Raw genomic sequence first — 72,089 nt, forward strand, 5'->3', positions numbered from 1 at the left:
TTTATTGATGCAAACATATGATTTTTTTGTTGTAAACATCTGTAATTATTGTTAAAATTATCTATGAGTTTTGTTGTAAATCAATCTGTAGCAAAAAAATATTGTGGCATTACAAATTCTTTTATTGATGTAAATATATAATTTTTTGTTGTAAACGTTAGTATTTTTTGTTAAAATTATTTATGAATTTTGTTGTAAATCAATTTACAACAAAAAAATGTGGCCCAACAACTTTTTTTAGAATTAGTTTTGTACAAGTTAAATTTTATTTGTAGCGAAATAAAAAAACAATTTTTTTGTTGTTGCAGTACGTCGGTACTACTACACTAGATTTAGATGTGCGCCTTGGCGCACGACCCCGTAAAATTTACACTGATTTACATTTTATAAAACAATGATAGAAATAAGGTCAAAAAATGATAATAGCATGAAGAGAATAAAGTTTAAATGTTCTATAGATAGACCATAAGAGGTAATTATAATTCTAATAGGGTCTCCATAAATATATGCTAACTCATCCAAGCTTACTACCGAACAAATGCGCAGATCAAAAAAATTCATGTAAATTTTACGGTAGAACCAAAGGCAGGCAAACAAAACTCAGTTGACATACATAGGCAAAGGAAACATGAAAATATGAGCAGCTACCGGCAAGCCAATCTAAAACATAACATATATCCATAAATAATATTTTAGGTACATAAGTTTTCATGGGAAATAAACCAGCTGCATTATGCACATACGGCTAAAAACAGTAGAGGTAGAACTTATATGCAAAGAAATACAACACGAAAGTAACCAACTGCACTCCTTGCAGAGAATTGATCATCTTCAGTGTACAGCTCATCACAAGTGCACTCCTTTCAGGAGAACTGATCATGTTCAGTGGAGTCGAAGTTCAAGATGTAGGAAATATACTTTTGCACATAAGGCTATAAACAGTAGAGGTAGAGCTCTATTTAATGTTTCCTGCAGCAAGTGACTGACAAAATAAGACATTTTAGCAGATTCCGGGATATTTTCAGAGGCGATGTATGCAAGCCCGGAGAATTTTGGCTGAGATTCTGATGAAGCATGTGCACTGATGGATAGAATGTCAGTCACGGTTCATGCTGCCATCTCACAATAGTTTTGTATGTCAATCTGGGAAGTTGCAGCTCATCTAACATGGTGCCGGGCATGACACTTTTGGTGGGATCTTGATACGAGCCATTTCCCTTGTACAAAGGAAATGAAATGAAATCATGAGTGATCAAAGTTCCACATAACATAACTGAAGGCTCAAATGCCCGATTTAAGTTTCTGAGACTAAAAGAAAACGTACCAGAATCAATTTGCCAACCCGCAGATTATTTAACAAAAGCAATATGTGACTGCAAATCCAGAAAATGAGTAGTTTATAATAGGAGGGGAAACAATAGAGAGTTCAGACATCATGAACATTAGGAACAACCAGGAAAATGGAGTAACAAACGTTTTTATACAACCAGGAAAAAGGAGAGAATAAATTATAGCAATTGACATTCATTTATTGTGTTCATTCTCATCTCTATATACATCTCCAAGGAGGCACCTACATGTTTAAACCTAAACCCCTAGACGTGAACGTTACAAAGAAGACCACTCCAAAATACAATATAGTAGTATTCAATACTTGTTGAGAAAAATGAAGACATGTTTGACAGCAAAATCTTTCTCTCCCATGACCCCATCTTTCATAATTCGTAAAATGCTATATTAAGCATTGATGTAAATCAGTGATTAGTCAGCTGAGTTAGATGAGCAGCAGAGTTTTCTCACGAGTCCATTTTTGCTGTCAACCTCATTGTAGCTATAATCTTGCAGTATTTTTATAATTAAGTGTATCCTATTTGCGTCCACCTAACTGTCCATAGTACTTCTACACACTGAAAGACTCCCATAAGTAGGCTAACGACGGTGAATTGACGGGTAGAACGTGATGATGGCCACTATTTTGTCTCAGCCACGTGAGTCATGTACTTGTGGTTGGGCTTCAGCATCACCTCAAGCATGAAAATTGTTAGAACCTCAACAACCTGCATGATACGACTGTGAATCATATGAGAAGGTAATCACATATATCATAATGAAAATTCAATGTTGAAAGAACAGTCTACAACATCCCAAAAGCAGAGAGATTCTCCTACTATGAAATTAGAGAGTATATATGTAGCAGCAGGTAAAATTATATAATCCAGGCATCAGATCATTTCACGCCCTAGCAATTTTTTATTGGAATAATTGAGTACTTGTATTTTTACCAGAAGCATACAATGGATAAAATAGATTACACATTTGACAAACAAACATTGATAACATAGGGAAATATATTACCCATACCAAAGATTGTTCAGATCTAGATCAAAAGCACATAGCTCCTACATACACATGGTTTTCATACACGAGGTGTTTCAAAGTTAATAGGTCCAGCACTACGACATGTCTAGATGAGGAAGAGAGGGGGTGGTATGCGGTACCTGAAATTGGCAGGGGCATTGAGGTGGGCATATGTTTTTATTCTCTACTTCACTGCGATCTTTCAGGGATTATTTCAACTGAAGTTATGTTTCCTAATGTACCGACAAAGTTTGAAATCTCATATTTGTTAATATATATAATTCAAACTTGGTTCAGATTTGTCAGCAATGAATGCTACTTCTGGACAAAATTGACTACTGGCCTTTTCATTTTTACCGCATAAGCATCGTCCCGAAGCTAATAACATTGTTACTGGCCTTTTCATTTTTACCGCAGAAGCATCGTCCTAAAGCTAGGCCTAACTCTCTCATGATCTCATCTACTTACTACGGATGTAAGTGCCCCTCTTTTCTTATTTTATTATGTACATATATATCTTTATATTGGTACAATTTTTTACAGGGGTGATAACAATCGATAAGGTTACCAAATACTCTTGGATGTGCATAAGAGAACAGAGACACCAGCACAGGATAGTTTTGTAAATTATTTTATTTATGATTATTTGATTAAGATAATACATTAAAGATAAATTCGAAGTGACAACCATACCAAACTTTTTCTTGGACCTCTAGGATGGCAGAATTTACCAATTACCTTGTGAATGAATTGATCATAATGCTCAATTTATGAAGGAAAGGTCCAGAAAATAGAATGTATTTGGTTGTGCTCAAGCCGTAGTTGCAAAGGTTGAATCCAGCAACCTCTTCACCGTTCAGTCCTAGCACAAGTAAACTCGTCCCACCGCTGCTGTTATGCCACACGTGAGCAGCACTACAATATGTCAATATCCTTGGTGTGTTTACCTATTTAAAGAATACGAAAAGGGAAATGAATTATCCAATATGCAGTTATGGATTTTCATATCAACCCACTGCGAAATGAAGTCCAGTCCAGGATAAGAAAAGGCAGAAGAAAATAAATAGTAGTAGGTAAGTAAACAAAATTACTTTTATATAATTAGGAACATATTCAACTACATTATCTCCCCTTTCCTCAGTACAATAATGATCGGTGATTATAATTCTGGATAAGTTTACACATCCTGAAAAAGAATAGAGGAGCATCCAAGTTTGAAGTTTCAAAAATGCAGAACTATGGACCACCCTCACCAGCAGAGACCATAATTCTTTCCTTCCGATTGGTTTCAGGACATGCCACTTGATATTGACTTTTCTTATTTTCATACGGAGTTAGTTGGGTATGCGACATTTCAGACAAGCATGCATTCAGCAGTTTGGTTTGATAATAAAATTGTCTCAAGCACAAAATAATGAGCTAAATCAAAATCTTGGTTAGACCATGAAATGGCAGAGGAAATTCAACCTTTGTCTCCAGGGAATTATTGCACAGAGGAGGGCTGCAATCTACAAAGAAAGAAATAAAAAACTGAAGAATGTAAGAATGCTAATTAACTCAAAACTGAGAAAATACTTTAAGAATAGTGCAAACGGATAGCCTAGCCATATACTGAAGAAAATCTCAATTCCTTAGCCCAAGTATGCTCCTGCAGTTTGGCCATCTTAGTGCACAATTGACCATGGTTTAAGGCGCTAGGGAGAACAACATAAGCAATTGGTACACCTAGTGGTGCTGCATAGACAGATTCTCTACACCGAGGACAACAAATGAAGCAGACGCGGCGGTGATACTCCTCGCTGCTGGCACACTATGTCCATGCATGTACCGTTGATCGATGTTGGCAAATGATGTGACATGATTGCACATCCAAGAGGTTGTAAACAAAAGAAGAGGTAAATCTATATCTGGAGACAACTGAAAGAAGAGCACAACCTCACTCTGTAACCAAATGTACATTCATAGGAATTGGATGCTTGTGATGGAAATAAAGATCATAATGATCCAAAAGCAAGGAGTTGCCACACATAATAGAATAATCGATATTAAGACGTATGTTTCAATCGCTTTTAGTACTGGAAATGAATCATAACAATCAATTAATTATACAAAGAAACAAAATAGAGTAGTCATATTACCTGACATGCAAGTGTTTGTCCAGGAAATGGAAGTGAACTCAAGATACATCTGAGATAGTAGAGAGGGAAACCCATGACTGGGGCAACGGGCAACCCAAGGAGCAAGTCCCAATATGCAAGATCAAGATACAGAGAAATTCAAAGTACCAACCTACCCAAGACATTCTTTTCAGCGGGACTTGTATTAGTAAGGCCATACCTGAATTATTAATAAAATAGCATTAATAAGTGACATCTATTGGAGACAAATCACTTGGTGATACTTATACGGATACCTTCTAAATTCGAATATAGGAGAAAAATATTCCATCAAAGCTAATAAAGGAACCAATACTTGAAGCAACACTAAGGTACACACATAAAGTGGCAAGTACATTCCATACATGCTATCCTTCATGCACCTTCCATTGACTATTTGGAACATTGTGTACTCTATGAATGGTACACAATATAGCAACAGAAATTGCAATATGTATGGAAATAAATATAGAGTTCATTACCTCGACACAAGACATGCCATTCCCCAGGAACGTGCTAGCTTTTTCGACATGGGCACTGACATGAGGGTGAGATCGCGGTGCAGTCTGTATGATGCTTCCAGTTCTCACTCCTAAACCAGCAGCAGTTCGTAGGCGTTGGAGCTAATAATACCAGAAGCAAAAGTTGTGTCTGGTGAACATACTGCAAAACAAAATCACTTGCAAAATAAGGAAATAGAAAATCAAGAAGCGAGATAAAAAAGCGACCCCTCACCTAGAGCTTATTTTAATAGGACACACTGAATTGAGGGGGTAAATGTCTATACAGAAGTTTTGGCTTGATAACAGTTTCAAGCCTGACTATGCATCGCCAAATTCTTGATATTTCCGGCAGTCTCCATCTTAAACTAATAAATTTTGCAGTAAAAAATGGTGGCATCAAAGATCAACCCATAAAAAAGAGATGCAATTGAATTTTCTATGTTCTCGACCCATAGAAAGTGAATTCTTAGAAATGAGGTGCATTACACTTATATGTATGCTCATAATTAATCATCACCGGCTTAACCAGTCCGTAAATGGCAAGCTATTGGTGCACTAATACAAATCTAAGCATGGTTGAACTGAAGAAACATGTGAACAAAAATATCAACAAACCTTCAAGCAGTTTGCAGATACGCCAATGGATAGTTACATTCAGGCATATATTCACCACAGATTTCTCAACTGATCAAAATCTGTTATTGTACAAAACGATCAAAATTAAATCCATGGATGCAGATCAATACTAATTGTACAAAAGGCAAATTGAGAACCAGTTAGTTTTACATGGATGCATAGAAAATGCAGCAATTATTCAGAGAAGGATGCATACGGTCTAGCACAGTCAACCATGCATCAATCGCAGTTTAGACATCCCACCAAACACAACATGCAACATCCAGAAATTCTTCTACTCACTCTTGAGCATATTGGCAACCTAGCTAACAGCTTGGCCATGTTTTCAACCATTTGCCAGGGAATGCTAAAAAATGTACAAGTGTTTCATGCGTAGTATTTATATCCCTAAGTCTATTTTCTGGCCTATAATTAAATGTTGTGAACAATATTACTCACTTCAGCTTATATTTAAGATTTTTGGATCAACAGATCACTTGATTGAACTCTTAGGTGATTGGCTGTGTCTTATGACGATCCATGGCGGTGCAGGTTCGAAAGGCTTTAGCTTGGATTAGATTGCTGGTTTACATTGACATCGAACTCGCATGCATAAGGAAGCATTATTGATGCAGCTAATAGAGAAGAACTTCATGGAAATGGAATTACCCCTCAGGGTCCAGTGCAACACGCTCTTCACAACAGGCCGTGATTTCTATGTAAATAAACAATCTAGTGCTAAGACCATATAAGTAAGAACAAAGCTAACTGGTAACCACTGGGAAAGGGAATTTTTGTGGGTAAATGAGTATAAAGAATAAGTACTTAAATGAAAATGCATTATATGTCAATTGTAACTCTGCTTTGAAAACAAAATTTCTTAAATTCTAACACAGGACTTCTTCGGTGGTACTGGAAGGCATACAAAAAACAGACCAAGATTTTCCATTTCTTACATGGATAAAGCGTGCACCCAATCGTCTTGCAGTTCTTTAAGAATATTCTTCATAGTGCATTATTAGATGCCTACTCTAGTAGTAAAAAAGTCTAACGAATGAATAATATACTTATACAGCAGCAAGTGAAGGAACAAAGTAGAAGCTGGTAACACAAGCGGTAACTATGGAATTTGGTACCTTACCTAGATAACATCGTTGGGTTCAGGCTCAGCGACCATATTGCACGGAGCTTGCATCAATTAACATGAATCCACGATCCATCAAACACTTCAGTATTGTACCATCAAAGCGGAGTTTAAGTTCTGAAGGTGTAAAAAATAAATATTCAACTGAGATTATCCAGGAGGAGCAACTAAGAAATAAATATTCAACCGAGTCTCATGATGATGAATTACATAATGTATGCTGCCCCAAAGGGCAAATTTCGTGAGCGGAAGATCTGAACCCGGCAGTAAACCTATCAACCTGTAGACAATAAGATTAGATGAAAATTGATTTTCAGATCACGTGCTGCAAAATATACATGCTTAGAAGTTGCTTCTGGTCCTCTTAATTTTCACAAAAAAAAATCAACATGCTAAAAAAAGAAAAGCTGGGAGAAGACCAATGCTCAAGTAACAACCCATAGCAGTCTGCTTCCTAGCATTTCTTTGCCACATGTGCAAGACCACCATCTATTGGCTGAAGCATCGCAAACCATGCAGGAATCAGTATGCACTAAGTTGTTCCTAATTCCTAGCCAAGCGACTTAGCTTGGATTATCTCCTAATAACTAACAACACACAAGATTCAACTATTTATATGGACTGGATGTTCAGATTTTCTCTCGTGCAATATGACTGGTTGCTGGAGAATATAAACGGAGGGAGAATGGATAGTTGATTCCTAGCCTAGTGAAGGAAATCTAATAGTTATCACATGACAGCTGGTGCGCGACAAGCAAAACAAAATAACCAGTAGCAACATTGTTGGAAGCCCTTCCAACCTTAGTAGCATCAGATTATGAGATTTACCATCAATGTTTTTGTGCATTGCTAGTCCTCACAAAAATATAATTTCTGGATAAAACAATTAACATCCACTACCAAGAACTCCATAGATTCAGAACTGAATTATAAACAATTGTGAGATAAAACAAAAGGCACTACCTCATTTGTAGCATGCCCATTTTCCTTGCCTCTGGAGAAACATGCTTCCTGAGCAGTAACAATCCAATCCATGAGTTGATCAAGTGGCGCTTCCTGACCAGAATCAAACAGACCTAAATTTTCCTATTTGCACTGAACAAATGGTGTTCTGACAATATTATAAGGGCGTGGTCCTGGTTCAACTATAACTGATTAAAACTTTGCTCTAACCAGATCAACACTGCACGAAAAAATGTATCAAAAATATAATTTTTCTACATTTACAAGTCAATGCAGAATCACATACCCAGCTAGTTGGATGCAAAATCAACTTCTTCCTGGGAGAAGTCCGTTGGCATTGTTGGGGAAATGGGTACCTATGGGCATGGAGTGTGGAGATTCATGATGTGGTTCCCCCGTTGCTAGGCCTCTCCTCTTCCTCACTCCATCGCCGTCTCTTCTTGCCTACTTCATATCTCTCTGCCACATTTACATCTGCAGAAGACAAAAAAGAAGAATCATTAATGACATTCCAAAGAGAAGATGTTCAGCAGGTTGGGGACTTTCGATCTAGCCCAACATCCTAGTGGCTGACTTCTCCGCTGCCAAGAAAAGCAGCTCCAATAGGGTCAGGTATGGTCGCTTACCCGTTTAACCAGTGCAGGAAGGATTTGTTCGTGAGTGAACTTTTAGAGAGAGAGAGAGGTAACCTGTAGAAACAGTAGGCTTCATCATTGTCGAACCGACGGGTTGCATCGGGTGGAATCGACTCGGCCAAAGGAGAGAGGGCGGCACTGCGCCACATCCAACTTTCCTCCTCCAAAATCTCACGAAAGTGTGGGCTGCTCAGCCATGGGGAGAGGTCGCAGAAGGAAGATGAGGGCGGAGGGCAGGGCTTCGTCTCTTCGCGCGACGTGGTGGACGAAGATGCAGAAGAAAGGGAGGGTCGTTGGGTGAGGCAGCGGCCCATGGTGGGGCACGGTAACGGCGGCCTCCTCCTCTTGTGCTCGTGGGGACCCAACTCCGAGCGAGCAGCGGCGACCTCCTCCTCTCACACTCGCCGCAGATCGATTGGGGGAGGAGAATCGTGCTGGCATTGGGAGGACGATGAAGTGCGGCGGCGCATCGTGCTCCTCCTGCTAAGCAGCAGGGAGGAGGAAGGACGGAGGAGAGGGGCAGCAGCGGCGGCGAAGCGGTGGGGATTGAGGGGACGATTTGGAGGAGGAGAACGTGAGGAGGAGGTGGCGGCGGGGATGGGAGGGGGCGTGAGGTGAGAGGAGGACGCGGAGCGAACGGGTAGGGTTTGGCTTGGGTCTCTGGTTTTGTCTCACGCCATTGTTCTGCCCAAACACGTCTGACCAAAACCATTCTCACCCGCAGTCACCGACAGGGGGCCCGGACGATGCTGGGTCCCAATAGCAGCCAGAGGTGGGTAGCACATGGCTATTGCATGGCTTTATCTAGTGGGAGGAGAGGCAACAATGAACGGACCAGATTATCCTGCCAGGAAGATCGGACGGTTGAGAAGTTCAAATCGTTGTGAAGCCCCCTATGGGGGGCATCGTTTATACCTTTAGATGAGCATCTCTTCAGGGTTCAATACGGGAGAGAATAGCCCCAGCATATGGTGGGTCCACTCATGTGACTATGAAACAACATATGCATTCTCCATTCTGACGTAGAGTGATCTGACCGCGCATGCAAGTGGACCATGAAAGCAACCTGGTAGCTTTAGCCCGTCGGTGCAACAGCCAGGAGGGACCACTCCATGTGAGGACAAAGCAAATCATTACCTACCGCAGGATGGATAATCAACGGACGCGAGGACAACCGATTTTTGGTGCACTGATCCGGCGACCGACGCCTAGCGTGTCCCTTTTGAAATGGAAAAAGTCCAAAATAAACCTTAAACTTGTAGGCAAAAGCTAACTCGAACCCCAAACTCCTAATCCCTGAAATTGGCACTCTAAACTTAGCAATCCTGGTCTATTTCGAACCTTAGGTATGTTTGGCACACCGGGAATTTACAATCCCGGCCGGGATTACAGTCCACTCTCACTGACTTGTGGAGCCCACTTGTAAGAACCATCTTCCTCAACCTCCACTCCCACGAGCTCCCTGTGAAGATCCACTCCCCCTCTGCCCGACCGTCCCTAGAGATGAGCAGCTCGGATCGGCGTTGAGGACCTCCGCCTGGAGCTACCCCGGTCAAGGCCGCCGTCGGGAGCTACCAGAGGCCACCGTCGAGAGTAACCAGAGGCTGTTGTCTGGAGCGGCTGCACCTACACCGGCAGGATGAAGCCAAGAACAGGCCGCGCACTGGAGATGTTCCCGTGCACACTAGTCCTTGTCAGCGCCGCCTACTTTCGGAACCTGCGTCACCTTCCTCTGTGGCATGGAGCTCCTCCTGTCACTGTCTGCCACCGTCCCTAGCGAGCGTGCTGAATAAAGCCTGGATCTTCTGATGTGTTCGTGTGCACTATTCCTGTCGAGCGCGCTGTGAGTAGCACCTACATCTTCTCCACTGCCCCCTGTTTAATCTCTATTTGGTTCACCGAATGCGGTGGCGCTGTTCATCGGAGTATGAGAAGAGGATGAAGATGATATGACAAGTGGACCATATATGTCAGTAGGACTAGCGATTATTTTGTTCAATTTTTTTTTCTTTATTGGGTTGACTTGCCACGTCAGCGAAATCCCACCTCAAATAAATCCAGGGTTTAAAATAGACCGGGATTGCTAAGTTCAGAGTGCGAATTTCAGGGATTAGGAGTTCAGGGTTCGATTTAGCTTTTGCCTACAAGTTCAGGGTTTATTTTAGACTTTTTCCCTTTTGAAAAAGGGTTAAACGAAATCGACCCGTGAGGATAGCCTCGAGCCCGTAGCCATGTCAAAATAACGCACTCAGATCACGTATTAGTACGTGGCCCATTTATATTAAGACAAAATAGTACGTGGATCCATGGCGTTTGTGAGCCAGGCCTGCAGAGGACCTCCGAGTCCGAGACGGGTTCGTCCACATTCCGAACCCACACACGGAAGAAAACAGTCGATCACTCGATCCTGTTTCCGATCCGAGTCCCGCTCCGGGTCGACATCCACACCTGCGCGCCAAAGAAAAAGGTTCTTGCTTTATAATCTCGACACCCCACCAGGCCACCATCATCATCAGCTGCTTCCCCAATTTGGGATCTCGCGGCGTCCTGAGTAAGGCGGAAGAGGCGCAGAAGATCAGCTTAACCGATGGCCCGCGTGGAGGGTTCGTACCATCGGCGCATCAAGTCGGCGGACGAGATTGCAGCCAAGGAAGCGGCGGCCGGCAAGGAGTGTCCGCTGAAGCCGTGCACCACCACGAAAAGGAAGTCAGAGGAGGCGGTGTCGGCCGGCGACGAGTGCCCGCCGGAGCCACGCATCACCAAGAAAAGCAAGGTGCAGGCGGCGACGGTGGCCAAAGGCGAGGAGGCTCGGGCGAAAAAGATGACCCGGCTGCCGCAGAAGGAGGTTGCTTGGATCCTCGCCCAGGAGGCCTTTGAACCTGACCATCGCGTCCCGCCTGAAGTCAGGGCCCTGAGACGCCTGAGCCGTGACCTTTGGCCTCCGCCGGAGGAGATGTCCGACAGTTACATCGATGCACGGGTCTTCATTCAAATTGAGGAGGACTTCTCCGAACACCAGGCCTGGGTCCGCAGCCAGTACCGCAAGCATGGATACGTCGAGGTGGACGACGACTTCTTGGCTGACAGGGCCAACGCCCGAGCAAGTTGCGACAAAGCACGGGACAATGTATTCAAAGACGTGGACTTCTCCGGCGTCGAGGATCTCAAGGAAATGTTCATGGACTTGTGGTCATGAACCCTTGTCATTTGTCTACGATCGTCCATCTAAGAACACAGTTATTAGTTCAGCTGTGATGTATCCTTCCGTTATCATCCAAAGATATCATTGTATCGTTACTGTCATCCACCATGTGATCTGGGCACTGTAGAACCCTTTTGTGTAATAATAATTCAGCGAGTTATATTCCTCTTTTTGAGATCATGATGTGGTTCTGCTCTTACCTTGCGCAAATGTGTGTTTTGGTTTGCAGTTTATCAAATCCCTGAGTTACCTTCGAGGGTTAAGTCTGCTCATAATTACGTGGTTGGGTATGTCCATGGCCTCTGTAACAATTAGTTAAGTCAGAAGCTGTAATGCTTGTAAAGTAGTTCAAAAGTTGCAACAGCAATAGTGTATGGCTGTAAACAGAATTACATCAAAGGCTGGTATACATGAGATAGCAAAGCATGGCGCACGAGACGATGACAACGACTTCTCAGACGGCGAAGATCTCAAGGACCTTATTATGTACTTGTGGCCCTGAACCCATGTTATTTGTAATGCAAACGTGTATCTGATGATCGATGTACAGCTGCAGCTTTAAGCTCGATATAAGTGTAGCCGTGATGATACATGTAGCCCTCTGGTTAGCAAGGCACTATGGCAATGATGAAAACCATAGATTTTTCTAATATTTTTTCTCAAATTTTGGAAATGATATATGTAGTTTTTCAAGAAAATTACACCACCGCTTGAGGCCGAAGCGGCAAGCTCATACTGCTCCAGGCTGGAGCGGTAAGGTGGTGGTCAAAATCATCGCCGCACCTGCCAGAGGTAAGGGCATCTCCAACGCGGCGATCAAATCGGACGCGTTGGCCAGTCTGGATGGGACCGTTTTGGTGGCCGCGTGAACACGTGGACCGGCGGACCTGGCAGTCGGTCCGTTTGGGTCGCGCACTGCCCCCATCGCGCGGACGCATCCCAAATGTGAATTATAACAAAAATAAATATAAAAAAAGGCAAAACAAAAACAATTACAAATTAAATTTAAACTAAAGTTCATTTAACTTAGCCCCCTATTTTGGGCAATTTTTACACAAAAGAAAGCCCTATATGGGCTTTAAACTAAAAAAATGATGAAACCCTACTCCAGGGTTTGGGATGCGATGGCCGCCGGTGCACCACCCTACTCCCAGTAGTACTCGTCGTCATCGCCGTCGATGAGGACGACGCCGCCCGGCGGCGACGCGCTGTTCCGGCTGGACACGCCAGAGGGAGCCGGGGACTCCGGCCAGGGCGACCACTGCGCCCTTTCCCAGGCGGAGTGCGGGTCCGTAGGGCTCACCGGCCTGCAGGCGTGCCAGCCGCGCTGCCTCCTTCTGCCGCTGCTCTGCCGCAGCGGCCTGCAGCTCCGCCTAGTGCCGGAGCGCGACTAGGCGCTCCTCCTTGATACGCGTAAAGCACACGTCCGTTGGGAACCCCAAGTGGAAGGTATGATGCGTATAGAAGCAAGTTTCTCTCAGTAAGAAACCAAGGTTTATCGAACCAGTAGGAGCCAAGAAGCACGTTGAAGGTTGATGGCGGCGAAGTGTAGTGCGGCGCAACACCAGGGATTCCGGCGCCAACGTGGAACCTGCACAACACAATCAAAGTACTTTGCTCCAACGTAACAGTGAGGTTGTCAATCTCACCGGCTTGCTGTAACAAAGGATTAGATGTATAGTGTGGAAGATGATGTTTGTTTGCGAAGAACGGTAAAGAACAATTGCAGTAGATTGTATTTCAGATGTAAAGAATGGACCGGGGTCCACAGTTCAATAGAGGTGTCTCTCCCATAAGATAAATAGCATGTTGGGTGAACGAATTACGGTTGGGCAATTGACAAATAAAGAAGGCATAACAATGCACATACATATATCATGATGAGTACTATGAGATTTAATCAGGGCATTACGACAAAGTACATAGACCGCTATCCAGCATGCATCTATGCCTAAATAGTCCACTTTCAGGTTATCATCCGAACCCCTTCCGGTATTAAGTTCTAAACAACAGACAATTGCATTAAGTATGGTGCGTAATGTAATCAACACAAATATCCTTAGACAAAGCATCGATGTTTTATCCCTAGTGGCAACAGCACATCCACAACCTTAGAACTTTCTGTCACTGTCCCAGATTCAATGGAGGCATGAACCCACTATCGAGATAAATACTCCCTCTTGGAGTTACAAGTATCAACTTGGCTAGAGCCTCTACTAGCAACGGAGAGCATGCAAGAACATAAACAACATATATGATAGATTGATAATCAACTTGACATAGTATTCAATATTCATCGGATCCCAACAAACACAACATGTAGCATTACAAATAGATGATCTTGATCATGATAGGCAGCTCACAAGATCTAACATGATAGCACAATGAGGAGAAGACAACCATCTAGCTACTGCTATGGACCCATAGTCCAGGGGTGAACTACTCACACATCGATCCGGAGGCGATCATGGCGATGAAGAGACCTCCGGGAGATGATTCCCCTCTCCGGCAGGGTGCCGGAGGCGATCTCCTGAATCCCCCGAGATGGGATTGGCGGCGGCGGCGTCTCTGGAAGGTTTTCCGTATCGTGGCTCTCGGTACAGAGGGTTTCGTGACGAAGGCGTTAAGTAGGCGGAAGGGCGGAGTCGGAGGAGTCACGAGGGCCCCACACGCTAGGGCCGCGTGGGCCCCCCCTTAGGCCGTGCCGCCCTAGTGTGGCGGCGCCCCGTGGCCCCACTTCGTTTCTCCCTCGGTCTTCTGGAAGCTTCGTGGAAAAATAGTCCCACAGGCGTTGATTTCGTCCAATTCGAGAATATTTCCTTACTAGGATTTCTGAAACCAAAAACAGCTAGAAAACAAAGAATCGGCTCTTCGGCATCTCGTCAATAGGTTAGTGCCGGAAAATGCATAATAATGACATATAATGTGTATAAAACATGTGAGTATCATCATAAAAGTAGCATGGAACATAAGAAATTATAGATACGTTTGAGACGTATCAAGCATCCCCAAGATTAGTTCCTACTCGTCCTCGAGTAGGTAAACGATAACAAGGATAATTTCTGAAGTGACATGCTATCATAATCTTGATCAATACTATTGTAAAGCACATGAGATGAATGCAGCGATTCGAAGCAATGATGAAGACAATGAGTAAACAACTGAATCATATAGCAAAGACTTTTTATGAATAGTACTTTCAAGACAAGCATCAATAAGACTTGCATAAGAGTTACTCATAAAGCAATAAATTCTTAGTAGAAAGCTTTGAAACAACACAAAGAAAGATATAAGTTTCAGCGGTTGCTTTCAACTTTAACATGTTTATCTCATGGATAATTGTCAATACAAAGTAATATAACAAGTGCAATAGGTAAACATGTAAGAATCAATGCACACAGTTTACACAAGTGTTTGCTTCTAAGATAGAGAGAATAGGTAAACTGACTCAACAATAAAGTAGAAGAATGGCCCTTCACAGAGGGAAGCATGGATTACTATATTTGTGCTAGAGCTTTTCATTTTGAAAACAAGAAACAATTTTGTCAACGGTAGTAATAAATCATATGTGTTATGTATAAGACATCCTATAAGTTGCAAGCCTCATGCATAGTATACCAATAGTGCTCGCACCTTGTCCTAATTAGCTTGGATTAACACGGATTATCATTGCATAACATATGTTTTAACCAAGTGTCACAAAGGGGTACCTCTATGCCGCCTGTACAGAGGTCTAAGGAGAAAGTTCGCATTGGATTTCTTGCTTTTGATTATTCTCAACTTAGACATCCATACCGGGACAACATAGACAACAGATAATGGACTCCTCTTTAATGCATAAGCATTCCACAATAGATAATATTCTCATAAGAGATTGAGGATTTGTGTCCAAACTGAAACTTCCACCATGATTCATGGCTTTAGTTAGCGGCCCAATGTTCTTCTCTAACAATATGCATACTCAAACCATTTGATCATGAAAATCGCCCTTACTTCAGACAAGACGAACATGCATAGCAACTCACATGATATTCAACAAAGGTAAAAGTTGATGGCGTCCCCAGAAACATGGTTACCGCTCAACAAGCAACTTATTAAGAAATAAGACAGATAAGTACATATTCTTCACCACAATAGTTTTTAAGGCTATTTTCCCATGAGCTATGTATTGTAAAGGCAAAGAATAGAAGTTTAAAGGTAGCACTCAAGTAATGTACTTTGGAATGGCAGAGAAATACCATGTGGTAGGTAGGTATGGTGAACACAAATGGCATAGTTTTTGGCTCAAGGATTTGGATGCACGCCCCTCTCAATACAAGGCTAGGCTAGCAAGGTTGTTTGAAGCAAACTCAAGTATAAAATGGTACAGCAAGACTCACATATGAAGATATTGTAAGTATTATAAGACTTTACATTGTCTCCTTGTTGTTCAAACACCTCAACCAGAAAATATCTAGACTCTAGAGAAACCAATCATGCAAACCAAATTTTAACAAGCTCTATGTAGTTCTTCATTAATAGGTGCAAAGTACATGATGCAAGAGCTTAAACATGATCTATATGAGCACAACAATTGCCAAGTATCAAATTATTCAAGACATTATACCATTTACATCATGCGGCATTTTCCGTTTCCAACCATATATCAATGAACGAAGTAGTTCAACCTTCGCAATGAACATTAAGAATAAAGCAAAGAACACATGTGTTCATATGCAACAATGAGCGTGTCTCTCTCCCACACAAAGAATGCTAGGATCCGATTTTATTCAAACAAAAACAAACATACGCTCCAAGCAAAGCACATAAGATGTGACTGAATAAAAATATAGTTTCACTAGAGGTGACTTGATAAGTTGTCGATGAAGAAGGGGATGCCTTGGGAATCCCCAAGCTTAGATGCTTCAGTCTTCTTAAAATATGCAGGGATGAACCACGGCGGCATCCCCAAGCTTAGACTTTTCACTCTTCTTGATCATATTGTATCATCCTCCTCTCTTGACCCTTGAAAACTTCCTCCACACCAAACTAAAAACAAACTCATTAGAGGGTTAGTGCATAATTCATATATTCAGAGGTGTGATACGTCTCCGACGTATCGATAATTTCTTATGTTCCATGCCACATTATTGATGATATCTACATGTTTTATGCATACTTTATGTCATATTTATGCATTTTCCGGCACTAACCTATTAACGAGATGCCGAAGAGCCAGTTGATGTTTTCTGCTGTTTTTGGTTTCAGAAATCCTAGTAAGGAAATATTCTCGGAATTGGACGAAATCAACGCCCAGGGGCCTATTTTTCCACGAAGCTTCCAGAAGACCGAAGAGGAAACGAAGTGGGGCCACGAGGCGACGACACGCTAGGGCGGTGCGGCCCAGGTGCTGGCCGCGCGGCCCTGTTGTGTCGCCACCTCGTGACGCCCCCTGACCTACCCTTTCGCCTACTTAAAGCCTCCGTCGCGAAACCCCCAGTACCGAGAGCCACGATACGGAAAACCTTCCAGAGACGCCGCCGCCGCCAATCCCATCTCGGGGGATTCAGGAGATCGCCTCCGGCACCCTGCCGGAGAGGGGAATCATCTCCCGGAGGACTCTTCACCGCCATGGTCGCCTCCGGAGTGATGAGTGAGTAGTTCACCCCTGGACTATGGGTCCATAGCAGTAGCTAGATGGTCGTCTTCTCCTTATGTGCTTCATTGTTGGATCTTGTGAGCTGCCTAACATGATCAAGATCATCTATCTGTAATGCTATATGTTGTGTTTGTCGGGATCCGATGGATAGAGAATACTATGTTATGATGATTATCAATCTATTACCTATGTGTTGTTTATGATCTTGCATGCTCTCCGTTATTAGTAGAGGCTCTGGCCAAGTTTTTGCTCTTAACTCCAAGAGGGAGTATTTATGCTCGATAGTGGGTTCATGCCTCCATTAAATCTGGGATAGTGACAGAAAGTTCTAAGGTTGTGGATGTGTTGTTGCCACTAGGGATAAAACATTGATGCTATGTCCGAGGATGTAGTTATTGATTACATTACGCACCATACTTAATGCAATTGTCTGTTGTTTGCAACTTAATACTGGAAGGGGCTCGGATGATAACCTGAAGGTGGACTTTTTAGGCATAGATGCATGCTGGATAGCGGTCTATGTACTTTGTCGTAATGCCCAATTAAATCTCACTATATTTATCACATCATGTATGTGCATTGTCATGCCCTCTCTATTTGTCAATTGCCCGACTGTAATTTGTTCACCCAACATGCTATTTATCTTATGGGAGAGACACCTCTAGTGAACTGTGGACCCCGGTCCTATTCTTTACATCGAATACAATCTACTGCAATATTTGTTCTTTTACTGTTCTTCGCAAACAATCATCATCCACACTATACATCTAATCCTTTGTTACAGCAAGCCGGTGAGATTGACAACCTCACTGTTTCGTTGGGGCAAAGTACTTTGGTTGTGTTGTGCAGGTTCCACGTTGGCGCCGAAATCCCTGATGTTGCGCCGCACTACAACCCGCCGCCATCAACCTTCAACGTGCTTCTTGGCTCCTCCTGGTTCGATAAACCTTGGTTTCTTTCTGAGGGAAAACTTGCTACTGTCTGCATCACACCTTCCTCTTGGGGTACCCAACGGACGTGTAAATTGCACGCATCAAGCACATTTTCTGGCGCCGTTGCCGGGGAAATCAAGACACACTGCAAGGGGAGTCTCCACAATCCAATCTCTTTACTTTGTTTTTGTCTTGCTTTACTTTATTTACTATTTTGTTTGCTGCACTTAAACAAAACACAAAAAAATTAGTTGCTAGTTTTACTTTATTTACTGTCTTGCTCTCTATATCAAAAACACAAAAAAATTAGTTACTTGCATTTACTTTATCTAGTTTGCTTTATTTACTGTTGCTAAAATGAATACTCCTGAAAACACTAAGTTGTGTGACTTTACAACCACAAATAATAATGATTTCCTATGCACACCTATTGCTCCACCTGCTACTACAGCAGAATTCTTTGAAATTAAACCTGTTTTACTGAATCTTGTTATGAGAGAGCAATTTTCTGGTGTTAGTTCTGATGATGCTGCTGCCCGTATTAATAATTTTGTCGAACTTTGTGAAATGCAAAAGTATAAGGATGTAGATGGTGATATTATAAAATTGAAATTGTTTCCTTTCTCGTTAAGAGGAAGAGCTAAAGATTGGTTGCTATCTTTGCCTAAGAATAGTATTGATTCATGGACTAAATGTAAAGATGCTTTTATTGGTAGATATTATCCTCCCGCTAAAATTATATCTTTGAGAAGTAGCATAATGAATTTCAAGCAATTAGATAATGAACATGTTGCTCAAGCATGGGAGAGAATGAAATCTTTGGTAAAGAATTGCCCAACCCATGGACTGACTACTTGGATGATCATCCAAACCTTCTATGCAGGACTAAATTTTTCTTAGCGGAACCTATTGGATTCAGCTGCAGGAGGTACCTTTATGTCCATCACTCTTGGTGAAGCAACAAAGCTTCTTGATAATATGATGATTAATTACTCTGAATGGCACATGGAAAGAGCTCCACAAGGTAAGAAGGTAAATTCTGTCGAAGAAACCTCCTCCTTGAGTGATAAGATTGATGTGATTACGTCTATGCTTGTGAATGGTAGATCTAATGTTGATCCTAGTAATGTTCCATTAGCTTCATTGGTTGCTCAAGAAGAAAATGTTGATGTAAACTTCATTAAAAATAATAATTTCAACAACAATGCTTACCAGAACAATTCTAGTAATAACTATTGGCCATATCCTTATAATAATGGTAACGGTTATGGTAATTTTTATGGGAATTCTTACAACAATAATAGGAACACACCCCCTGGACTTGAAGCTATGCTTAAAGAATTTATTAGTACACAAACTGCTTTTAACAAATCTGTTGAGGAAAAGCTTGATAAAATTGATATTCTTGCTTCTAAGGTTGATAGACTTGCCTCTGATGTTGATATTTTAAAATTGAAAGTTATGCCTAACAAGGATATTGAAAATAAAATTGTTACTACAGAAAATGCCATCCAAGTTAGAATTAATGAGAATATAAGATTGATGGCTGAATTGCATGCTAGGTGGGAAAGAGAAGAAAATGAAAAACTAGCTAAAGAGAATAATGTAGCTAAAGTTTGGACTATTACCACCACTAGTAATGATAATGATTCACATATTGCTACACCTCCTACTAATAATGGTGAAATAATTGGTGTTGGCAATGTTTCTACTTCTAATGCAAAGCCTGCAAAACTGCCGGAAACTGCTAAAACTGTTGAAACTGCCTGTGATAAAACTGCTGAAATTTTTTCCAACATTGGGGATGATGATCCCATTGCTGTAGATCATAATGGTTTAGACTTTGATGATTGTCACATCTCTGAAGTTATAAAGTTTTTACAAAAGCTTGCTAAAAGTCCCAATGCTAGTGCTATAAATTTGGCCTTTACAAAACATATTACAAATGCTCTCATAAAAGCTAGAGAAGAGAAACTAAAACTTGAAACCTCTATTCCTAGAAAGTTAGAGGATGGTTGGGAACCCATCATTAAGATGAGGGTCAATGATTTTGATTGTAATGCTCTATGTGATCTTGGTGCAAGTATTTCCGTTATGCCTAAAAAACTCTATGATATGCTTGATTTGCCACCGTTGAAAAATTGTTATTTGGATGTTAATCTCGCTGATAATGCTAAAAAGAAACCTTTGGGGAGGATTGATAATGTTCGTATTATGGTTAACAATAACCTTGTCCCCATTGATTTTATTGTCTTGGATATTGAATGCAATGCATCTTGTCCCATTATATTGGGAAGACCTTTTCTTCGAACCGTTGGTGCTACTATTGATATGAAGGAAGGTAATATTAAATATCAATTTCCTCTCAAGAAAGGTATGGAACACTTCCCTAAAAAAAGAATGAAGTTACCTTATGATTCTATTATTAGAACAAATTATGATGTTGATGCTTCATCTCTTGATAATACTTGATTCACACTTTCTGCGCCTAGCTGAAAGGCGTTAAAGAAAAGCGCTTATGGGAGACAACCCATCTTTTTACTACAGTACTTTGTTTTATATTTGAGTCTTGGAAGTTGTTTACTACTGTAGCAACCTCTCCTTATCATGTTTTTGTTCCAAGTAAAGTCTCTATGGTAAAGTTGATGCTAGATTTGGATTGCTGCACAGAAACAGCATTGCTGTCTATCACGAATTCGCGCAGAAGTCTCTGTACAAAAATCAAAAAAATCTGCAAATTTACGTGCGTGATCCTCACATATGTACGCAACTTTCATTAGTTTTGAGTTTTTCCGTTTGAGCAAGTTAAGTGCCCCTTCCAGGTTCGTCTTTACGGACTGTTCTGTTTTTGACAGATTCTGCCTTTTATTTCGCATTGCCTCTTTTGCTATGTTGGATGAATTTCTTTGATCCATTAATGTCCAGTACCTTTGTGCAATGTCCAGAAGTGTTAAGAATGATTGTGTCACCTCTGAACATGTGAATTTTTGATTGTGCACTAACCCTCTAATGAGTTTGCTTGAAGTTTGGTGTGAAGGAAGTTTTCAAGGGTCAAAAGAGGAGTATGATATACTATGATCAAGAGGAGTGAAAGCTCTAAGCTTGGGGATGCCCCGGTGGTTCACCCCTGCATATTTTAAGAAGACTCAAGCGTCTAAGCTTGGGGATGCCCAAGGCATCCCCTTCTTCATCGACAACATCATCAGGTTCCTCCCCTGAAACTATATTTTTATTCAGTCACATCTTATGTGCTTTGCTTGGAGCGTCGGTTTGTTTTTGTTTTTGTTTTTGTATGAATAAAATGGATCCTAGCATTCATTGTGTGGGAGAGAGACACGCTCCGCTGTTGCATATGGACAAATATGTCCTTAGGCTTTACTCATAGTATTCATGGCGAAGGTTCAATCTTCTTCGTTAAATTGTTATATGGTTGGAATCGGGAAATGCTACATGTAGTAATTCTAAAATGTCTTGAATAATTTGATACTTGGCAATTGTTGTGCTCATGTTTAAGCTCTTGCATCATACACTTTGCACCCATTAATGAAGAAATACATAGAGCTTGCTAAAATTTGCTTTGCATATTTGGTCTCTCTAAAGTCTAGATAATTTCTAGTATTGAGTTTTGAACAACAAGGAAGACGGTGTAGAGTCTTATAATGTTTACAATATGTCTTTTATGTGAGTTTTGCTGCACCGGTTCATCCTTGTGTTTGTTTCAAATAACCTTGCTAGCCTAAACCTTGTATCGAGAGGGAATACTTCTCATGCATCCAAAATCCTTGAGCCAACCACTATGCCATTTGTGTCCACCATACCTACCTACTACATGGTATTTCCCCGCCATTCCAAAGTAAATAGCTTGAGTGCTACCTTTAAATTTCCATCATTCGCCTTTGCAATATATAGCTCATGGGACAAAATAGCCTTAAAAACTATTGTGGTATTGAATATGTACTTATGAACTTTATCTCTTATTAAGTTGCTTGTTGTGCGATAACCATGTTCCTGGGGACGCCATCAACTACTCTTTGTTGAATATCATGTGAGTTGCTATGCATGTTCGTCTTGTCTGAAGTAAGGGCGGTTTTCACAATCAAATGGTTTGAGTATGCATACTGTTAGAGAAGGACATTGGGCCGCTAACTAAAGCCATGAATCATGGTGGAAGTTTCAGTTTGGACATAAAACCTCAATCTCTTATGAGAATATTAACTGTTGTTGAATGCTTAAGCATTAAAAGAGGAGTCCATTATCTGTTGTCTATGTTGTCCCGGTATGGGTGTCTAAGTTGAAGAATGATCAAAAGCGAGAAATCCAATGCGAACTTTCTCCTTAGACCCTTGTACAGGCGGCATAGAGGTACCCCTTTGTGACACTTGGTTGAAACATATGTTATGCAATGATGATCAGTGTTAACCCAAGCTAATTAGGACAAGGTGCGGGCACTACTAGTATACTATGCATGAGGCTTGCAACTTGTAAGATATAATTTACATGATACATATGCTTTATTACTACCGTTGACAAAATTGTTTCATGTTTTCAAAATAAAAGCTCTAGCACAAATATAGCAATCGATGCTTTCCTCTTTGAAGGACCTTTCTTTTACTTTTATGTTGAGTCAGTTCACCTATTTCTCTCCACCTCAAGAAGCAAACACTTGTGAACTGTGCATTGATTCCTACATACTTGCATATTGCACTTGTTATATTACTTTACATTGACAATATCCATGAGATATACATGTTATAAGTTGAAAGCAACCGCTGAAACTTAATCTTCCTTTGTGTTACTTCAATACCTTTACTTTGATTTATTGCTTTATGAGTTAACTCTTATGCAAGACTTATTGATGCTTGTCTTGAAGTACTATTCATGAAAAGTCTTTGCTTTATGATTCATTTGTTTACTCATGTCATTACCATTGTTTTGATCGATGCATTCATTACATATGCTTACAATAGTATGATCAAGGTTATGATGGCATGTCACTCCAGAAATTATCTTTGTTATCGTTTACCTGCTCGGGACGAGCAGGAACTAAGCTTGGGGATGCTGATACGTCTCCGACGTATCGATAATTTCTTATGTTCCTTGCCACATTATTGATGATATCTACATGTTTTATGCATACTTTATGTCATATTTATGCATTTTCCGGCACTAACCTATTAACGAGATGCCGAAGAGCCAGTTGTTGTTTTCTGATGTTTTTGGTTTCAGAAATCCTAGTAAGGTAATATTCTCGGAATTGGACGAAATCAACGCCCAGGGGCCTATTTTTCCACGAAGCTTCCAGAAGACCGAAGAGGAAACGAAGTGGGGCCACGAGGCGACGACACGCTAGGGCGGCGCGGCCCAGGTGCTGGCCGCGCGGCCCTATTGTGTCGCCACCTCGTGACGCCCCCTGACCTACCCTTTCGCCTACTTAAAGCCTCCGTCGCGAAACCCCCAGTACTGAGAGCCACGATACGGAAAACCTTCCAAAGACGCCGCCGCCGCCCATCCCATCTCGGGATTCAGAGATCGCCTCCGGCACCCTGCCGGAGAGGGGAATCATCTCCTGGAGGACTCTTCACCGCCATGGTCGCCTCCGAGTGATGAGTGAGTAGTTCACCCTGGACTATGGGTCCATAGCAGTAGCTAGATGGTCGTCTTCTCCTTATGTGCTTCATTGTTGGATCTTGTGAGCTGCCTAACATGATCAAGATCATCTATCTGTAATGCTATATGTTGTGTTTGTCGGGATCTGATGGATAGGGAATACTATGTTATGATGATTATCAATCTATTACCTATGTGTTGTTTATGATCTTGCATGCTCTCCGTTATTAGTAGAGGCTCTGGCCAAGTTTTTGCTCTTAACTCCAAGAGGGAGTATTTATGCTCGATAGTGGGTTCATGCCTCCATTAAATGCAGGGGATGGCGAGAAAGTTCTAAGGTTGTGGATGTGCTGTTGCCACTAGGGATAAAACATTGATGCTATGTCCGAGGATGTAGTTATTGATTACATTACGCACCATACTTAATGCAATTGTCTGTTGTTTGCAACTTAATACTGGAAGGGGTTCGGATGATAACCTGAAGGTGGACTTTTTAGGCATAGATGCATGCTGGATAGCGGTCTATGTACTTTGTCGTAATGCCCAATTAAATCTCACTATATTTATCATATCATGTATGTGCATTGTCATGCCCTCTCTATTTGTCAATTGCCCGACTGTAATTTGTTCACCCAACATGCTATTTATCTTATGGGAGAGACACCTCTAGTGAACTGTGGACCCCGGTCCTATTCTTTACATCGAATACAATCTACTGCAATATTTGTTCTTTTACTGTTCTTCGCAAACAATCATCATCCACACTATACATCTAATCCTTTGTTACAGCAAGCCGGTGAGATTGACAACCTCACTGTTTCGTTGGGGCAAAGTACTTTGGTTGTGTTGTGCAGGTTCCACGTTGGCACCGGAATCCCTGGTGTTGCGCCGCACTACATCCCGCCGCCATCAACCTTCAACGTGCTTCTTAGCTCCTCCTGGTTCGATAAACCTTGGTTTCTTTCTGAGGGAAAACTTGCTACTGTCTGCATCACACCTTCCTCTTGGGGTTCCCAACGGACGTGTTAATTGCACGCATCAAGGTGACATAATCATTCTTAACACTTATGGACATTGCACAAAGCTACTGAAAGTTAATGGAACAAAGAAATCCATCAAGCATAGCAAAACAGGCAATGCGAAATAAAAGGCAGAATCTGTCAAAACAGAACAGTCCGTAAAGACGAATTTTCCAGGGGCACTTAACTTGCTCAGATGAAAATGCTCAAATTGAATGAAAGTTGTGTACATATCTCAGGATCACGCACGTAAATTGGCAGATTTTTCTGAGTTACCTACAGAGAACCCTACCCAAATTCGTGACAGCAAGAAATCTGTTTTTGCGCAGTAATCCAAATCTAGTATTGACTTTACTATCAAAGACTTTACTTGGCACAACAATGCAATAAAATAAAGATAAGGAGAGGTTGCTACAGTAGTAAAAACTTCCAAGACTCAAATATAAAACAAAGTGCAGAAGTAAAATAATGGGTTGTCTCCCATAAGCGCTTTTCTTTAACGCCTTTCAGCTAGGCGCAGAAAGTGTGAATCAATTATTATCAAGAGATGAAGCATCGACATCATAATTTGTTCTAATAATAGAATCATAAGGTAACTTCATTTTATTTCTAGGGAAGTGTTCCATACCTTTCTTGAGAGGAAATTGATATTTAATATTACCTTCCTTCATATCAATGGTAGCACCAACAGTTCGAAGAAAAGGTCTTCCCAAAATAATGGGACAAGATGCATTGCATTCAATATCCAAGACAACAAAATCAACGGGGACAAGGTTATTGTTAACCATAATACGAACATTATCAATCCTCCCCAAAGGTTTCTTTATAGAATTATCAGCAAGATTAACATCCAAATAACAATTTTTTAATGGTGGCAAGTCAAGCATATCATAGATTTTCTTAGGCATAACAGAAATACTTGCACCTAGATCACATAAAGCATTACAATCAAAATCATCGACCCTCATCTTAATGATGGGCCCCCAACCATCTTCTAACTTCCTAGGAATAGAAGTTTCAAGTTTTAGTTTCTCTTCTCTAGCTTTTATGAGAGCATTTGTAATATGTTTTGTAAAGGCCAAATTTATAGCACTAGCATTGGGACTTTTAGCAAGTTCTTGTAAGAACTTTATAACTTCAGAGATGTGACAATCATCAAAATCTAAACCATTATGATCTACAGCAATGGAATCATTGTCCCCAATATTTTAAAAAAATCAGCAGTTTTATCACAAACAGTTTCAGCAGTTTCATCAGTTTCAGGCAGTTTTGCACGCTTTGCACTAGGAGTAGAAACATTGCCAACACCAATTATTTTACCATTGATAGTAGGAGGTGTAGCAACATGTGAAGCATTATCATTACTAGTGGTGGTAATAGTCCAAACTTTAGCTACATTATTCTCTTTAGCAAGTTTTTCGTTTTCTTCTCTTTCCCACCTAGCATGCAATTCAGCCATCAATCTAATATTCTCATTAATTCGAACTTGGATGGTGTTTGCTGTAGTAACAATCTTATTATCATTATCCTTATTAGGCATAACTTTCAATTTTAAAAGATCAACATCAGAGGCAAGTCTATCAACCTTAGAAGCAAGAATATCAATTTATCAAGCTTTTCCTCAACAGATATGTTAAAAGCAGTTTGTGTACTAATAAACTCTTTAAGCATGGCTTCAAGACCAGGGGGTACACTCCTATTATTGTTGTAAGAATTCCCATAAGAATTACCATAACCATTACTATTAGCAGAAGGATATGACATATAGTTGTTACCAGAATTATTCCTATAAGCATTGTTGTTGAAATTATTATTTTTAATGAAGTTCACATCAACATGTTCTTCTTGGGCAACCAATGAAGCTAAAGGAACATTATTTGGATCAACATTAGATCTACCATTCACAAGCATAGACATAATAGCATCAATCTTATCATTCAAGGAAGAGGTTTCTTCAACAGAATTTACCTTCTTACCTTGTGCAGCCCTTTCAGTGTGCCATTCAGAGTAATTTATCATCATATTATCAAGAAGCTTTGTTGCCGCCCCCAAATTGATGGACATAAAGGTTCCTCCAGCAGCTGAATCCAATAGGTTCCGCGAAGAAAAATTCAATCCTGCATAGAAGGTTTGGATGATCATCCAAGTAGTTAGTCCATGGGTTGGGCAATTCTTTACCAAAGATTTCATTCTTTCCCATGCTTGAGCAACATGTTCATTATCCAATTGCTTGAAATTCATTATGCTACTTCTCAAAGATATAATTTTAGCAGGAGGATAATATCTACCAATGAAAGCATCTTTACATTTAGTCCATGAATCAATACTATTCTTAGGCAAAGATAGCAACCAATCTTTAGCTCTTCCTCTCAAAGAGAAAGGAAACAATTTTAATTTTATAATATCACCATCTACATCCTTATACTTTTGCATTTCACAAAGTTCAACAAAATTATTAAGATGGGCAGCAGCATCATCAGAATTAACACCAGAAAATTGCTCTCTCATAACAAGATTTAGTAAAGCAGGTTTAATTTCAAAGAATTCTGCAGCAGTAGCAGGTGGAGCAATAGGTGTGCATAGGAAATCATTATTATTTGTGCTAGTGAAGTCACACAACTTAGTATTTTCAGGAGTATTCATTTTAACAGTAGTAAATAAAGCAAACTAAATAAAGTAAATGCAAGTAACTAATTTTTTTGTGTTTTTAATATGGAGAACGCAAACAAGATAGTAAATAAAGTAAAGCTAGCAACTAATTTTTTGTGTTTTTGATATAAAGAGCAAACAAAGCAGTAAATAAAATAAAGTGAAGCAAGACAAAAACAAAGTAAAGAGATTGGAAGTGAGAGACTCCCCTTGCAGCGTGTCTTGATCTCCCCGGCAACGGCGCCAGAAATTTACTTGCTGGCGTGTAGTTGACGTGGGAGTTAGAAATCTTTGTGGTGTAGCTTTTCTTCGTTCCCCGGCAACGGCACCAGAAATTTAGCTTGATACGCGTAAAGCACACGTCCGTTGGAAACCCCAAGTGGAAGGTATGATGCGTATAGAAGCAAGTTTCCCTCAGTAAGAAACCAAGGTTTATCGAACCAGTAGGAGCCAAGAAGCACGTTGAAGGTTGATGTAACGGCCCAGGGTAATACCCCTATTAGATTTGTTTGTTCTTTTTCTCTTTATGCATCATCATGTCATCATGCATATTTTTTTAAGCAGAAAATATTTTTATGAAATCCTATTTTGTTTTCTTCTAAGGTTTTCAGAAGCCTCCTCTTTTTTCTTATTTTATTAAAACTCAAGTTAATAACAAGCTCTCTAAAATCTTCCATCTTATCTCTATTCTTTTTCTAAAAGAAATCTGTGAGAAAATAGAAGAGAGAAGCCCAATAGCTCACGTTCTGGACAAGCGTCCATCCGGCCCACCTCCTCACCTGGCACGTACACCTTGGCTAAATGAGGAGAAACTCCTCTGTCGTCTTCCTCCCACGCACGACGCGTGAGAGCTCTGTGTGGTCCTCGGCTCCAACCACCGCACATGCTCCTCCACCTTTTCCCCCTCCTTAAAGCTGCCTTGGCGTCGCGCCCCAAACCCTAGCGCCTCCCCACTCCTCCCATCGCGCCGCCGCCATCTCCTCCATTTTCCTTTCTCTCTTTTTTGTGAACCACCGTGAGAAGCTCACCGTCGCCCCGCCATCTCCGGCCGCCCCTCGCAAAACCGAGAGTACCAGAAGATGCGGCTCGTTCTCCTCTTCAACCTGGTACAAGGAATCGAGCCAAGACCCCGTAAATCGAGCGCACGGTCGCCGATTCTCCAGTCCGGCCATCGCACTCCGGCGTCGATTCCGGCCGCCCTCGTCCTCCTCCGGCTAAACCGAGCACACCTCCGGCTTCCTTGTGTCCAGGCGCAGCCCCGACGGTGTCTCGCCCGTCCCAGCTAGGCCGCTCCTGTCGTTCCCGTGGTCGACATGGTCTTCGCTGCCATGGACGTTCCTGATCCAGATCTCCATCCTGGATGGTTTCAAAAGCAAGCGTGTCCTCTCCTTGCCATGATCCAAGCCAACAGCCCGGTGGTAACATCCCTACTCCATCTTCTGTGAGATCCCAAGATCAAATCCTATGCCTGTGAATTAAAGGCATCCTTTTTGTTCTGTGTTCGTTTCCAGATGGGCCTGTCCCAGATCTCCCCTGTGCAGCCCATTGCCCGCGCGTCCAGCAACTTCCCGCCGCCTACGCGGTTCCGGCCCAGTTTTTCCGACGCAGCATCAGGCCAAATCCGGCCCAGTACCACGCAGGTCCAGCAAATTCGCCCCCTGCCTGTTTTATTTTTCTGAAATATCCAGAAATTGTTTAAACTTGCAAAAATCATATCTCTCAAACTATAACTTGGAATAAAATGTTTTATATATGAAAATTGATCAGAAAAACATAAGGAACATTAATATACCATCCATTCATCTGTTTGCATCTCGCATCATGTCGTTCCGTGATAGTTTGTGCATTACACCTCACATATATGCGGAGTATTTCGGAACACCGACTAGGTTTCCCCGCTCCGTTTAATATTGAAGTAGCTCACCCCTACCATGTTTACCATGCTAATCAACCATTAATTTTGTCGGTAGAAATGCAACTTCAATCTTAATTTGTTTGTCTGGGGTTCCGATTCCGCTTAATATGGATAAGTTGCATCGCATCATGTTTGCCATGACATGCATATCATATCATGATCATGCCGATTCTTTTGCCGTAGTAGTAAGATGTGCATCCTTTGGTTGTTGTAGCGTTTTGCTTCTTCCCGGATAGGATCGCGAAGTGGTGTGGTGAGATACGACAAGTTCTCCGGATGTCCCTCGGCAAGCTCTAACAGGCAAGCATTTCCCTTATACTCCTGCCCCTGCAGAAGTCGCTCACCTATTTTATTTTGCCTTCTCCCTCATGCTAGCTTTAAGTTGCGTTCTTGTCACGTGTCCCTTCCACTTGTTACCTCAAGCAGCCTATATTGCCTCCACCAACCACCTATGGCTATTGTTTGGTTTCGGGTCTGCCTTGCGAGTCGTAGTGCATGCTAGTGCTGTTTATATCTCGTTACCGATACTGCGATCTTATCGGGTTATCTGTTGGGGAACATGACACATGGTTTATGGATATATCTGTTGTGGATATCATGGTTACTTGTTAATAGTTGTTAGCGGAGACATCGGTGGGTCAGTTGCTCGTTTTATGACGGCTCACTTGTGTTTCCTAAATATCTTAGGACCCCGAGTTCTTGTTATCTCTGCTCCGAGACTGAGCGCTCTAACCACACGTGGGTATGTTTCTGGGTCTCCCCTCGACCACTGCCGGAATCTACAGCTTTGTCCAGTGGCCACAACTAGTTTGCAATGTTTTACCTTTTGTTGTTCGCGTGCATGCCAGCCTGTTACTTATTTACTTTGGGAAGCCCCTGGGTGCCTTGTATCCCTTGTTTCTGGTATGCACGTATAGGTCGCGGAGCCGCTGCGAAGTGGTTTATCGCCCCAGTGTGTGTTTAAACCACCTAGTACGCTGTCGCAAACAGCTAGGTCCGCTTCGGAGATACGGCCGGACTTCGATTCGGGTTCAACTTGGTTAGGTGGCTTCCTGGACATTGTTGTCGTGAAGGAGAGTGCGAGTCGTTAAATCCACCTGTCGCAAGTGGGTTGATCGTGCGTGTGGGCACATTTGGGCACCCCTGCAGGGTTAAATCTTATCGATAAGCCGCGTCCGCGGTTATGGACGACTTGGAGCTGTATGACTCGACCATAGACAACTTACACCTGTTGTTCATTGATAATAACTTGCGTAGTAAGTTAGCAAAACTTCAATAAAACCTGGGTAAAACTTGTCAACCGTGTGAGTGCCCTTGTAAGTACCTCCTTGCGAGGGGGGAACGCATCGGCTGTGTTATGCTTGCAGAGTATAGAACTGTTAGTTTATGCGCTCTCTCATCTTCTCTGATTAGACGACTGTTGTAGAGTGTCTCTATAGGTTTTTAGTGCTTGCGCGCTGCCGCTTAACCCCACCATATTGCCTATGACGTCCCTCTTGCGTCCTCTAAGTCCCCTGCGTGCCTCAAGTACAAAGGACGACTGGTTGACGAATGCTTATACGTCTTGAAGTCTTGTTAAGTACGAATCCGTACTTATTGCTGCTTCTACGGGATATAACCGGGCAGGTATGAAGATATGTTCGATGAAGACGACGTTAGCGAGGTTACCCTTCCGGCTTGGCCTGGGCAGGGTTATGGACGCCATCGTTTATCTTCAGGACTCTTAGTCCAATTTGTATCTTGTCCGTACTCGGATGTATTTGATCTTCTGTATGATTTGGATCTTTGTATGTACCTATTTGTATCTTGACTCGTTGGAGTCGTTGTTGTAATATATCTGTATCTTGTGGGCCCTATTGTAATCCTGTTGTAATGATTACTACTCGTGATTGATTCCACCCGCATCGCGTGCATGCTTCGGCGTGTACGAGGCGCTTGGTGGTGCGTCTCCTAAAATCGGTATCGTGCGGATTTCGGCGGATTCGCTGGGATCCTCATGGTACCGGTTTTGGGGCGTCACAAGTTGGTATCAGAGCATCAGGTTGACGGTACCCCACTAGTCCAGCCTTTAGGATAACCTTGCCAACGGTCGTTGAGTTTAGAGTGTCAAAACTATTTTTCAAAATTCGTTGGATAGTTCTGATTAGCTCTGATTTTTCTCCTTACCTATATTTTTTCTCCTCTTACCTATGCGAGTTTTGAGTCTTCTCTCTTATCTGAGTTTTCCGAGTCTTAGGTTCCGACGTGGATTGGACGATCTTTGCCCCTCACCTATCAGGTCCGATCTTCAGAGGCCTCGACGAAAGCGCATCATCGACAACGGAACAACGACTTCTTGTTAGTGGTGTCGCTCAGTCATCTTGGAGCAACAACTCTTGTTAGTGGTGTCGAGAAGATCGACAAGTCGCCTGAAGATCCAATAGTTCACCTCTTCCCCTTCCCCCGTACCATGGCGTGGGATCTCGGGGCGCGATCCCTTGTTAGTGGTGTCGATTGTAACGGCCCAGGGTAATACCCCTATTAGATTTGTTTGTTCTTTTTCTCTTTATGCATCATCATGTCATCATGCATATTTTTTTAAGCAGAAAATATTTTTATGAAATCCTATTTTGTTTTCTTCTAAGGTTTTCAGAAGCCTCCTCTTTTTTCTTATTTTATTAAAACTCAAGTTAATAACAAGCTCTCTAAAATCTTCCATCTTATCTCTATTCTTTTTCTAAAAGAAATCTGTGAGAAAATAGAAGAGAGAAGCCCAATAGCTCACGTTCTGGACAAGCGTCCATCCGGCCCACCTCCTCACCTGGCACGTACACCTTGGCTAAATGAGGAGAAACTCCTCTGTCGTCTTCCTCCCACGCACGACGCGTGAGAGCTCTGTGTGGTCCTCGGCTCCAACCACCGCACATGCTCCTCCACCTTTTCCCCCTCCTTAAAGCTGCCTTGGCGTCGCGCCCCAAACCCTAGCGCCTCCCCACTCCTCCCATCGCGCCGCCGCCATCTCCTCCATTTTCCTTTCTCTCTTTTTTGTGAACCACCGTGAGAAGCTCACCGTCGCCCCGCCATCTCCGGCCGCCCCTCGCAAAACCGAGAGTACCAGAAGATGCGGCTCGTTCTCCTCTTCAACCTGGTACAAGGAATCGAGCCAAGACCCCGTAAATCGAGCGCACGGTCGCCGATTCTCCAGTCCGGCCATCGCACTCCGGCGTCGATTCCGGCCGCCCTCGTCCTCCTCCGGCTAAACCGAGCACACCTCCGGCTTCCTTGTGTCCAGGCGCAGCCCCGACGGTGTCTCGCCCGTCCCAGCTAGGCCGCTCCTGTCGTTCCCGTGGTCGACATGGTCTTCGCTGCCATGGACGTTCCTGATCCAGATCTCCATCCTGGATGGTTTCAAAAGCAAGCGTGTCCTCTCCTTGCCATGATCCAAGCCAACAGCCCGGTGGTAACATCCCTACTCCATCTTCTGTGAGATCCCAAGATCAAATCCTATGCCTGTGAATTAAAGGCATCCTTTTTGTTCTGTGTTCGTTTCCAGATGGGCCTGTCCCAGATCTCCCCTGTGCAGCCCATTGCCCGCGCGTCCAGCAACTTCCCGCCGCCTACGCGGTTCCGGCCCAGTTTTTCCGACGCAGCATCAGGCCAAATCCGGCCCAGTACCACGCAGGTCCAGCAAATTCGCCCCCTGCCTGTTTTATTTTTCTGAAATATCCAGAAATTGTTTAAACTTGCAAAAATCATATCTCTCAAACTATAACTTGGAATAAAATGTTTTATATATGAAAATTGATCAGAAAAACATAAGGAACATTAATATACCATCCATTCATCTGTTTGCATCTCGCATCATGTCGTTCCGTGATAGTTTGTGCATTACACCTCACATATATGCGGAGTATTTCGGAACACCGACTAGGTTTCCCCGCTCCGTTTAATATTGAAGTAGCTCACCCCTACCATGTTTACCATGCTAATCAACCATTAATTTTGTCGGTAGAAATGCAACTTCAATCTTAATTTGTTTGTCTGGGGTTCCGATTCCGCTTAATATGGATAAGTTGCATCGCATCATGTTTGCCATGACATGCATATCATATCATGATCATGCCGATTCTTTTGCCGTAGTAGTAAGATGTGCATCCTTTGGTTGTTGTAGCGTTTTGCTTCTTCCCGGATAGGATCGCGAAGTGGTGTGGTGAGATACGACAAGTTCTCCGGATGTCCCTCGGCAAGCTCTAACAGGCAAGCATTTCCCTTATACTCCTGCCCCTGCAGAAGTCGCTCACCTATTTTATTTTGCCTTCTCCCTCATGCTAGCTTTAAGTTGCGTTCTTGTCACGTGTCCCTTCCACTTGTTACCTCAAGCAGCCTATATTGCCTCCACCAACCACCTATGGCTATTGTTTGGTTTCGGGTCTGCCTTGCGAGTCGTAGTGCATGCTAGTGCTGTTTATATCTCGTTACCGATACTGCGATCTTATCGGGTTATCTGTTGGGGAACATGACACATGGTTTATGGATATATCTGTTGTGGATATCATGGTTACTTGTTAATAGTTGTTAGCGGAGACATCGGTGGGTCAGTTGCTCGTTTTATGACGGCTCACTTGTGTTTCCTAAATATCTTAGGACCCCGAGTTCTTGTTATCTGTTCCGAGACTGAGCGCTCTAACCACACGTGGGTATGTTTCTGGGTCTCCCCTCGACCACTGCCGGAATCTACAGCTTTGTCCAGTGGCCACAACTAGTTTGCAATGTTTTACCTTTTGTTGTTCGCGTGCATGCCAGCCTGTTACTTATTTACTTTGGGAAGCCCCGGGTGCCTTGTATCCCTTGTTTCGGTATGCACGTATAGGTCGCGGAGCCGCTGCGAAGTGGTTTATCGCCCCAGTGTGTGTTTAAACCACCTAGTACGCTGTCGCAAACAGCTAGGTCCGCTTCGGAGATACGGCCGGACTTCGATTCGGGTTCAACTTGGTTAGGTGGCTTCCTGGACATTGTTGTCGTGAAGGAGAGTGCGAGTCGTTAAATCCACCTGTCGCAAGTGGGTTGATCGTGCGTGTGGGCACATTTGGGCACCCCTGCAGGGTTAAATCTTATCGATAAGCCGCGTCCGCGGTTATGGACGACTTGGAGCTGTATGACTCGACCATAGACAACTTACACCTGTTGTTCATTGATAATAACTTGCGTAGTAAGTTAGCAAAACTTCAATAAAACCTGGGTAAAACTTGTCAACCGTGTGAGTGCCCTTGTAAGTACCTCCTTGCGAGGGGGGAACGCATCGGCTGTGTTATGCTTGCAGAGTATAGAACTGTTAGTTTATGCGCTCTCTCATCTTCTCTGATTAGACGACTGTTGTAGAGTGTCTCTATAGGTTTTTAGTGCTTGCGCGCTGCCGCTTAACCCCACCATATTGCCTATGACGTCCCTCTTGCGTCCTCTAAGTCCCCTGCGTGCCTCAAGTACAAAGGACGACTGGTTGACGAATGCTTATACGTCTTGAAGTCTTGTTAAGTACGAATCCGTACTTATTGCTGCTTCTACGGGATATAACCGGGCAGGTATGAAGATATGTTCGATGAAGACGACGTTAGCGAGGTTACCCTTCCGGCTTGGCCTGGGCAGGGTTATGGACGCCATCGTTTATCTTCAGGACTCTTAGTCCAATTTGTATCTTGTCCGTACTCGGATGTATTTGATCTTCTGTATGATTTGGATCTTTGTATGTACCTATTTGTATCTTGACTCGTTGGAGTCGTTGTTGTAATATATCTGTATCTTGTGGGCCCTATTGTAATCCTGTTGTAATGATTACTACTCGTGATTGATTCCACCCGCATCGCGTGCATGCTTCGGCGTGTACGAGGCGCTTGGTGGTGCGTCTCCTAAAATCGGTATCGTGCGGATTTCGGCGGATTCGCTGGGATCCTCATGGTACCGGTTTTGGGGCGTCACAGTTGATGGCGGCGAAGTGTAGTGCGGCGCAACACCAGGGATTCCGGCGCCAACGTGGAACCTGCACAACACAATCAAAGTACTTTGCCCCAACGTAACAGTGAGGTTGTCAATCTCACCGGCTTGCTGTAACAAAGGATTAGATGTATAGTGTGGAAGATGATGTTTGTTTGCGAAGAACAGTAAAGAACAATTGCAGTAGATTGTATTTCAGATGTAAAGAATGGACCGGGGTCCACAGTTCACTAGTGGTGTCTCTCCCATAAGATAAATAGCATGTTGGGTGAACGAATTACAGTTGGGCAATTGACAAATAAAGAAGGCATAACAATGCACATACATATATCATGATGAGTACTATGAGATTTAATCAGGGCATTACGACAAAGTACATAGACCGCTATCCAGCATGCATCTATGCCTAAATAGTCCACTTTCAGGTTATCATCCGAACCCCTTCCGGTATTAAGTTGTAAACAACAGACAATTGCATTAAGTATGGTGCGTAATGTAATCAATACAAATATCCTTAGACAAAGCATCGATGGTTTATCCCTAGTGGCAACAGCACATCCACAACCTTAGAACTTTCTGTCACTGTCCCAGATTCAATGGAGGCATGAACCCACTATCGAGCATAAATACTCCCTCTTGGAGTTACAAGTATCAACTTGGCCAGAGCCTCTACTAGCAACGGAGAGCATGCAAGAACATAAACAACATATATGATAGATTGATAATCAACTTGACATAGTATTCAATATTCATCGGATCCCAACAAACACAACATGTAGCATTACAAATAGATGATCTTGATCATGATAGGCAGCTCACAAGATCTAACATGATAGCACAATGAGGATAAGACAACCATCTAGCTACTGCTATGGACCCATAGTCTAGGGGTGAACTACTCACACATCGATCCGGAGGCGATCATGGCGATGAAGAGACCTCCGGGAGATGATTCCCCTCTCCGGCAGGGTGCCGGAGGCGATCTCCTGAATCCCCTGAGATGGGATTGGCAGCGGCGGCGTCTCTGGAAGGTTTTCCGTATCGTGGCTCTCGGTACAGAGGGTTTCGCGATGAAGGCTTTAAGTAGGCGGAAGGGCGGAGTCGGAGGAGTCACGGGGGCCCCACACGCTAGGGCCGCGCGGGCCCCCCTTAGGCCGCGCCGCCCTAGTGTGGCGGCGCCCCGTGGCCCCACTTCGTTTCTCCCTCGGTCTTCTGGAAGCTTCGTGGAAAAATAAGCCCCTGGGCGTTGATTTCGTCCAATTCCGAGAATATTTCCTTACTAGGATTTCTGAAACCAAAAATAGCAGAAAACAGCAACTGGCTCTTCGGCATCTTGTCAATAGGTTAGTGCCGGAAAATGCATAATAATGACATATAATGTGTATAAAACATGTGAGTATCATCATAAAAGTAGCATGGAACATAAGAAATTATAGATACGTTTGAGACGTATCAAGCATCCCCAAGCTTAGTTCCTACTCGCCCTCGAGTAGGTAAACGATAACAAGGATAATTTCTGAAGTGACATGCTATCATAATCTTGATCAATACTATTGTAAAGCACATGAGATGAATGCAGCGATTCGAAGCAATGATGAAGACAATGAGTAAACAACTGAATCATATAACAAAGACTTTTTATGAATAGTACTTTCAAGACAAGCATCAATAAGACTTGCATAAGAGTTACTCATAAAGCAATAAATTCTTAGTAGAAAGCTTTGAAACAACACAAAGGAAGATATAAGTTTCAGCGGTTGCTTTCAACTTTAACATGTTTATCGCATGGATAATTGTCAACACAAAGTAATATAACAAGTGCAATAGGTAAACATGTAAGAATCAATGCACACAGTTTACACAAGTGTTTGCTTCTAAGATAGAGAGAATAGGTAAACTGACTCAACAATAAAGTAGAAGAATGGCCCTTCACAGAGGGAAGCATGGATTACTATATTTCTGCTAGAGCTTTTCATTTTGAAAACAAGAAACAATTTTGTCAACGGTAGTAATAAATCATATGTGTTATGTATAAGACATCCTATAAGTTGCAAGCCTCATGCATAGTATACCAATAGTGCTCGCACCTTGTCCTAATTAGCTTGGATTAACACGGATTATCATTGCATAACATATGTTTCAACCAAGTGTCACAAAGGGGTACCTCTATGCCGCCTGTCTGAGAGGTCTAAGGAGAAAGTTCGCATTGGATTTCTCGCTTTTGATTATTCTCAACTTAGACATCCATACCGGGACAACATAGACAACAGATAATGGACTCCTCTTTAATGCATAAGCATTCCACAATAGATAATATTCTCATAAGAGATTGAGGATTTGTGTCCAAACTGAAACTTCCACCATGATTCATGGCTTTAGTTAGCGGCCCAATGTTCTTCTCTAACAATATGCATACTCAAACCATTTGATCATGAAAATCGCCCTTACTTCAGACAAGACGAACATGCATAGCAACTCACATGATATTCAACAAAGGTAAAAGTTGATGGCGTCCCCAGAAACATGGTTACCGCTCAACAAGCAACTTATTAAGAAATAAGACACATAAGTACATATTCTTCACCACAATAGTTTTTAAGGCTATTTTCCCATGAGCTATGTATTGTAAAGGCAAAGAATAGATGTTTAAAGGTAGCACTCAAGTAATGTACTTTGGAATGGCAGAGAAATACCATGTGGTAGGTAGGTATGGTGGACACAAATGGCATAGTTTTTGGCTCAAGGATTTGGATGCACGCCCCTCTCAATACAAGGCTAGGCTAGCAAGGTTGTTTGAAGCAAACTCAAGTATAAAATGGTACATCAAGACTCACATATGAAGATATTGTAAGTATTATAAGACTTTACATCGTCTCCTTGTTGTTCAAACACCTCAACCAGAAAATATCTAGACTCTAGAGAAACCAATCATGCAAACCAAATTTTAACAAGCTCTATGTAGTTCTTCATTAATAGGTGCAAAGTACATGATGCAAGAGCTTAAACATGATCTATATGAGCACAACAATTGCCAAGTATCAAATTATTCAAGACATTATACCATTTACCTCATGCGGCATTTTCCGTTTCCAACCATATATCAATGAACGAAGTAGTTCAGCCTTCGCAATGAACATTAAGAATAAAGCTAAGAACACATGTGTTCATATGCAACAGAGGCGCATGTCTCTCTCCCACACAAAGAATGCTAGGATCCGATTTTATTCAAACAAAAACAAAAACAAAAACAAGCAGACGCTCCAAGCAAAGCACATAAGATGTGGTGAATAAAAATATAGTTTCACTAGAGGTGACTTGATAAGTTGTCGATGAAGAAGGGGATGCCTTGGGAATCCCCAAGCTTAGATGCTTCAGTCTTCTTAAAATATGCAGGGATGAACCACGGCGGCATCCCCAAGCTTAGACTTTTCACTCTTCTTGATCATATTGTATCATCCTCATCTCTTGACCCTTGAAAACTTCCTCCACACCAAACTTAAAACAAACTCATTAGAGGGTTAGTGCATAATTCATATATTCAGAGGTGACATAATCATTCTTAACACTTCTGGACATTGCACAAAGCTACTGAAAGTTAATAGAACAAAGAAATCCATCAAGCATAGCAAAACAGGCAATGCGAAATAAAAGGCAGAATCTGTCAAAACAGAACAGTCCGTAAAGACGAATTTTCCAGGGGCACTTAACTTGCTCAGATGAAAATGCTCAAATTGAATGAAAGTTGCGTACATATCTGAGGATCACGCACGTAAATTGGCAGATTTTTCTGAGTTACCTACAGAGAACCCTGACCAAATTGGTGACAGCAAGAAATCTGTTTAAATGCAGTAATCCAAATCTAGTATTGAATTTACTATCAAAGACTTTACTTGGCACAACAATGCAATAAAATAAAGATAAGGAGAGGTTGCTACAGTAGTAACAACTTCCAAGACTCAAATATAAAACAAAGTGCAGAAGTAAAATAATGGGTTGTCTCCCATAAGCGCTTTTCTTTAACGCCTTTCAGCTAGGCGCAGAAAGTGTGAATCAAGTATTATCAAGAGATGAAGCATCGACATCATAATTTGTTCTAATAATAGAATCATAAGGTAACTTCATTTTATTTCTAGGGAAGTGTTCCATACCTTTCTTGAGAGGAAATTGATATTTAATATTACCTTCCTTCATATCAATGGTAGCACCAACGATTCGAAGAAAAGGTCTTCCCAAAATAATGGGACAAGATGCATTGCATTCAATATCCAAGACAACAAAATCAACGGGGACAAGGTTATTGTTAACCATAATATGAACATTATCAATCCTCCCCAAAGGTTTCTTTATAGCATTATCAACAAGATTAACATCCAAATAACAATTTTTCAATGGTGGCAAGTCAAGCATATCATAGATTTTCTTAGGCATAACAAAAATACTTGCACCTAGATCACATAAAGCATTACAATCAAAATCATTGACCCTCATCTTAATGATGGGCTCCCAACCATCTTCTAACTTCCTAGGAATAGAAGTTTCAAGTTTTAGTTTCTCTTCTCTAGCTTTTATGAGAGCATTTGTAATATGTTTTGTAAAGGCCAAATGTATAGCACTAGCATTGGGACTTTTAGCAAGTTTTTTGTAAGAACTTTATAACTTCAGAGATGTGACAATCATCAAAATCTAAACCATTATGATCTACAGCAATGGAATCATTGTCCCCAATATTTTGAAAAATTTCAATTTGTTTTATCACAAACAAGATTTCAGCGATTTCAGCGCTTTGCACGCTTTGCACTAGGAGTAGAAACATTACCAACACCAATTATTTTACCATTGATAGTAGGAGGTGTAGCAACATGTGAAGCATTATCATTACTAGTGGTGGTAATAGTCCAAACTTTAGCTACATTATTCTCTTTAGCAAGTTTTTCGTTTTCTACTCTTTCCCACCTAGCATGCAATTCAGCCATCAATCTAATATTCTCATTAATTCGAACTTGGATGGCGTTTGCTGTAGTAACAATCTTATTATCATTATCCTTATTAGGCATAACTTTCAATTTTAAAAGATCAACATCAGAGGCAAGTCTATCAACCTTAGAAGCAAGAATATCAATTTTATCAAGCTTTTCCTCAACAGATTTGTTAAAAGCAGTTTGTGTACTAATAAATTCTTTAAGCATGGCTTCAAGACCAGGGGTACACTCTATTATTGTTGTAAGAATTCCCATAAGAATTACCACAACCATTACTATTAGCAGAAGGATATGGCATATAGTTGTTACCAGAATTATTCCTATAAGCATTGTTGTTGAAATTATTATTTTTAATGAAGTTCACATCAACATGTTCTTCTTGGGCAACCAATGAAGCTAAAGGAACATTATTTGGATCAACATTAGATCTACCATTCACAAGCATAGACATAATAGCATCAATCTTATCATTCAAGGAAGAGGTTTCTTCAACAGAAATTACCTTCTTACCTTATGGAGCCCTTTCAGTGTGCCATTCAGAGTAATTTATCATCATATTATAAAGAATCTTTGTTGCCGCCCCCAAAGTGATGGACATAAAGGTTCCTCCAGCAGCTGAATCCAATAGGTTCCGCGAAGAAAAATTCAATCCTGCATAGAAGGTTTGGATGATCATCCAAGTAGTTAGTCCATGGGTTGGGCAATTCTTTATCAAAGATTTCATTCTTTCCCATGCTTGAGCAACATGTTCATTATCCAATTGCTTGAAATTCATTATGCTTCTTCTCAAAGATATAATTTTAGCAGGAGGATAATATCTACCAATGAAAGCATCTTTACATTTAGTCCATGAATCAATACTATTCTTAGGCAAAGATAGCAACCAATCTTTAGCTCTTCCTCTCAAAGAGAAAGGAAACAATTTTAATTTTATAATATCACCATCTACATCCTTATACTTTTGCATTTCACAAAGTTCAACAAAATTATTAAGATGGGCAGCAGCATCATCAGAACTAACACCAGAAAATTGCTCTCTCATAACAAGATTTAGTAAAGCAGGTTTAATTTCAAAGAATTCTGCTGCAGTAGCAGGTGGAGCAATAGGTGTGCATAGGAAATCATTATTATTTGTGCTAGTGAAGTCACACAACTTAGTGTTTTCAGGAGTATTCATTTTAACAGTAGTAAATAAAGCAAACTAAATAAAGTAAATGCAAATAACTAATTTTTTTGTGTTTTTAATAATTTCTTATGTTCCATGCCACATTATTGATGTTATCTACATGTTTTATGCACACTTTATGTCATATTCGTGCATTTTCTGGAACTAACCTATTAACAAGATGCCGAAGTGCCGATTCTTTGTTCTCGCTGTTTTTGGTTTCGAAATCCTAGTAAGGAAATATTCTCGGAATTGGACGAAATCAAAACCCAGGGGCCTATTTTTCCACGAAGCTTCCAGAAGTCCGAAGACGAAACGAAAAGGGGCCACGGGGTGGCCAAATCCTAGGGCGGCGCGGCCCCACCCTAGGGCGGCGCGGCCCCACCCGTGGCCGCGCCGGCCTGTGGTTTGGGCCCCCCGTGCCGCCTCTTGACTTGCCCTTCCGCCTACTTAAAGCCTCCGTGACGAAACCCCCAGTACCGAGAGCCACGATACGGAAAACCTTCCAGAGACGCCGCCAACGCCGATCCCATCTCGGGGGATCCAGGAGATCGCCTCCGGCACCCTGCCGGAGAGGGGAATCATCTCCCGGAGGACTCTACGCCGCCATGGTCGCCTCCGGAGTGATGTGTGAGTAGTCTACCCCTGGACTATGGGTCCATAGCAGTAGCTAGATGGTTGTCTTCTCCCCATTGTGTTATCATTGTCGGATCTTGTGAGCTGCCTAACATGATCAAGATCATCTATCTGTAATTCTATATGTTGCGTTTGTTGGGATCCGATGAATAGAGAATACTTGTTATGTTGATTATCAAAGTTATATCTATGTGTTGTTTATGATCTTGCATGCTCTCCGTTACTAGTAGATGCTCTGGCCAAGTAGATGCTTGTAACTCCAAGAGGGAGTATTTACGCTCGATAGTGGGTTCATGCCTGCATTGACACAGGACGATGTGATGAAAGTTCTAAGGTTGTGTTGTGCTGTTGCCACTAGGGATAAAACATTGATGCTATGTCTAAGGATGTAGTTGTTGATTACATTACGCACCATACTTAATGCAATTGTCTGTTGCTTTGCAACTTAATACTGGAGGGGGTTCGGATGATAACACGAAGGTGGACTTTTTAGGCATAGATGCGATTGGATGGCGGTCTATGTACTTTGTCGTAATGCCCAATTAAATCTCACTATACTCATCATGATATGTATGTGCATGGTCATGCCCTCTTTATTTGTCAATTGCCCAACTGTAATTTGTTCACCCAACATGCTGTTTATCTTATGGGAGAGACACCTCTAGTGAAATGTGGACCCCGGTCCAATTCTCTTTACTGAAATACAATCTACTGCAATACTTGTTTTACTGTTTTCTGCAAACAATCATCTTCCACACAATACGGTTAATCCTTTGTTATAGCAAGCCGGTGAGATTGACAACCTCACTGTTTCGTTGGGGCAAAGTACTTTGGTTGTGTTGTGCAGGGTCCACGTTGGCGCCGGAATCTCTGGTGTTGCGCCGCACTACATCCCGCCGCCATCAACCTTCAACGTGCTTCTTGACTCCTACTGGTCCGATTAAACCTTGGTTTCTTACTGAGGGAAACTTGCCGCTGTGCGCATCACACCTTCCTCTTGGGGTTCCCAACGGACGTGCCAACCACACGCATCAAGCAAATTTCTGCGCCGTTGCTTGGGAGATCAAGACACGCTGCAAGGGGAGTCTCCACTTCTCAATCTCTTTACTTTGTTTTTGTCTTGCTTAGTTTTATTTACTACTTTGTTTGCTGCACTAAATCAAAATACAAAAAAATTAGTTGCTAGTTTTACTTTATTTGCTATCTTGTTTGATATATCAAAAACACACAAAAAATTAGTTACTTGCATTTACTTTATCTAGTTTGCTTAATTTACTGTTGCTAAAATGGCCAACGCTGAAAATACTAAGTTGTGTGACTTCACAACCACAAATAATAATGATTTCTTATGCACACCTATTGCTCCACCTGCTACTACAGCAGAATTCTTTGAAATTAAACACCTTTCTTGAATCTTGTTATGCGAGAGCAATTTTCTGGTGTTAGTTACGATGATGCTGCTGCCCATCTTAATAATTTTGTTGAATTGTGTGAAATGCAAAAATATAAAGATATAGATGGTGATATTATTAAACTAAAATTGTTCCCTTTCTCATTAAGAGGAAGAGCTAAAGATTGGTTGCTATCTTTGCCTAAGAATAGTATTGATTCATGGACTAAATGCAAGGATGCTTTTATTGGTAGATATTATCCCCCTGCTAAAATTATATCTTTGAGGAGTAGCATAATGAATTTTAAACAATTAGATACTGAACATGTTGCTCAAGCTTGGGAAAGAATGAAATCTCTGGTTAAAAATTGCCCAACCCATGGACTGACTACTTGGATGATCATCCAAACCTTCTATGCAGGACTAAATTTTTCTTCACGGAATTTATTGGATTCAGCTGCTGGAGGTACCTTTATGTCCATCACTCTTGGTGAAGCAACAAAGCTTCTTGATAATATGATGATCAACTACTCTGAATGGCACACGGAAAGAGCTCCACAAGGTAAGAAGGTAAATTCTGTTGAAGAAACCTCTTCCTTGAGTGATAAGATTGATGCTATTATGTCTATGCTTGTGAATGGTAGGCCTAATGTTAATTCTAATAATGTTTCGTTAGCGTCATTGGTTGCTCAAAGAGAATATGTTGATGTGAATTTCATTAAAAATAATAATCATAATGATTCTAGGCCATATCCTGCTCATGGTAACTCTTATGGTAGATATGCTTCACCTAATGACGAAAAGATGCTAGAAATTGAAAGATCCACCAAGAGCTTTATGCAATCACAATATGAGCAAAATAAATTGTTTACTAAAACTATGAATGAGCAATCTACCTTGTTGAAGAATATAGGGAATCAACTTGAAAATCTGAATAGGGAGATCTCGGGGTTGCAAACTAAACTTGCTAATGCTGAAACCCGAATGTCATACATGTCCGCATCACAATCTTCTTTAATTAATAAAATGGCTGCTAAACCTGAGGATTTAGATGATAAAATTACTACTACAGCAAATGCCATTCAAGTTAGAATTAATGAGAATATAAGATTAATGGCTGAACTGCGTGCTAGGTGGGATAGAGAAGAAAATGAAAAACTAGCTAAAGAAAAGAATGTAGCTAAAGTTTGGACTATTACCACCACTTGTAATGCTAATGCTACACACGTTGCTGCACCTCCTACTAATAATAATAAAAGAATTGGTGTTAGCAATGTTTCCACTTCTAATGCAAAGCGCGAAAAACTGCACAACTGCTAAAATCATGAAACTGCTGTGATAAAGCTGCTGAAATTTTTTCCAACATTGGGGATGATGATCCCATTGCTTTAGATTATAATGGTTTGAATTTTGATGATTGCCACATCTCTGAAGTTATAAAGTTCTTGCAAAAACTTGCTAAAAGTCCTAATGCTAGTGCTATAAATTTGGCTTTTACACATCATATTACAAATGCTCTCATAAAAGCTAGAGAAGAGAAACTAGAGCGCGAAGCCTCTATTCCTAAAAAGCTAGAGGATGGTTGGGAGCCCATCATTAAGATGAAGGTTAAAGATTTTGATTGTAATGCTTTATGTGATCTTGGTGCAAGTATTTCTGTTATGCCTAAGAAAATTTATAATATGCTTGACTTGCCACCGCTGAAAAATTGTTATTTGGATGTTAATCTTGCTGATCATTCTACAAAGAAACCTTTGGGTAAAGTTGATAATGTTCGCATTACCGTTAACAATAACCTTGTTCCCATTGATTTTGTTGTCTTGGATATTGAATGCAATGCATCTTGTCCCATTATATTGGGAAGACCTTTTCTTCGAACTGTTGGTGCTACTATTGATATGAAGGAAGGTAATATAAATATCAATTTCCTCTCAAGAAAGGTATGGAACACTTCCCTAGAAAGAGAATGAAGTACCCTTTTGATTCTATTATGAGAACAAATTATGATGTTGACACTTCGTCTCTTGATAATACTTGATACACACTTTCTGCGCCTAGCTGAAAGGCGTTAAAGAAAAGCGCTTATGGGAGACAACCCATGTTTTTACCTACAGTACTTTATTTTTATTTTGTGTCTTGGAAGTTGTTTACTACTGTAGCAACCTCTCCTTATCTTAGTTTTGTGTTTTGTTGTGCCAAGTTAAGCCGTTGATAGAAAAGTAAGTACTAGATTTGGATTACTGCGCAGTTCCAGATTTCTTTGCTGTCACGAATCTGGGTCCACCTCCCTGTAGGTAGCTCAGAAAATTAAGCCAATTTACGTTCATGATCCTCAGATATGTACGCAACTTTCATTCAATTTGAGCATTTTCATTTGAGCAAGTCTGGTGCCATTTTAAAATTCGTCAATACGAACTGTTCTGTTTTGACAGATTCTGCCTTTTATTTCGCATTGCCTCTTTTGCTATGTTGGATGAATTTCTTTGATCCACTAATGTCCAGTAGCATTATGCAATGTCCAGAAGTGTTAAATGATTGTGTCACCTCTGAATATGTAAATTTTTATTGTGCACTAACCCTCTAATGAGTTGTTTCGAGTTTGGTGTGGAGGAAGTTTTCAAGGATCAAGAGAGGAGTATGATGCAACATGATCAAGGAGAGTGAAAGCTCTAAGCTTTGGGATGCCCCGGTGGTTCACCCCTGCATATATCAAGGAGACTCAAGTGTCTAAGCTTGGGGATGCCCAAGGCATCCCCTTCTTCATCGACAACATTATCAGGTTCCTCCCCTGAAACTATATTTTTATTCCATCACATCTTATGTGCTTTTTCTTGGAGCGTCGGTTTGTTTTTGTTTTTGTTTTGTTTGAATAAAATGGATCCTAGCATTCACTTTATGGGAGAGAGACACGCTCCGCTGTAGCATATGGACAAGTATGTCCTTGGTTTCTACTCATAGTATTCATGGCGAAGTTTCTCCTTCGTTAAATTGTTATATGGTTGGAATTGGAAAATGATACATGTAGTAATTGCTATAAATGTCTTGGGTAATGTGATACTTGGCAATTGTTGTGCTCATGATTAAGCTCTTGCATCATATGCTTTGCACCCATTAATGAAGAAATACATAGAGCATGCTAAAATTTGGTTTGCATATTTGGTTTCTCTAAGGTCTAGATAATTTCTAGTATTGAGTTTGAACAACAAGGAAGACGGTGTAGAGTCTTATAATGTTTTCAATATGTCTTTTATGTGAGTTTTGCTGCACCGGTTCATCCTTGTGTTTGTTTCAAATAAGCCTTGCTAGCCTAAACCTTGTATCGAGAGGGAATACTTCTCATGCATCCAAAATACTTGAGCCAACCGCTATGCCATTTGTGTCCACCATACCTACCTACTACATGGTATTTTCCGCCATTCCAAAGTAAATTGCTTGAGTGCTACCTTTAAAATTCCATCATTCACCTTTGCAATATATAGCTCATGGGACAAATAGCTTAAAAACTATTGTGCTATTGAATATGTAATTATGCACTTTATCTCTTATTAAGTTGCTTGTTGTGCGATAACCATGTTTACTGGGGACGCCATCAACTCTTCATTGTTGAATTTCATGTGAGTTGCTATGCATGTTCGTCTTGTCTGAAGTAAGGGCGATCTACACTGAGTTGAATGGTTTGAGCATGCATATTGTTAGAGAAGAACATTGGGCCGCTAACTAAAGCCATGATCCATGGTGGAAGTTTCAGTTTTGGACAAACATCCTCAAATCTCTAATGAGAAAAGAATTAATTATTGTTGAATGCTTAAGCATTAAAAGAGGAGTCCATTATCTGTTGTCTATGTTGTCCCGGTATGGATGTCTAAGTTGAGAATAATCAAAAGCGAGAAATCCAAATGCGAGCTTTCTCCTTAGACCTTTGTACATGCAGCATAGAGGTACCCCTTTGTGATACTTGGTTAAAGCATATGTATTGCGGTGATAATCCAGGTAGTCCAAGCTAATTAGGACAAGGTGCGGGCACTATTAGTACACTATGCATGAGGCTTGCAACTTATAAGATATAATTTACATGATGCATATGCTTTATTACTACCGTTGACAAAATTGTTTCATGTTTTCAAAATCAAAGCTCTAGCACAAATATAGCAATCGATGCTTTTCCTCTATGAGGACCATTCTTTTACTTTCAATGTTGAGTCAGTTCACCTATTTCTCTCCACCTCAAGAAGCAAACACTTGTGTGAACTGTGTATTGATTCCTACATACTTGCTTATTGCACTTATTATATTACTCTATGTTGACAATATCCATGAGATATACATGTTACAAGTTGAAAGCAACCGCTGAAACTTAATCTTCTTTTGTGTTGCTTCAATGCCTTTACTTTGAATTATTGCTTTATGAGTTAACTCTTATGCAAGACTTATTGATGCTTGTCTTGAAGTGCTATTCATGAAAAGTCTTTACTTTATGATTCACTTGTTTACTCATGTCATATACATTGTTTTGATCGCTGCATTCACTACATATGCTTTACAAATAGTATGATCAAGATTATGATGGCATGTCACTCCAGAAATTATCTGTGTTATCGTTTTACCTGCTCGGGACGAGCAGAACTAAGCTTGGGGATGCTGATATGTCTCCAACGTATCGATAATTTCTTATGTTCCATGCCACATTATTGATGTTATCTACATGTTTTATGCACACTTTATGTCATATTCGTGCATTTTACGGAACTAACCTATTAACAAGATGCCGAAGTGCCGATTCTTGTTTCTGCTGTTTTTGGTTTCAGAAATCCTAGTAAGGAAATATTCTCGGAATTGGACGAAATCAAAGCCCAGGGGCCTATTTTTCCACGAAGCTTCCGTAAGTCCGAAGACGAAACGAAGAGGGGCCACGGGGTGGCCAAACCCTAGGGCGGCGCGGCCCCACCCCTGGCCGCGCCGGCCAGTGGTTTGGGCCCCCCGTGCCGCCTCTTGACTTGCCCTTCCGCCTACTTAAAGCCTCCGTGATGAAACCCCCAGTACCGAGAGCCACGATACGGAAAACCTTCCAGAGACGCCGCCAACGCCGATCCCATCTCGGGGGATCCAGGAGATCGCCTCCGGCACCCTGCCGGAGAGGGGAATCATCTCCCGGAGGACTCTACGCCGCCATGGTCGCCTCCGGAGTGATGTGTGAGTAGTCTACCCCTGGACTATGGGTCCATAGCAGTAGCTAGATGGTTGTCTTCTCACCATTGTGTTATCATTGTCGGATCTTGTGAGCTGCCTAACATGATCAAGATCATCTATCTGTAATTCTATATGTTGCGTTTGTTGGGATCCGATGAATAGAGAATACTTGTTATGTTGATTATCAAAGTTATATCTATGTGTTGTTTATGATCTTGCATGCTCTCCGTTAATAGTAGATGCTCTGGCCAAGTAGATGCTTGTAACTCCAAGAGGGAGTATTTATGCTCGATAGTGGGTTCATGCCTGCATTGACACAGGACGATGTGAGAAAGTTCTAAGGTTGTGTTGTGCTGTTGCCACTAGGGATAAAACATTGATGCTATGTCTAAGGATGTAGTTGTTGATTACATTACGCACCATACTTAATGCAATTGTCTGTTGCTTTGCAACTTAATACTGGAGGGGGTTCGGATGATAACCTGAAGGTGGACTTTTTAGTCATAGATGCAGTTGGATGGCGGTCTATGTACTTTGTCGTAATGCCCAATTAAATCTCACTATACTCATCATGATATGTATGTGCATGGTCATGCCCTCTTTATTTGTCAATTGCCCAACTGTAATTTGTTCACCCAACATGCTGTTTATCTTATGGGAGAGACACCTCTAGTGAACTGTGGACCCCGGTCCAATTCTCTTTACTGAAATACAATCTCGCAATACTTGTTTCTTGTTTTCTGCAAACAATCATCTTCCACACAATACGGTTAATCCTTTGTTATAGCAAGCCGGTGAGATTGACAACCTCACTGTTTCGTTGGGGCAAAGTACTTTGGTTGTGTTGTGCAGGGTCCACGTTGGCGCCGGAATCTCTGGTGTTGCGCCGCACTACATCCCGCCGCCATCAACCTTCAACGTGCTTCTTGACTCCTACTGGTCCGATTAAACCTTGGTTTCTTACTGAGGGAAACTTGCCGCTGTGCGCATCACACCTTCCTCTTGGGGTTCCCAACGGACGTGCCAACCACACGCATCAGGCCGCGCCGCCCTAGTGTGGCGGAGCCCCGTGGCCCCACTTCGTTTCTCCCTCGGTCTTCTGGAAGCTTTGTGGAAAAATAAGCCCCTGGGCGTTGATTTCGTCCAATTCCGAGAATATTTCCTTACTAGGATTTCTGAAACCAAAAACAGCAGAAAACAACAACTGGCTCTTCGGCATCTCGTCAATAGGTTAGTGCCGGAAAATGCATAATAATGACATATAATGTGTATAAAACATGTGAGTATCATCATAAAAGTAGCATGGAACATAAGAAATTATAGATACGTTTGAGACGTATCACTCCTCCTCCTCCCGGAGTGCGGCCTGGCGCGTGGCCTCCTCCTGCCGGCGCGTCATGGCGAGGAATACCCACGCCTCGGCCTCGGCGTCCTCCTGTGCCTTCCTAGCCATCTCCTCCAACGCGGAGGAACGCAGCGCCTCGGCGAGGTGCGGCCATTTGGCCAGCTCCTCGAGGTCGTTGAGCTCGCGGGACGCCGCCAGCACGGCCTGCAGCTCGGGGTCGTCGTCCTCCTCGGGCTAGGCTTGTGGCGTGCGCTGGCGCCGCCGCGGGCTCGTCGATGTAGAGGCCGCCGGGGCGGCGGCCAGCCTCCTAGCAGGCATCCGCGGCTGCGCGCGAGGCGGCTATGGGCGAGGCCTCGCCGTCGCCGAGGTGAAGCACGTGCGCCGGGGCGCATCGTGCTCCACCTCGAACCACAAGTCCCAGTTGGGACTTGTGTCACTATATGCGGGGTCCTCCCAGAGGTCCGGCGGCAGCTGCGCGCGGCGCCGCCGGATCTCCGCGACGCGGGCGCGGCTGGATACCAGAATCGGCGGCACCGGAACCCAATCTGGACTTAGGTGCCAGCCGTGGGGGAGATGCACGTCGCCCCACGACATTGGGATGCCGGCCTCCCAGAACATCTGCGCCACCGCTACGGTGACGTATGATACGTCTCCAACGTATCTATAATTTCTTATGTTCCATGCTAGTTTTATGACAATACCTACATGTTTTGCTCACACTTTATAATGTTTTTATGCATTTTCCGGAACTAACCTGTTAACAAGATGCCGAAGTGTCAGTTCCTGTTTTCTGCTATTTTTGGTTTCAGAAATCTTACACAGGAAATATTCTCGGAATTGGACGAAACAAAAGGCCACGTTCCTATTTTTCCAGGGGCTTCACGGAGTCCGAAGGAGAGACGAAGGAGGGCCACGAGGAGCCCACACCATAGGGGGGCGCGGGCCACCCCTAGCCGCGCCACCTGGTGGGGAGCCCACCTCGGGACTCCACCGACATCGCCCCTTCGCCTATATATGCTCCCAGATGTGAAAACCCTAAAGAGATAAGCCACGAGACGAGAAAATTTACGCAGCCGCCGCCATCGCGAAGCCAAGTTCGGGGGACAGAAGTCTCTGTTACCGGCACGCCGCCGGGACGGGGAAGTGCCCCCGGAATCCATCTCCATCGACACCACCGCCATCTTCATCGCCGTTCTTTGTCTCCCATGATGAGGAGGGAGTAGTTCTCCCCCGAGGCTGAGGGCTCTACCGGTAGCTATGTGGTTCATCTCCCTCTCCCATGGTGTGATCTTTATGAATATGTAGATGTTACTCTTGTCTATTATGCACTCTAGAGGTTACTTTAATATGAACTCCAGATGTTGTGGAGCTTGTTTACTCCGGCTTGAGGTGTGCTCTTGTAGCCCTACACAATGAATGGTGTTTGTTATCCAACAAGAGAGTGTTTGAGAGTAGTACTTATTTGTTCATCTATGTGATCATAGGCTTGCAATCTAGATGTCATATGCTATTCAAGTGTTTTATTATGTGAACTTTGGAGTTACTGTGACCTCGGTGTAATGGTGACAGTGTGTGCGCCGTGTGTAACTCCCTTATGAATTGTGGTGTGTTAGTACCTCCTATGAATGCTCACGGTGACGGTGTGGGGTGTTTATTAGTACTTGAGAATACGCCTTTGAGGTGTGCTTTTGCACACTTGCCCAATGAATTTGAGTTCTTTATTCAACAGGAGAGTAGTATGATGAAGTGCTTATTTATATTCAATTATGATTGCAATGTTGAGAGTGTCCACTAGTGAAAGTAGGATCCCTAGGCCTTGTTTCTAAGCATTGAAACACCGTTTCCAACAAGTTCTGTTACATGTTTGCTTGCTGCCATCTTTATTTCAGATTGCAATTACTACTTACAATCATCCATTATACCTGTATTTCACTATCTCTTCGCGAAGTAGTGCACCTATACATCTGACAAGTGTATTAGGTGTGTTGGGGACACAAGAGACTTCTTGTATCTTAATTGCAGGGTTGCTTGAGAGGGATATCTCTGACCTCTACCTCCCTGAGTTCGATAAACCTTGGGTGATTCACTTAAGGGAAACTTGCTTTGTTGTTCTACAAACCTCTGCTCTTGGAGGCCCAACACTGTCTACAGGAATAGAAGCGTGCGTAGATATCAAGCTATTTTCTGGCGCCGTTGCCGGGGAGGTAAGGTAAAAGGTATTCACATCCTCCGACTACTAAGCTATTTCCTAGCACTGTTGCCGGTGTGTGAGTGCTCGAAGGTATTTCCTTTAGATCCTGCAATTATATCTTTTTGTTTCTTGTTTTTATTTTCACTAGTTAGGCTTAATGGAAAACAACAAAAATATAAGAGATCTTTATAGTATTTATCTTGATTTAGGACATTAGGTGTTTGAAGAGAAAATTAAAAAACCTATGGAACTTTATATGCATGCTAATGGCAATGTTATTAGTATGAATGCTTTGAACACCATTGTTGCTAATGCTATGGAAAATTCTAAGCTTGGGGAAGCTGGTTTTGAGGAGCATGATATTTTTAGTCCCCCAAGTTTTGAGGAGAAAATTTTCTTTGATGATACTTTGCCTCCCATTTATGATGATTATAATGATAGTGGTATTTTGGTGCCACCTACTATGGAGGATAAAGGTTATTATGATTATACCATGCCTGCAATTTATGATGATTATAATGATGAATATGATATTTTCAGTCCACCTACTATTGAGGAGAAAATTAATTATGATTACAATATGCCTCCTATATATGATGATTATGGTGATGAGAATAATAATGATAGCTATTTTATTGAATTTGCTCCCACTACAATTGATAGTAATGACTATGCTTATGTGGAGAGTAATACTTTTATGCATATGAACCATGATAAGAATGTTTTAAGTGATGGGTATATTGTGGATTTCATCAATGATGCTACTGAAATTTATTATGAGAGAGGGAAACATGGTTATGCATCTTAATAATATTAAGTTTCCCCTCTTTATGTTGAGAATCTCGAAGTTGCGCTTGTGTTGCCTTTCTATGCTTGTTGCATTATGCTTACATGACTTGTTTATTTACAAGATTCCTTTTCATAGGAAGTGGGTTAGGCGTAAATGTGTTTTGAATTTGCTTCTTGATGCTCTCTTTTACTTCAACTCTTATTTCTTGCGTGAGTATCATTAAAATTACTGAGCCCATCTTAATGGCTATAAAGAAAGCACTTCTTGGGAGATGACCCATGTTTTATTTTGCTACTGTTTTGTTGTGTCTTGGAAGTTGTTACTACTGTAGCAACCTCTTCTTATCTTTACTTTATTGCGTTGTTGTGCCAAGTAAAGTCTCTAATAGTAAAGTTGATACTAGATTTGGATTGCTGCGCAGAAACAGATTTCTACCTGTCATGAATTTGAGTAGATCTCTCTGTAGAAGAATCAAAAAAATCTGCCAATTTACATGCGTGATCCTCAGATATGTACGCAACTTTCATTAGTTTTGAGCTTTTTTATCTGAGCCTGTTAAGTGCCTCTAAAAAATTCGTCTTTACAGACTGTTCTGTTTTGACAGATTCTGCCTTTTATTTCACATTGCCTCTTTTGATATGTTGAATGGATTTCTTTGTTCCATTAACTTTAAGTAGCTTTGGGTAATGTCCAGAAGTGTTAAGAATGATTGTGTCCTTGCTGAACATGTGAATTTTTGATCATGCACTAACCCTCTAATGAGTTTGCTTCGAGTTTGGTGTGGAGGAAGTTTTCAATGATCAAGAGAGGAGGATGATACAATATGATTAAGAAGAGTGAAAAGTCTAAGCTCGGGGATGCCCCCGTGGTTCATCCTTGCATATTTCAAGAATACTCAAGCATCTAAGCTTGGTGATGCCTAAGGCATCCCCTTCTTCATCGACAAGTTATCAGGTCACCTCTAGTGAAACTATATTTTTTATTCCGTCACATTTTATGTACTTTACTTGGAGCGTCTGTGTGCTTTTATTTTCGTTTTGATATTTTCATTCTCTGAATAAATTCATGCTTATGTGGGAGAGAGACACGCTCCGCTTTTTCATATGAACACTTGTGTTCTTAGTTTTACTTTTAATGTTCATGGCGAAAGTTAAAAGCTGCTGCATTAATTGCTATTTGGTTGGAAACAGAAAATGCTTCATGTGGTAAATGGTATATTGTCTTGAATAATTTGATACTTGGCAATTGTTGTGCTCAAATAGATCATGTTTAAGCTCTTGCATCATGTACTTTGCACCTATTAATGAAGAACTACCATAGAGCTTGTTGAAATTTGGTTTGCATGATTGGTCTCTCTAAAGTCTAGATATTTTCTGGTGAAGTGTTTAAACAACAAGGAAGACAGTGTAGAGTCTTATAATGCTTGCAATATGCTCTTATGTAAGTTTTGCTGAACGGTTCATACTTGTGTTTGCTTCAAACAACCTTGCTAGCCAAAGCCTTGTACTGAGAGGGAATTCTTCTCGTGCATCCAAAACCTTGAGCCAAAACCTATGCCATTTGTGTCCACCATACCTACCTACTATGTGGTATTTCTCTGCCATTCCAAAGTAAATTACTTGAGTGCTACCTTTAAAATTTCATTCTTTGTCTTTGCAATACATAGCTCATGGGAAAATAGCTTAAAAACTATTGTGGTAATGAATATGTCGCTTATGTATCTTATTTCTTATAAGTTGCTTGTTGAGAGGTAACCATGTTTCTGGGGACGCCATCAACTATTACACTTTTTGTTGAATATCATGTGAGTTGCTATGCATGTTCGTCTTGTCTGAAGTAAGTGTGATTGATCATAATCAAATGGTTTGAGTATGCATATTGTTAGAGAAGAACATTGGGCCGCTAACTAAAGCCATGTATCATGGTGGAAGTTTCAGTTTGGACATTAATCCTCAATCTCTTATGAGAATATTATCTGTTGTTGAATGCTTATGCATTAAAGAGGAGTCCATTATCTATTTTCTATGTTGTCCCGGTATGGATGTCCTTAGTTGAGATCTATCAAAAATGAGAAATCAAATGCGATTTATCTCCTTGGACCTTTGTACAGGCGGCATAGAGGTACCCCTTTGTGACACTTGGTTGAAACATATGTTATGCAATGATAATCCATGTAAATCCAAGCTAATTAGGACAAGGTGCGAGCACTATTGGTATTCTATGCATGAGGCTTGCAACTTATTGGATGTCTTATGCATAACACATATGAATTATTACTACCGTTGACAAAATTGTTTCTATGTTTTCAAAATAAAAGCTCTAGCACAAAAATAGTAATCCATGCTTCCCTCTGCGAAGGGCAATTCTTTTACTTTATGTTGAGTCAGTTTACCTACTTCCTTCTATTTTAGAGGCAAACACTTGTGTCAACTATGTGCATTGATTCTTACATGTTTACCTATTGCACTTGTTATATTGCTTTATGTTGACAATTATCCATGAGATATACATGTTGAAAGTTGAAAGCAACTGCTGAAACTTAATCATCCTTTGTGTTGCTTCAAACCTTCCTACTAAGAATGTATTGCTTTATGAGTTAACTCCTATGCAAGTCTTATTGATGCTTGTCTTGAAAGTACTATTCATGAAAAGTCTTTGCTATATGATTCAGTTGTTTAATCATTGTCTTTACCATTGCTTTGAATCACTTCATTCATCTCATATGCTTTACAATAGTATTGATCAAGATTATGATAGTAGCATGTCACTTCAGAAATTATCCTTGTTATCGCTTACCTACTCGAGGGCGAGTAGGAACTAAGCTTGGGGATGCTTGATACGTCTCCAACGTATCTATAATTTCTTATGTTCCATGCTAGTTTTATGACAATACCTACATGTTTTTCTCACACTTTATAATGTTTTTATGCATTTTCCGGAACTAACCTATTAACAAGATGCCGAAGTGCCAGTTCCTGTTTTCTGCTGTTTTTGGTTTCAGAAATCTTACACAGAAATATTCTCGGAATTGGACGAAACAAAAGCCTATTTTTCCAGGGGGCTTCACGGAGTCCGAAGGAGAGACGAAGGAGGGCCACGAGGATCCCACACCATAGGGGGCGTGGGCCACCCTGGCCGCGCCACCTGGTGGGGAGCCCACCTCGGGACTCCACCGACATCGCCCTTCGCCTATATATGCTCCCAAATGTGAAAACCCTAAAGAGATAAGCCACAAGACGAGAAAAGTTACGCAGCCGCCGCCATCGCGAAGCCAAGTTCGAGGGACAGAAGTCTCTGTTCCGGCACGCCACCGGGACGGGGAAGTGCCCCCGGAATCCATCTCCATCGACACCACCGTCATCTTCATCGCCGTTGCTGTCTCCCATGATGAGGAGGGAGTAGTTCTCCCCCGAGGCTGAGGGCTCTACCGGTAGCTATGTGGTTCATCTCTCTCTCCCATGGTGTGATCTTTATGAATATGTAGATGTTACTCTTGTCTATTATGCACTCTAGAGGTTACTTTAATATGAACTCCGGATGTTGTGGAGCTTGTTTACTCTGGCTTGAGGTGTGCTCTTGTAGCCCTACGCAATGAATGGTGTTTGTTATCCAACAAGAGAGTGTTTGAGACTACTAATTATTTGTTCATCTATGTGATCATAGGCTTGCAATCTAGATGTCATATGATATTCAAGTGTTTTATTATGTGAACTTTGGAGTTACTGTGACCTCGGTGTAATGGTGACAGTGTGTGCGCCGTGTGTAACTCCCTTATGAATTGTGGTGTGTTAGTACCTCCTATGAATGCTCACGGTGACGGTGTGGGGTGTTTATTAGTACTTGGGAATACGCCTTTGAGGTGTGCACACTTGCCCAATGAATTTGAGTTCTTTATTCAACCGGAGAGTAGTATGATGAAGTGCTTATTTATATTCAATTATGATTGCAATGTTGAGAGTGTCCACTAGTGAAAGTAGGATCCCTAGGCCTTGTTTCTAAGCATTGAAACACCGTTTCCAACAAGTTATGTTACATGTTTGCTTGCTGCCATCTTTATTTCAGATTGCAATTACTACTTACAATCATCCATTATACCTGTATTTCACTATCTCTTCGCCGAACTAGTGCACCTATACATCTGACAAGTGTATTAGGTGTGTTAGGGACACAAGAGACTTCTTGTATCTTAATTGCAGGGTTGCTTGAGAGGGATATCTCTGACCTCTACCTCCCTGAGTTCGATAAACCTTGGGTGATTCACTTAAGGGAAACTTGCTGCTGTTCTACAAACCTCTGCTCTTGGAGGCCCAACACTGTCTACAGGAATAGAAGCAAGCGTAGACATCAACGTAGATCTCGTCGCGGATGGGAGCCGGCAGCGAACGCCACCGGCGTGCCTCGTTGGCTGCTGCCGGCCTCGTGGTCATTGGCGGACGGCTCGAACTCTTGCTTCGGGGCCATGGTGGTGCGGAAGGTCGAGCTCGTGCGGCCGGAGTGGAGAGTGGGGACTGGATAGGGACAGTCCCCCTCCCCAATCCACATTTAATAGGATTGGGGCACCGACAGGTGGCTAGACACGCGGACTAGGCAGACACGCGAGGACGCCGCGTGCCATCCGTGGCCATGCAAACCTGCCCCAGATTTGGGCCGGGTTTGGGTTGTCCCGGACACCGTGGCCATCCGCATTTGCGATGCGTGGCCGTGTTGGGCCGCGGTTTTGTCCGTTTGGACCCATCCGGATGCGCAGGCGCGGGATGGGTCGCCGCATTGGAGATGCCCTAAGCTCCTATCGCTAGGCGAATCTGCATTCTTCTTCCACCGTCCTGTTCACCAGAGTAGTGGTTTGGGTGGGCCTTAATTTTGATCTGTGGAGGATCCGGCCAAAGGTGGGTCCTGTCCAGATCGATCTTCCATGAACGTCCCTGCTCAACAGCGGTCCGTGTGGCGCTTGATCTGGCAAACCTAGCGGAGCAGCTAGTTTCGCCGATGAAGATCTGAATTCCGCCGATGGGGATGACAGAATAGTGGATGAAGTTCTCCTTGGTGGAAACCCATTACTAGTCGTTGGGGACGATGGGGATGTTACCGGCGTAGACGACATGCCTGATGGTGATGGTGTCTCCGATGCCTGCGAAGGCAGATCTCACCCGGGTCCGGCCTCCCGACGCCGCTGGCCCCACGGTGGTGTCGCGGAGGCAGATTTATTTGGAAGCTCTTCGAGATTCTCTCTGGATTAAAGTGGAGCGAAAGTTGGACGTTGGAATGACGAATCTTGAAGAACTTCGGGGGCTACTATTGGGGATATACCAACTAGGTGTACCATGATAGGGTTCTAATTTCGGTAAGCCCGGGTGGCCCAAAGATGGTGGGGAGGCATACAACCCACCGGGCCGCGCAGTTACTGGAGAATCCGGCGGTAGGATCCGGCCTCGAGACGAAGCTATCGGATCTGGCCCATGGTGAAAGGCGGTCAAATCCGTGACGCGCAAGACAAGGAATCACGTTCGTAATCTAGGCTTAGTCGTATCCGGCTAGATCTCTATCCCTGTAACCCTGGATCCGGAGCCTTTATAAGCCGAATCCACAGAGCCCTTGCGGCAAGAGACAACTCATTGTAATCGCTCACATGTTGTCCCGCTGTTGTGAGGTCTAAAGCTGGGTAACTCGTGTGACCCCGTCCCGGATACTCCTTGCCCTATGGCACCCTCTCTCTCTCTCCCCTTCATGAGGCTCCCCTCACTGGAGACTCGTTGAACACACAACGACGGGTGTTGAAGATGATGTCGGATCCGTGGGGAAGGGGTGACCATGGCCCGTCTGGGATCAGGCCCCCCAAGCGCTCCCCGGGGAAGGCTCCTTGCGCGGGGGAACATCAAGATCACAATACAACCCGGTGAGAAACCCAAGGACCAGATCGGCGAACAAGACCAAAGCGGTTTCTCCCTCAGCACGTCATATCGCACTAGCCACGTTTCGGCTACGCGGCACACCATGGACCATGTGTCCTCGCAGCATCTTGTGGTGTCCCCATATCAATATAAAATGAGGCCCTGACTGCGGGAGAAAGGGGAGGCTTGTAGGGAAAGGAACCGTTATCTCCTTCCTCGGGAACAAACACTATATTGGAGAATAACCAGCATATACAACTTAGTTGCAGGACGTAGGGTTTCGCACATAGCGGCCTGAACCTGGGTAAAAAAACATGTGTATCTGTGTGATTGTGAGCTTCGTCTCGATCGTCGATAGATCTGATTGTGCTCTGCTCCCCCCCCCCCCCCGAACCAATAGGGGAGTCCCATTTCTGGTGTCGCAATCCACGACACGACATCTGGCGCGCCAGGTAGGGGTGATACGTTTCAAACGTATCTATAATTTTTGATGTTCCATGCTTGTTTTACACCAATTCATATATGTTTGCTCATACTTCGTTGCACTTTTATACATTTTCCGGCACTAACCTATTAACAAGATGCCACCATGCCAGTTCCCCGTTTTTTCATGGTTTGTATTTCAGAAAATTTGTACATAAAATATTCTCGGAATTGGACGAAACAAAAGCGGAAGTCAATATTTTCTGTAACGAATACAGAGTCCAAAGGGGATTCGAAGGGGGCAGTAGGGCGGCCACGCCAGCCCTAGGCACGGCATAGCCCTGGCCCACGCCTAGGGGTGGTGTGGGCCACCCTGGCCTCCACCGACATCGCCCCTCCGCCTATTTAATCACGATCGCGAGAAAACCCTTAATACCCGAGCCTCCATGCACGAAAGTTCTGTCGCGGCTGCCATTGCAGAACCCATCTCGGGAGGGTTCTGAAGCTCTTCCCGGCACCCTGCCGGGGGTGGGGGAATCATCGCCGGAAGCATCTACATCGCCATGCCTGCCTCCGAAGTGATGTGTGAGTACTTCATCCCTAGACTATGGGTCCATAGCAGTAGCTAGATGGTTGTCTTCTCCAATTTGTGCCTCATGTTTAGATCTTGTGAGCTGCCCTACATGATCAAGATCATCCTTATGTAATGCTACATGTTGTGTTTGCTGGGATCTGATAAATATTGTATACTATGTTGAGATCGATTATATATTCATGTCATATGTTATTTGTGATCTTGCATGCTCTCCGTTGCTAGTAGATACTCTGGCCAAGTAGATGCTTGTGACTCCAAGGGTGGGTATTTATGCTCGATAGTAGGTTCATGCCTCTATTTTTCTAGAAGAAAGACAATAACTTCTAAAATTGTAGATGTATTGTTGCTACCAGGGAGAAAATAACAATGTTTTATCCAAGGATAATTCTATTATTTACTTTACACACATTTCTTAATGTGATAATCTATTGCTTGCAAATTAATACTAAAAGGGGTTCGGACGATAACCGGAAGGTGGATTATTAGCCATAGATGCAGTTGGTTTACGGTCTATGTATTATGTTGTAATGCCCAAACGAATCTCATAGTAATCATCTTTTCATGTATGGTCGGTATTGTTTCAATTGCCCAGCTGTAATTCGTTCACCCAGCATGCTATTTATCATTATGGAGAGACACCTCTAGTGAACTATGGACCCCGGTCCTTTCCTTTACACTAATAAATTCATCCACTGCAACCCTGTTCTGTTTACTTTCTGTAAGCTCTGTTCTCTTTAATTACTGCAAACATTTCTTTCCACTCGATACGTCTAATCCTTTGTGTTCATTAAACCGGTGAGATTGACAACCTCACTGTAAGTTGGGGTAAAGTATTTTGGTTGTGTTGTGTGCAGGTTCCACGTTGTTGCTGACGTCGGTAGTGCGCCCTGCCAATAGTCAGCCAGTAACACCTTCAAATGTCATGCCTTTCTCCTACTGGTCAATTAAACCTTGGTTTCTTACTGAGGGAAAACATGCCGCTGTGCTCATCATACCTTCCACTTGGGGTTTACCAACCGCTTCCATCAAGCACACGCCATCAGGGGCGCAAGCAAGGTGGGTGACCTACTGGTTTCGCAAGATCCATGCCTTCCTCGCGCATGTTGGCGCGGAGGAAGGGTGGCCCCATCGAGGAGGGCCATGTGGAGTGGTTCATGCGGCGCTTGGTTCCAACCACGTATCGTGCATCAGCCCCACTACCGATGGAAGATGGGCCCTCGCACACGTTCCCTTGTCAGACGACGGCGGGCCAGCAGCCCTTCCAGGAGGGGTGGCTCCACGTGGCCAGGTCGAGGTGGCTAGCGAGAAACCGCCTCTCCCTCCCGAGCTTCTCGGTCTAGGGGGGTTGCGCCCGCGGCCACTGACGCCCTGCTGCACTTCCTGCCGGAGGATGTCGGAAGCAACCCGGTCGTGGTCTCTTGGCTTGTCCAGCTGGTGGATCTAGTGAGTTATTCCCTGTGCTACCACCGGTCGACGTGTCCGCGCTATGAAGGAAGCATGCCCCTAGCGGCAGTGGCACCATGGCACCGTCCGCCTAGGAACCGAACTATGGAACCATTTTTGAATTTGAAAACATTTTCAAAAAACTGAAAATTTTATAAATTTGAATAATTTTCTATATTAAACATTTTCAAAGATCGACATGTTTAAAACCCGAGAAAACCTGGCAGAACTATGATATTAGGGAAGAGATACCAAAAGAACCGACAGAAGAATACATTTTTTTATGGAAAACACACTTTATTAGGTACGCGAGCCGCCTCATTAAAAACTTTCCAGTCCCCTTCGGTACCCTGGTAAGGAAAAGAGTGCGTCAGAAATCGCTGCTCGACGATCATAGGTTCGTTACAATCGGCTAGAATATTTCTACAAAAACCCTCAGGCGGTCCATTGAGCCACACACGGCGGCCTGGTTCATCGTAGATAGCGCTTCTCGCTAAAGCATGCGCCTCCTTGTTCGAACTCCCGTCCTTCGTGGATGAAGACCAGCTCCTGGAAATTCTTCTTCACCTCCACGATTTCTCAAACTATGTGAGCGTAAGCTCCCATAGTGCCCCTCTCCAAACCTCTCACCATGTTGGAGCAGTCGGTTGCCACCCGAACCCACCTCAGAGAGAGATCGCCAGCCAGAGCACACGCCTCTCGGCATGCAAGCATCTCCAGGGTCTCCGGGTCAGTGCTGTCAGGGAACACAAGTGATGATGATCCCATATACTCTCTTTGAGCACTTCTAGCGATCACATCCACTGTCCCTTGCCCATTCTTTTTACCCACACCAGCGTAGACATTGATCTTCACATGACCTTGCGGAGGTGGGATCCAACAAGGTGCAACAGCTGTGACAGCCATAGGAAGGGCTTTCTTTTCTTGCTTCTTCAAATCTGCACAAAATAATGCGCAGACAAAGGACCCTGAAAGACATTTTCGTGAATGGCTTTCCACCTGGCGTGCCAAATTAGGCTAGACGATAAACCTTAGTGTCGACCGTACTGACAACTTAATCATTGGCCTGACAGGTCATTCATGATCCTGACAGTACAATCATTGTCCCAACACACCTGACGCGGTGGTTGACAGTCAAGACAACCGACACATGACGGTAATTTCCGTCACAACGAGTTGGGCTAGCTGGATTTTGGGCTTGGACTCAGCCATCACGGATCCATGACAGCATGCTCAACCGTCAGCCAGGCCATCTGTGATGCGATGTTCACCATGGATTTCAAAACTGTCAGTATCACGTGCCCGTGACGGTATTTTGACATTCACTGACAAGGTAAAATCTTTAGCAAAAACCGAGTATGTTGTAGTGTCCTTGTGATATCTATATTTCTCCAACTCTATCAACTTCATGAATTCACAAAGAGGTGGAGAAGATTGCAAATACACATTTAATATTATTAATGTCAAGCACTCAACAAATATTCATTACAAGTGGAGACACATACCGGCCGGTAGTCACCTGGGTTTCTTGGTTTAGCCTTGTCATGTGCATAGTTAGAACACATCCAAAACCTCCTTCCGTATTTTTCATCCCACTAATCATATTGCTTGGAGACACAAAGGTCACCACACCAACAACAAACCCGTTCCGTCTCTTGGGAAAATTGGATGGCCAAAGGTCAGCAGTGTGCTTCCACTTCATCAGTTTCTCCTTCGAACCGAACGACGCCATACCTACAACAAATTTCAAAATAAAGTTACTGTGAACGATATTCGAAAATTAAGATAAGCAAACAATAATGAGAACAATAAGCGAACCAAATTGCCTACAACAATGTTTGAAAACTAAGATAAGCGAACAATAATGACAACAATAAGTCTTGCCATCTACAAAATAATTATAAAAATCAAATGCATCAAAATAAATATATTAATTATAATCTTCACATGCCAAGTTTTCCTAGATATAGAAATAATATTAACTAGATCTATGATTAAGTAGATCTATAAATATATTATACATTTGAAAACGACAATAACAATACCAAGATCCACCTACACATGGCAAGATTGACACCAAATCATAGTCGCATACCATAACTCTAACTAGCAAAAACAGGGCCAATGTCTAATACTAAATCTAGAGGCTAATAAAATTATCATTGGCCATGTGAAGGAAGATAAACTTTAAAAGGTTAGCGCCCTTGTCAACGGAGTTGAGGACGCGAATCGCGAGCCCCCTTGCCATGCTGGTAGATGTTCAGCGCCATCCCTATGGGCGCTACCATGAAGAAAGTAGTGTCTGAAGGAAAGACGCTACTAAAAAGATTGAATTTTTTTAAAAAAGATCAAATTTTGCTGATCTTTTTGAAAAAGGATTAAATTTGTCGAAATCGACCCGTGAGGATAGCCCCGAGCCCGCATCCATGTCAAAATAACGCACTCAGATCACGTACACAATTAGTACGTGGCCCATTTATATTAAGAAAAAAATAGTACGTGGACCCATGGCGTTTGTGAGCCAGGCCTGCAGAGGACCTCCGAGTCCGAGACGGGTTCGTCCAAATTCGAGAAAATTGCGTATACCAGCAATCCTTGGGGCAGATTTTGCGCAAACCAGTGACTCAAGTTTAATTTTGCACAGACCAGCGACTCTAGTTCTAATCGTTGCAAGCAGCTGTAAGGATCCGGTTATATGGTTAATATAGTAGTATATGATAAGAAAGGCCTATCTTATTAGGACATGGTGCTTTTGCTCCTGATGCATATGATTCCATTATTTAAAATGCATTTCAAACATATTTAAAAATATCAAAAAAATTCAAAACAAAATGTTGCGCATACGTCTCCACGTCGTACGTGTTCACGAAGTCATTTGAGGAAAAAAAAAATGGATTGTTACGTGGCTTGTGCAAAAAAGACAGACAAATGCCATAAAGAAATATCATTTTACTATGGAGCCGTAAGCGAGGACATAGAATGTGGAGATATATAAGCTAAAAAAAATCTTCAAACTTTTTAATATTTTTTAATTCATTTTTTTACGTAAAGGGAGCATATGCACTGGGGATCAAAAGTGCATTTCTGTATCTTATTAGGTCATCTCTAATAGCCGCTGCATAACGGACCGTACGCCTCGTAGTCCATGTCGTCATCGTCGAGGTCCTCAAGGTTCGCCTCAATGCTAGCACACCGCTCCTTGTGTTCGGTCTCGAACCACCTCGCCCACAGTGGCGAGTCCACGACGTAGGCTTGGTATGTGTCGTCAATGGAGTCCGCGTCGAGCTCCACCTTCACTGGGAGCGGCTAGGGCCTCCCATGGCGGCGGACGCAAGGACTACATCGTTCAGTGATGACAGCGAAGGCATGAGCAGTCCCAGTTTAGACGTTTGTAGGATATATAGCATTGGGTATGTCCCAATTTATTTTGCAATTCATAAAACTCATGAATTTTTTTATCATTTTAATTTTTAAATAAAGCGAGCATGGAAGTTTTAGAGTAAATAATCCCTACTCTATTAAGATTAGGTTCACGTTAGGTCAGCCGATTAAGTGAAACCGAATAATTGGATGTCCTGTTAAGCGGTCATTAGAGCTCTCTGCAATATTCTCTCAAAGAAGCACTGGTTTGCGCAACAAAAAATTTAAGTGATTTGTCTGTGCAACATCCTCCCCAAGAGTTGCTGGTCCTTGCAATTTCCTCTCCAAATTCCGAACCCACACACGGAAGAAAACAGTGGATCAGTCGATCCTGTCTCCGATCCGAGTCCCGCTCCGGGTCGACATCCACACCTGCGCGCCAAAGAAAAAGGTTCTTGCTTTATAATCTCGACACCCCACCAGGCCACCATCACCATCAGCTGCTTCCCCAATTTGAGATCTCGCGGCGTCCTGAGTAAGGCGGAAGAGGCGCAGAAGATCAGCTTAACCGATGGCCCGCGTGGAGGGTTCATACCATCGGCGCAACATGTCGGCGGACGAGATTGCAGCCAAGAAAGCGGCGGCCGGCAAGGATTGTCCGCTGAAGCCGTGCACCACCACGAAAAGGAAGTCAGAGGAGGCGGTGTCGGCCGGCGACGAGTGCCCGCCGGAGCCACGCATCACCAAGAAAAGCAAGGTGCAGGCGGCGACGGTGGCCAAAGGCGAGGAGGCTCCGGCGAAAAAGATGACCCGGCTGCCGCAGAAGGAGGTTGCTTGGATCCTCGCCCAGGAGGCCTTTGAACCTGACCATCGCGTCCGGCCTGAAGTCAGGGCCCTGAGACGCCTGCGCCGTGACCTGTGGCCTCCGGCGGAGGAGATGTCCCGCAGTTACATCGCTGCACGGGTCTTCATTCAAATTGAGGAGGACTTCTCCGAACACCAGGCCTGGGTCCGCAGCCAGTACCGCAAGCATGGATACGTCGAGGTGGACGACGACTTCTTGGCTGACAGGGCCAACGCCCGAGCAAGTTGCGACAAAGCACGGGACAATGTATTCAAAGACGTGGACTTCTCCGGCGTCGAGGATCTCAAGGAAATGTTCATGGACTTGTGGTCATGAACCCTTGTCATTTGTCTACGATCGTCCATCTAAGAACACAGTTATTAGTTCAGCTGTGATGTATCCTTCCGTTATCATCCAAAGATATCATTGTATCGTTACTGTCATCCACCATGTGATCTGGGCACTGTAGAACCCTTTTGTGTAATAATAATTCAGCGAGTTATATTCCTCTTTTTGAGATCATGATGTGGTTCTGCTCTTACCTTGCGCAAATGTGTGTTTTGGTTTGCAGTTTATCAAATCCCTGAGTTACCTTCGAGGGTTAAGTCTGCTCATAATTACGTGGTTGGGTATGTCCATGGCCTCTGTAACAATTAGTTAAGTCAGAAGCTGTAATGCTTGTAAAGTAGTTCAAAAGTTGCAACAGCAATAGTGTATGGCTGTAAACAGAATTACATCAAAGGCTGGTATACATGAGATAGCAAAGCATGGCGCACGAGACGATGACAACGACTTCTCAGACGGCGAAGATCTCAAGGACCTTATTATGTACTTGTGGCCCTGAACCCATGTTATTTGTAATGCAAACGTGTATCTGATGATCGATGTACAGCTGCAGCTTTAAGCTCGATATAAGTGTAGCCGTGATGATACATGTAGCCCTCTGGTTAGCAAGGCACTATGGCAATGATGAAAACCATAGATTTTTCTAATATTTTTTCTCAAATTTTGGAAATGATATATGTAGTTTTTCAAGAAAATTACACCACCGCTTGAGGCCGAAGCGGCAAGCTCATACTGCTCCAGGCTGGAGCGGTAAGGTGGTGGTCAAAATCATCGCCGCACCTGCCAGAGGTAAGGGCATCTCCAACGCGGCGATCAAATCGGACGCGTTGGCCAGTCTGGATGGGACCGTTTTGGTGGCCGCGTGAACACGTGGACCGGCGGACTCTGCGGTCGGTCCGTTTGGGTCGCGCTTTGCCCCCATCGCGCGGACGCATCCCAAATGTGAATTATAACAAAAATAAATATAAAAAAAGGCAAAACAAAAACAATTACAAATTAAATTTAAACTAAAGTTCATTTAACTTAGCCCCCTATTTTGGGCAATTTTTACACAAAAGAAAGCCCTATATGGGCTTTAAACTAAAAAAATGATGAAACCCTACTCCAGGGTTTGGGATGCGATGGCCGCCGGTGCACCACCCTACTCCCAGTAGTACTCGTCGTCATCGCCGTCGATGAGGACGACGCCGCCCGGCGGCGACGCGCTGTTCCGGCTGGACACGCCAGAGGGAGCCGGGGACTCCGGCCAGGGCGACCACTGCGCCCTTTCCCAGGCGGAGTGCGGGTCCGTAGGGCTCACCGGCCTGCAGGCGTGCCAGCCGCGCTGCCTCCTTCTGCCGCTGCTCTGCCGCAGCGGCCTGCAGCTCCGCCTAGTGCCGGAGCGCGACTAGGCGCTCCTCCTTGATACGCGTAAAGCACACGTCCGTTGGGAACCCCAAGTGGAAGGTATGATGCGTATAGAAGCAAGTTTCTCTCAGTAAGAAACCAAGGTTTATCGAACCAGTAGGAGCCAAGAAGCACGTTGAAGGTTGATGGCGGCGAAGTGTAGTGCGGCGCAACACCAGGATTCCGGCGCCAACGTGGAACCTGCACAACACAATCAAAGTACTTTGCTCCAACGTAACAGTGAGGTTGTCAATCTCACCGGCTTGCTGTAACAAAGGATTAGATGTATAGTGTGGAAGATGATGTTTGTTTGCGAAGAACGGTAAAGAACAATTGCAGTAGATTGTATTTCAGATGTAAAGAATGGACCGGGGTCCACAGTTCAATAGAGGTGTCTCTCCCATAAGATAAATAGCATGTTGGGTGAACGAATTACGGTTGGGCAATTGACAAATAAAGAAGGCATAACAATGCACATACATATATCATGATGAGTACTATGAGATTTAATCAGGGCATTACGACAAAGTACATAGACCGCTATCCAGCATGCATCTATGCCTAAATAGTCCACTTTCAGGTTATCATCCGAACCCCTTCCGGTATTAAGTTCTAAACAACAGACAATTGCATTAAGTATGGTGCGTAATGTAATCAACACAAATATCCTTAGACAAAGCATCGATGTTTTATCCCTAGTGGCAACAGCACATCCACAACCTTAGAACTTTCTGTCACTGTCCCAGATTCAATGGAGGCATGAACCCACTATCGAGATAAATACTCCCTCTTGGAGTTACAAGTATCAACTTGGCTAGAGCCTCTACTAGCAACGGAGAGCATGCAAGAACATAAACAACATATATGATAGATTGATAATCAACTTGACATAGTATTCAATATTCATCGGATCCCAACAAACACAACATGTAGCATTACAAATAGATGATCTTGATCATGATAGGCAGCTCACAAGATCTAACATGATAGCACAATGAGGAGAAGACAACCATCTAGCTACTGCTATGGACCCATAGTCCAGGGGTGAACTACTCACACATCGATCCGGAGGCGATCATGGCGATGAAGAGACCTCCGGGAGATGATTCCCCTCTCGGCAGGTGCCGGAGGCGATCTCCTGAATCCCCCGAGATGGGATTGGCGGCGGCGGCGTCTCTGGAAGGTTTTCCGTATCGTGGCTCTCGGTACAGAGGGTTTCGTGACGAAGGCGTTAAGTAGGCGGAAGGGCGGAGTCGGAGGAGTCACGAGGGCCCCACACGCTAGGGCCGCGTGGGCCCCCCCTTAGGCCGTGCCGCCCTAGTGTGGCGGCGCCCCGTGGCCCCACTTCGTTTCTCCCTCGGTCTTCTGGAAGCTTCGTGGAAAAATAGTCCCCTGGGCGTTGATTTCGTCCAATTCCGAGAATATTTCCTTACTAGGATTTCTGAAACCAAAAACAGCAGAAACAAAGAATCGGCTCTTCGGCATCTCGTCAATAGGTTAGTGCCGGAAAATGCATAATAATGACATATAATGTGTATAAAACATGTGAGTATCATCATAAAAGTAGCATGGAACATAAGAAATTATAGATACGTTTGAGACGTATCAAGCATCCCCAAGATTAGTTCCTACTCGTCCTCGAGTAGGTAAACGATAACAAGGATAATTTCTGAAGTGACATGCTATCATAATCTTGATCAATACTATTGTAAAGCACATGAGATGAATGCAGCGATTCGAAGCAATGATGAAGACAATGAGTAAACAACTGAATCATATAGCAAAGACTTTTTATGAATAGTACTTTCAAGACAAGCATCAATAAGACTTGCATAAGAGTTACTCATAAAGCAATAAATTCTTAGTAGAAAGCTTTGAAACAACACAAAGAAAGATATAAGTTTCAGCGGTTGCTTTCAACTTTAACATGTTTATCTCATGGATAATTGTCAATACAAAGTAATATAACAAGTGCAATAGGTAAACATGTAAGAATCAATGCACACAGTTTACACAAGTGTTTGCTTCTAAGATAGAGAGAATAGGTAAACTGACTCAACAATAAAGTAGAAGAATGGCCCTTCACAGAGGGAAGCATGGATTACTATATTTGTGCTAGAGCTTTTCATTTTGAAAACAAGAAACAATTTTGTCAACGGTAGTAATAAATCATATGTGTTATGTATAAGACATCCTATAAGTTGCAAGCCTCATGCATAGTATACCAATAGTGCTCGCACCTTGTCCTAATTAGCTTGGATTAACACGGATTATCATTGCATAACATATGTTTTAACCAAGTGTCACAAAGGGGTACCTCTATGCCGCCTGTACAGAGGTCTAAGGAGAAAGTTCGCATTGGATTTCTTGCTTTTGATTATTCTCAACTTAGACATCCATACCGGGACAACATAGACAACAGATAATGGACTCCTCTTTAATGCATAAGCATTCCACAATAGATAATATTCTCATAAGAGATTGAGGATTTGTGTCCAAACTGAAACTTCCACCATGATTCATGGCTTTAGTTAGCGGCCCAATGTTCTTCTCTAACAATATGCATACTCAAACCATTTGATCATGAAAATCGCCCTTACTTCAGACAAGACGAACATGCATAGCAACTCACATGATATTCAACAAAGGTAAAAGTTGATGGCGTCCCCAGAAACATGGTTACCGCTCAACAAGCAACTTATTAAGAAATAAGACAGATAAGTACATATTCTTCACCACAATAGTTTTTAAGGCTATTTTCCCATGAGCTATGTATTGTAAAGGCAAAGAATAGAAGTTTAAAGGTAGCACTCAAGTAATGTACTTTGGAATGGCAGAGAAATACCATGTGGTAGGTAGGTATGGTGAACACAAATGGCATAGTTTTTGGCTCAAGGATTTGGATGCACGCCCCTCTCAATACAAGGCTAGGCTAGCAAGGTTGTTTGAAGCAAACTCAAGTATAAAATGGTACAGCAAGACTCACATATGAAGATATTGTAAGTATTATAAGACTTTACATTGTCTCCTTGTTGTTCAAACACCTCAACCAGAAAATATCTAGACTCTAGAGAAACCAATCATGCAAACCAAATTTTAACAAGCTCTATGTAGTTCTTCATTAATAGGTGCAAAGTACATGATGCAAGAGCTTAAACATGATCTATATGAGCACAACAATTGCCAAGTATCAAATTATTCAAGACATTATACCATTTACATCATGCGGCATTTTCCGTTTCCAACCATATATCAATGAACGAAGTAGTTCAACCTTCGCAATGAACATTAAGAATAAAGCAAAGAACACATGTGTTCATATGCAACAGCGGAGCGTGTCTCTCTCCCACACAAAGAATGCTAGGATCCGATTTTATTCAAACAAAAACAAACATACGCTCCAAGCAAAGCACATAAGATGTGACTGAATAAAAATATAGTTTCACTAGAGGTGACTTGATAAGTTGTCGATGAAGAAGGGGATGCCTTGGGAATCCCCAAGCTTAGATGCTTCAGTCTTCTTAAAATATGCAGGGATGAACCACGGCGGCATCCCCAAGCTTAGACTTTTCACTCTTCTTGATCATATTGTATCATCCTCCTCTCTTGACCCTTGAAAACTTCCTCCACACCAAACTAAAAACAAACTCATTAGAGGGTTAGTGCATAATTCATATATTCAGAGGTGTGATACGTCTCCGACGTATCGATAATTTCTTATGTTCCATGCCACATTATTGATGATATCTACATGTTTTATGCATACTTTATGTCATATTTATGCATTTTCCGGCACTAACCTATTAACGAGATGCCGAAGAGCCAGTTGATGTTTTCTGCTGTTTTTGGTTTCAGAAATCCTAGTAAGGAAATATTCTCGGAATTGGACGAAATCAACGCCCAGGGGCCTATTTTTCCACGAAGCTTCCAGAAGACCGAAGAGGAAACGAAGTGGGGCCACGAGGCGACGACACGCTAGGGCGGTGCGGCCCAGGTGCTGGCCGCGCGGCCCTGTTGTGTCGCCACCTCGTGACGCCCCCTGACCTACCCTTTCGCCTACTTAAAGCCTCCGTCGCGAAACCCCCGGTCACGAGAGCCACGATACGGAAAACCTTCCGAGACGCCGCCGCCGCCAATCCCATCTCGGGGGATTCAGAGATCGCCTCCGGCACCCTGCCGGAGAGAGGGGAATCATCTCCCGGAGGACTCTTCACCGCCATGGTCGCCTCCGGAGTGATGAGTGAGTAGTTCACCCCTGGACTATGGGTCCATAGCAGTAGCTAGATGGTCGTCTTCTCCTTATGTGCTTCATTGTTGGATCTTGTGAGCTGCCTAACATGATCAAGATCATCTATCTGTAATGCTATATGTTGTGTTTGTCGGGATCCGATGGATAGAGAATACTATGTTATGATGATTATCAATCTATTACCTATGTGTTGTTTATGATCTTGCATGCTCTCCGTTATTAGTAGAGGCTCTGGCCAAGTTTTTGCTCTTAACTCCAAGAGGGAGTATTTATGCTCGATAGTGGGTTCATGCCTCCATTAAATCTGGGATAGTGACAGAAAGTTCTAAGGTTGTGGATGTGTTGTTGCCACTAGGGATAAAACATTGATGCTATGTCCGAGGATGTAGTTATTGATTACATTACGCACCATACTTAATGCAATTGTCTGTTGTTTGCAACTTAATACTGGAAGGGGCTCGGATGATAACCTGAAGGTGGACTTTTTAGGCATAGATGCATGCTGGATAGCGGTCTATGTACTTTGTCGTAATGCCCAATTAAATCTCACTATATTTATCACATCATGTA

General features: G+C 42.7%; 2 protein-coding genes and 1 long non-coding RNA gene across 4 annotated transcripts; 2 read left to right on the top strand and 1 right to left on the bottom strand.

The window, feature by feature from the left end:
* Window positions 1-3,710: 3,710 nt before the first annotated feature.
* On the bottom strand, window positions 3,711-4,633 carry LOC127312270 (uncharacterized). The gene is made up of 2 exons (XR_007858220.2): window positions 4,497-4,633; window positions 3,711-3,866 (listed from the first exon to the last, which is right to left on the bottom strand). It is a non-coding gene; the product is annotated as an uncharacterized lncRNA (long non-coding RNA).
* Window positions 4,634-28,291: 23,658 nt separating this feature from the next.
* Window positions 28,292-34,141, top strand: LOC127315569 (uncharacterized). Of its 2 annotated transcripts, XM_051346046.2 has the most exons (3): window positions 28,292-28,839; window positions 28,933-29,061; window positions 32,869-34,141. In XM_051346046.2, exons 1-3 carry the CDS (start codon window positions 28,735-28,737, stop codon window positions 33,034-33,036), a joined length of 402 nt encoding a protein of 133 aa, XP_051202006.2. In that variant the 5' UTR covers window positions 28,292-28,734; the 3' UTR covers window positions 33,037-34,141. The 2 variants fall into 2 exon arrangements, 1 of the variants encoding a protein (XP_051202006.2); XR_011748830.1 differs by lacking the exons at window positions 28,292-28,839; window positions 28,933-29,061 and adding an exon at window positions 32,219-32,775.
* A 30,790-nt stretch (window positions 34,142-64,931) lies between these two features.
* On the top strand, window positions 64,932-66,025 carry LOC127312268 (uncharacterized). The gene has a single exon (XM_051342819.2). It carries the CDS (start codon window positions 65,267-65,269, stop codon window positions 65,873-65,875), a length of 609 nt encoding a protein of 202 aa, XP_051198779.2. The 5' UTR covers window positions 64,932-65,266; the 3' UTR covers window positions 65,876-66,025.
* Window positions 66,026-72,089: the final 6,064 nt, after the last annotated feature.

This window comes from Lolium perenne, chromosome 7 (genome assembly GCF_019359855.2).
Source record: "Lolium perenne isolate Kyuss_39 chromosome 7, Kyuss_2.0, whole genome shotgun sequence".
NCBI classification, from domain to species: domain Eukaryota; kingdom Viridiplantae; phylum Streptophyta; class Magnoliopsida; order Poales; family Poaceae; genus Lolium; species Lolium perenne.

Excerpts from the sequence above, each read along its gene's own strand:
- LOC127315569 (XM_051346046.2), top strand. The coding sequence starts at position 28,735 with ATGGTCTTCGCTGCCATGGACGTTCCTGATCCAGATCTCCATCCTGGA. Across the intron at positions 28,840-28,932 it reads TCCAAGCCAACAGCCCGGTG|ATGGGCCTGTCCCAGATCTC; the intron begins GTAACATCCCTA and ends GTTCGTTTCCAG. Across the intron at positions 29,062-32,868 it reads TCCGGCCCAGTACCACGCAG|ATGGGCCTGTCCCAGATCTC; the intron begins GTCCAGCAAATT and ends GTTCGTTTCCAG.
- LOC127312268 (XM_051342819.2), top strand. The coding sequence starts at position 65,267 with ATGGCCCGCGTGGAGGGTTCATACCATCGGCGCAACATGTCGGCGGAC.